Source organism: Brassica napus, chromosome C9 (genome assembly GCF_020379485.1).
Source record: "Brassica napus cultivar Da-Ae chromosome C9, Da-Ae, whole genome shotgun sequence".
Classification (NCBI taxonomy): domain Eukaryota; kingdom Viridiplantae; phylum Streptophyta; class Magnoliopsida; order Brassicales; family Brassicaceae; genus Brassica; species Brassica napus.
In genome coordinates, this window is record NC_063452.1 from 37,308,753 (window position 1) to 37,380,841 (window position 72,089).

The 72,089-nt window shown below is 39.9% G+C and overlaps 3 protein-coding genes, 1 long non-coding RNA gene and 1 other non-coding gene across 6 annotated transcripts; 2 read left to right on the plus strand and 3 right to left on the minus strand.

Annotated features, from left to right (window-relative positions):
* The first annotated feature begins 10,531 nt into the window (after window positions 1-10,531).
* Window positions 10,532-12,507, plus strand: LOC106385508. Of its 2 annotated transcripts, XR_007328692.1 has the most exons (4): window positions 10,532-10,983; window positions 11,888-11,925; window positions 12,086-12,150; window positions 12,409-12,501. It is a non-coding gene; the product is annotated as an uncharacterized LOC106385508 (long non-coding RNA). The 2 variants fall into 2 exon arrangements; XR_001277205.3 differs by lacking the exon at window positions 10,532-10,983 and having other exon boundaries at window positions 11,760-11,925; window positions 12,409-12,507.
* Window positions 12,508-12,562: 55 nt separating this feature from the next.
* Window positions 12,563-17,155, minus strand: LOC111207765 (putative nuclease HARBI1). The gene is made up of 4 exons (XM_048768611.1): window positions 16,647-17,155; window positions 16,350-16,555; window positions 16,019-16,156; window positions 12,563-14,562 (listed from the first exon to the last, which is right to left on the minus strand). Exon 4 carries the CDS (start codon window positions 14,084-14,086, stop codon window positions 12,767-12,769), a length of 1,320 nt encoding a protein of 439 aa, XP_048624568.1. The 5' UTR covers window positions 14,087-14,562; window positions 16,019-16,156; window positions 16,350-16,555; window positions 16,647-17,155; the 3' UTR covers window positions 12,563-12,766.
* On the minus strand, window positions 14,792-15,715 carry LOC125592640 (glutathione S-transferase T3-like). Its single transcript, XM_048767966.1, has one exon. It carries the CDS (start codon window positions 15,713-15,715, stop codon window positions 14,792-14,794), a length of 924 nt encoding a protein of 307 aa, XP_048623923.1.
* Window positions 17,156-41,510: 24,355 nt separating the features above from the next.
* LOC106383212 lies at window positions 41,511-42,253 on the minus strand. The gene is made up of 2 exons (XM_013823339.1): window positions 42,159-42,253; window positions 41,511-42,108 (listed from the first exon to the last, which is right to left on the minus strand). The coding sequence occupies exons 1-2, from the start codon at window positions 42,251-42,253 to the stop codon at window positions 41,511-41,513; spliced, it is 693 nt and encodes a 230-aa protein (XP_013678793.1).
* Window positions 42,254-48,947: 6,694 nt separating this feature from the next.
* Window positions 48,948-49,054, plus strand: LOC125593682. Its single transcript, XR_007329582.1, has one exon. It is a non-coding gene; the product is annotated as a small nucleolar RNA R71 (small nucleolar RNA).
* Window positions 49,055-72,089: the final 23,035 nt, after the last annotated feature.

The window sequence follows — 72,089 nt, forward strand, 5'->3', positions numbered from 1 at the left end:
ACTAAGGGCGTATAAGTTGTTTGCTAAGTTAAGCAAGTGCAGTTTTTGGCAAAGACAGATTGGATTCTTGGGCCATGTTGTGTCCGAAGCAGGAGTTGTGGCGGATCCCGAAAAGGTAGCAGCAATTGCGAACTGGCCGAGGCCGGGAACGCCCACAGAAATGAGAAGCTTCTTGGGATTAGCAGGTTATTATCGTTGGTTTGTAAAGAGCTTTGCAAGCTTGGCTAAGCCACTAACCCGGTTGACGGGGAAGGACGTGAAGTACGACTGGACGGCGGAATGTGAAAAGAGCTTCGCAAGCCTATGGAGCGATTGATGAGTACACCAGTTCTAGTACTGCCGCAGCATGGAGTGGCATATGTTGTGTTCACGGACACATCAAAGATGGGGCTCGGTTGCGTCTTGATGCAAGAGGAACGGGTGATCTCTTATGCATCTCAACAGCTGAGGAAACACGAGGAGAATTATCCTACCCACGATTTGGAGATGGCAGCTGTTGTGTTTGCACTTAAGGTTTGGCGGTCATACCTTTATGGGAAGAAGGTTCAAGTGTTTACAGATCATAAGAGCCTTACGTACATCTTCACCCAGACGGAGTTGAATCTAAGGGAAAGAAGATGGATGGAGCTTGTGGCAGACTTTGATTTGGAGATAGCTTATCACCCAGACAAGGCTAATGTAGTGGCTGATGCACTGAGTCGTCGGAAGGCGAGTGTCTCTGCAGAGAAGGAATTGGGAATGTTGATATCGATGTTGGGAATGTTGCGGGTTAACGTGTTAGTGGACAAGTCAGTTCATCTAGGCGAGGAAGCAGCGAATCAAGCTGACCTTCTGACTCAAATAAGGTTGGCCCAAGGGGATGATGAAGCATTGGTTAAACTGGTCGAGGATGGTGTCGTGGGATACTGGAAGACCAACAATGAGACGATCATCTTCCATGGACGAGTATGTTTCCCAAATGAAATGGAGTTGAGGGAGAAGGTGCTAAAGGAAGCACACCAATCTAAGTTTCCATACACCCAGGTGCGACGAAGATGTACCATGACCTTAAGCGATACTACCATTGGTCGGGGATGAAAAGGGATGTGGCCGAATGGGTGGCAAGGTGCCCGACATGTCAGTTAGTGAAAGCAAAGCATCAGGTTCCGAGTGGCTTGCTGCATAGTTTACCCATGCCCGAGTGGAAATGGGATATGATCACGATAGACTTAGTGTGCGGGTTTCCAAAGACGAAGGGCTGCAAGGATTCAGTATGTGTGATAGTGGACCGCTTAACTAAGTCCGCACATTTCCTTCTTTTCCAAATGTCAAATGGCGTGGATAAGTGTGTGGAACTCTACATGAGGGAAATTGTAAAACTCCATGGTGTTCCTGTTAGTATTGTGTCTGATCGAGATCCACAATTAGCTTCAAATTTCTGGATGGCATTCCAGAGAGCTTTGGGAACTAAGGTGCACATGAGCACATCGTATCATCCGCAGACGGATGGACAATCAGAACGGACGATCCAATCATTGGAGGATTTATTGCGGCTTGTGTGGTGGACTGGGGTACACTTTGGGAGAAGCATTTACCGCTAGCTGAGTTTGCATACAACAACAGCTATCATTCGAGTATTGGAATGTTACCGTACGAAGCCTTGTATGGACGTCCGTATCGCACTCCCTTGTGATGGATTGAAGTAGGAGAGGGCCGAGATCTTTCACCAGGGGTGATAAAAGAAACGACATACAAGATCAAGTTTGTCAAGGAGAAAATGAAAGAGGCCCAAGATCGGCAGAAAAGCTATGCAGACAAGAGAAGGAAGGAACTAGAGTTCCAAGTGGGGGAGATGGTTTACTTAAAAAGGGTGACGTTTAAAGGAAAGGATAGAACGGCTAAGATGGGGAAACTGCAACCGAGGTATATGGGACCGTTTAGGATTGTGGAGCGAATTGGACCAGTGGCATATAGTTTAGAGTTGCCTGACGAGCTCCATCCATTTCACGAAGATGTCTTTCATGTGTCTCAATTGCGGAAGGTGGTAAGGGATCCGGCATTGATTGTTCCACAACCACCTGAGGATTTGTGTTCTGGTCAATCGACTCCTGGGAAGCCAATGCAAGTGACCAGGCTCCCAGACGAGCAAATCAGAAGGAAGAGAGTTCCAATGGTCGAACTAGTATGGGAGCGTGATGGTCTACGTGAGACTACGAAGGAGAGTGCAAGCATGGTGAGGGCTGAGTATCCAGAGTTATTTGAGAATCAAGGGGATGAGCAGATGACTGATGCGGATTCGAGGATGAATTCCTAATAAGTGGGAAAGAGTTGTAACGACCCGCTCCCAGAGTATTTTTATTTATAAAACATGGGTCCACGAAAGGGGTTTCTTTTGTTTCGTTATGAATGGAATAAGAACAACAGTTTTCTCTAAGTATCAAAGGCCATTCTTACTATTAAATTATCGATAATATATAACAAACGGGGATAAACCGACCGTAGAATGCTTGAAGTTTGAGGAAGTGGTCGGCGGACCGGAAAGCCAACTAAGGAAAGTTCGGACGTTCGGGAATGCGGGTTCCAAGTAAGGCAAGTTCGATAAAGTCATCTTTGACGGGATGTTCGAAAGGAAGGTCGGGTCTTCGGGAGTCGTTTAAGGAAAGAATTGTAGAGATTCAGTCAAGACTTTGTGGGAAAGGTTTGTCCAAGCCAAATAAGGAAACAGCAATAAATTTCCGGCTTGGTGAGCAAGTCCAAGAGTAATATAAAAAGGGAGCTTCAGCTCTCGTTCTAGATAGAAATCAAAAACCAAGTCTTAGAGAGAGGCAAGAGCAAGAACGCAGTCCTAGAGAGAGAGTTTGGGAAGGGAGGATCGGGCAAGGAGGATCGCAGGATTCTTCGCCGGAAAAACGCAGCTAAGTTCATAGTCTTCGATCTTTTAAGATCAATCCAGGTGAGGATGTGATTCGTGGCAGTCCAATAAGAACTAATTTTCTGGTTTTGATTCAATATGATTGTGTTTATGTTTGGATAGAATTATTTATGGAAAGTTTTCTCATCGTGTTGATAGGAAAATGTATGATAGAATTCGTTTATGGAATGTTCGTTCATTGTGATCTCAAGAAATGCATGTTAAATTTGATGGATATATAATCGAGATATGTTAAGTTGTTTAAGTGAGAAATGAACGTTTGATCTTGAGAACATAGGACAGGAAATAATAACGCGTTTAAGGAAAGTATAATCGAACTTAATTAATTAAGGGAACTAGTTAAGAAGATGTAATGGACCTTCGGGTCGCAGGTTTGGCTATGAGCCGTAAGGGACCGATGGGCCGCAGGTTTGGCTTCGGCCGCAGGAATATGGGCCTTCGGGTCGAAAGGTTAAGAAGCTAAAGTAATGAAAAGGATTTAACCGGGTAAAATAAAGAAATGATAGAACCGGATGCTAGGGTGTTAGTATTGCTTGCGTGTTTGATTATTGGACTGTAGTGGGCGGTTTTGAGCGTCCTCACTGAGTATTTTTTTTATGCTCATGCCTCCTTTTGTGATGCAGGTAATGAGCAGGTTATTGGACCGGAGTGCGGGACGATGAAGACCATCAGGACGGGTTAATCTTAGACTTGGGATTTTATTTAGGACTTTTTTGAATCTTATTTCCATTATTCTACATTAGTACTCAGATTTTTTAATAAAGCTGCAGATTTTGCTTAAGTTTAATTATTGAATTTTTACTATTAATAAAGCTGCAGATTCTGCGGATCTTCGAAAATTTTAAGGTTTTTAAAATATTTCCGGGTTGGGGTGTTTCAGCAACCCTTAGGTATTTCTCTACAGAGAAAAAACGTAGCGGAGCCCAGCCCGACTAAAGAGAGAGTAGCCGTCGACAGAGGAGAAGCCACCGGAGCCACCGCGAGTCACCGGAGCACCGCCGGTGACCGTGTAATCTCACCGGAGAGGAGATCTCGCCGTGTTTCGATCCCTTCTCGTCGTTTTCTTGAGTCTTATACTCTTTTTCTTCTTGATCCAGCAACTAGTGAGAGTAAGGAAACCCTAAACTCTCTCTTTTAGTCTCTCATATCCCTTTCTTCTTCTGGATCTCTGATCTACGGTTAGGGTGGGAACCAACCGTTATTCTTGTAGATTTAGTTCGTGAGGACCCGTAGAACTCAGATCTACATCAATTCTCATCTCATCTCACAGATCTAGGCTAAGGTGAGGGCTTGTTGCAATTTCTATCTCCTTCTATCATTATCTCATCATGGTAGAAGTGTCTATGTTGATCATTCATCCCTTCTTGTTACTTTCTATCGATCTATTAATATTAATAACTATCCAAATGATATATATAAATATTTGGATGCTTGACGTGTGAAAGACATAGATCTATTGCTAAGATTGTTAAAATATGGTTGAATGATGTTTGAGGATTGAATGTGATGATTGTATTGATTGGGGTTATTGTATATGAGGTTGATACATATATATTTGGGAGATGTAAATGAGTTAGAGAAAGGCTTGATTAAGTTGCCGGTGAAACGTGGTGGAATGACATATATGTATGTCCCAGGTGTTACATTGTTTCTTGTTGGGTCATGTTGCAATCGCTTGAGTTGGCATGATTCATCGCCGGAGAGGGCATGCGGCGTGCCTGTAAGTGAAGTAACGTAGAAGCGTGATGTCGTGGAGACAACGTGAAACGTATGATCATGGTGGCGGATCAAGCGTGAACCGGTGTCGGTAACTTGATTGTGTGAAGGCGTGAGACAGCGTGATGTCGGGGAGACAACGCAACATGAAAGTTCTTGCGCGACAACATGAGGAACGCGGGTACCGATTTAGGTGGTGTGGTCTCATTGTTGGCACCGCCGGGGTTTATCTTCGTTTTGTGTTGATTGCTTTCGATTTATTGAATGTTAAAGTTAGATGCTTATGCTATGCTGTGTGATGATTGTTGGTGATTGATTTCGGGGCTCCTAGAGCTTTCCTCACTGAGTATTTGTCGAAATACTCAGCCCTCCTTTCTTTTTCAGGTGAGTTCGAGGAAGTGCAGAAGTGATCGTCTCGGTGTGGTGCTGGTTTTCGGGTTGTTTGGTTTTCTTTAAGTTATTTCATTTTAAGACTTGGTGATTTGGTTTTAAGCGTTTCCTATTCGTTTTAGTACGATTTTGTAAGACATTTGAATTCGATCCTTGGGAATGAGATTTACATTGGCCTTTTTAGTGTTTCATGTTGATGAAGGCAATGTGAATTCATGCCGTCTCGTTAAGCAAGATATGGGTGTGACATTGTAACATCCCGAGTTGTGATATATGGAAAAAGCTTAAGAGACCGAAGTGATGGTCTAGTCTAGACAAAATTGTTGTACGCTCAAAACCTGGCTTATCATGAGCAGGCTCAACGAAATTAGCTTAAGACACCTTTAATAATAGAATAAACTAAGTATTAGACTTCACATTAAAAGACAAATCACATATTATAGACCTTCCAATTAAAAACAGAATACCTATGACCCCACGACCATCACTTCCAAAATAGGTGACATAATATGTGGGATAAAGTTTAGTAAGGGAAATCTGACAGGAACAAAGGCAACATAAGAGAAAAGAAAAAGAAACCTTAATGAGGCGATTTTTGTGGTAAACATTGAAGCCTTGAACATCAATATGATGTTTTGCAACCTTAACGAATCCAATGGTCACAACAGCAGACATCTGTTCAAAAATATTGTATACACAGCCAAATATTAGTTACATCTAGAAGCTGCTAAGTTCTTTAAAAATTACCGGAAGATGTCTTGAGTATACATTTGAGAGATTAGTCAATCCGTCATGTCATTCACAATGTTGTGATGCTCAACATCTCTTCCTCGGAGAATGATACGGAATGCAGGTGGAAGTCGTAGGTACAGAATAGATACATAACTCTGGAGACAAGCCAAAAAGGTAACAGGATCCAGAAACATTCAAAATAGAAGCTTTTAACCACCACTGGATCCCTATGTTTCAGTCTTTTGAGAACCATCTCAGTTATAGTAGGCAGGAGACTAAACGAAACAAGCAAATAAACATTTTCAACTGTGCGTGCCTGCCACAGTTAGGGAAAGAATATTTTATACCCTGAGCGAGTGCTTGTATGTCACGAAGGGTCTAGAGTTAGGGAACTGAGTAGCCATATTGATTTTTTTCTCATCTCGATTGACCCCTCGAAGTTGGATATCCTGCAAAAAAACCGTGTGTCAGAACCTTTTGCATACGTTGCAGATCATAAACAACTGTAAAAACACATACATGCGGATCAGTGTCAAAATCAAGTTCTAGGAGTCCTTGGTCATCTTCCCTGAGGTTATATATGACTATCCTTGTGCCATGAACCTTCATTAGGTTAAACTAAAACAGCAATAGAGCAATAGATTAGTGGAAACATCCTCAAACTATTAGTAAAGAGGTAGTGGTGTTTAAAAATCCACATCAAAGGATCGACATAAAAACAGCCTACTCCTTAGTGTCTTTCTATCACCTGGGGCTAAGGAAAGATTTATACCTGGCAAAAGACGATCTTCTTCAGCACAGAATGGCGACTACTGAACTATCGTTTCCACGTTCTTATTCCAATCACTAACTGAAGACCGTAATTGTAACGACATGTATGGGAAAGCCCATTTGTTTTTTTTTAATTAAAACCCAAAATCTCTTTTTCATTTTATTTTGTCCCACATTGGAAGTTTAGAAAAACTTTCTCCGTTCCCTTTTCCTATATAAAGAACTCTACCCTTTCTTTTCATTCTCATCAAGTCAAAGTATTTCTTTGCACGTGACGAGTTGCTGTTGAATTATCTGACGACCAGTCACTAGTGAATTTTTCCGGTGGGATTTCCGGGTGAGCTTCCGGCGAGATTTTTGGGCGAGCTTCCGACGGGATTTTTTTACGAGCTTCCGGCGAATTTTTCTAGTAAGTTTGTCGCCTCCTTATTTCTAGTTATAAGAATATTTTAGGAAAGTTTCTAGTTTAGGAAATACGTTATTTTAGGAAAGTTTCTATTTAGAGGAAGTTACTATTTTTAGAAAGGTTCCAGTTTAAGAAAGTTTCCATTTTTAGAAACTTTATTTCCTGGGACTCTGAGCCTAAGCCGTTGATACTCGTGTTGCAGTTGACGTCAGTTGACCATCTTTTGTTGATCATTCCAGCCAGTGACTAAGGTGAGGGCTACTCCGTTAAATCCCGAGCTAGTTTAGTACTACTATTATGGAAAGTCTAGTTTCGAAACAAGATCCGTCTCTGTGAATCGAGCCTGTTTGAGAGTCTTGTTTGTTTATTATTATTTTTGATTGTTAAACTGGAAATAGGATAATAGAGGGTTCAACGGTTGTGTGAAATGATTGATGTTAAAAACTGTTATATATGTATATATAGTTATATAGTAGGGACTATATGAGGAGTGCGGGGGTCCAGAGAGATCTGGGTTAGTGACGCATATGAGTACGGGGGCCAGAGAAATCTGAGCTAGCGACGTATAGAGTGCGGGGGCACAGAGACATCTGAGCTAGCGACGCATATGTGATGGGTACGGGGGCCCAGAGACGCCTGAGCTAACGACGTATATATTGTGTGGTGCGGGGTGCAGAGACGTTTGCATATCGACGCATATTGGTGGAGTGTGGGGGTCCAGAGATGTCTGGACTAGCGACACATATTATATTATCGTATATCTGTATGAGGAGAATGCGGGGTGTGTGGACTAGCTATGTACCATCAGCGCATTGTTTGTTTTGTGTGATGCGCTAAGCATCTTGTTTGTTCATGCTAGAGCTATGCCTACATAGTCGTAGTGCTATGTACTGAGTCAGTGGTTTGCGGTTTAGCATCCCATACCTCACTGGGTTACTCCCCTGTTGCTCTTCCCTCTTTCTTCCCATTGCAGGTGAGCTTACCGAGTAGTTGGATATCTGGACGGTTTGGTGTCTTGGGGATCATCATATCTTTATTTCAGTTTTCATTTGATTTATTTGACGTATTTTCATAAATCAATGTAAAGATGTATTTCCTTCAGATTTATTTTATTAAATGTGTTTGACATTTTATTTGGTTTTGAATAACTCGGTTTGATTCGGTACTTTTTGGTAAGTAGCACGCCGGTCTCGAGAGAGGAAGAGACGGGTGTTACAGTAATATTGAACTCCATTCTGAACCGTTTCTTTCGTAGTCGAGCTTCCATTAAAATCACCATCAGAAGAAGAATAGAAGTAATAAATCATGCGATCTATTTATGAAACTATTTCAATGAATGAGAGACATGTGGATGAGCAGTAAACTCTAAAGCAGACATAGGTTCGAGGAGTTTGATGCCTAATCATATGATATATAATGTTAGCTTTCTCTGCGTAATAAACTGTTTATCAGAAAAGAAAAAAAAAAAAGAGAGAGAAGAAAGATTTCTCCTTAACATTTCTTAAAAAGATAACTCAAATAAGAGGTGGCCTTACATGTTGGCTACATAACTCAAACAATGCATAACATTTTATTACATGCTAGCAACTATTTCAGATTAGCAAGTGTTGAGATGGTTATTTCATACAAGCAGAGCTTTAAGAGAGAAAATGTGCGCAAACAACAGAGTTTATGCCATACAGTTAAATTAAGATAGATTACCATGGGTACAACAATGTCCTCCTTTCCTTTGCTCTTCAGAAATGTATATGAAAGCAGCCCAATGGTCTGTGTAAAGCTAAAACCAACATCAAGTAAACATGACAATGATCAGGAAAATATAACTTTAGCTGTGGCCGATATTTTTCAGTAGATGAGATATCATCCAGCAAAATCATTAGAGCCAAACCTGCAGAGACTTCTCAATCACCACCAGATGTTCCTTCGTAATTGTAACGGCCCGGTTCCTGGCCCGTAAAATTTCCCAAAGAATAAGCTTCTCTACGACCCATTTGGAAAAAACCTAGGGTTTCCCTTCCCCTTTCCTATAAAAAGAGATGCAGCCTCCTTTTTTGCCTCATCACAAATCTGAAGCGAAGCTCTGCAGAGAATTCCCGGAGGCCGAAAACCCTAGCCGTCGAGCTCTCTCCCCTTCTATCATGCGTCGCTCTCTCTCTCTCTCCTCGCCGACACCCCCTCTCTCTCCTCGCCGTCGCACGCTCTCTCTCTCTCTCTCCCTCTCGCCGGCGCCGTGAAGTGGTGGTGGTGACCAGATCTCAACCTTCTTAAATCCGTGTTTACAGATCCAGATCCAGATCTAGACTAAGGTGGAGTGTCTCGAACCCAACCTTCTTTCATGATTCTGTATACTCCTATATGTTGGAGTTAGGTTTGATTAGACCCTGATTGGGAGTTAGGTTGATAGGACATGGTATTGCTAGGATGATAGATGAATGGATCATGATGCATAAGAACCCTCATACTGATAAATGGGACTCGATGAACTGAATTGAATTGTTGTGGTGATGATTGATTGGTAGTTGATTCTAGTATGTTTGGATGTGTTGTCCCATGTGTTGTTGTGATTGAAGTTAGGATGCTAGAGAGAAATAAATGCTAGGACGATAGACGAGTAATGATTATAAAAGTTATTGAAGTAGAACTTGAATGCGATGTGTATTGTGTGTGACACCGATAGCGGGTGGCGTCTAGTGAATTGAGTCCCAAGTACAAGTATGAATGAAAAAGGAAGGTAAATGAGAATGGGAAGGGATAAGTGAAAATGATAAGGAAGTGAAAGGATAAGTAAAAGTATGAGAGAATGATGTTAAGGTTAAGCATGGGTGGGAAAGCATATAGAGGGTCTAAGGAAAGTATGTGGGGTAGTAGTCCACGCTAGGTATCCATAGGAGATGTGGCCAATCCACAAGAATATGGAAGCACCCATAGGAGATGTGGCCAATCCACAAGAATATGGGGTAGAAGCCTAGTTGGGGCTACCCACTGTTGAAAAGGACGAAAAGATGAAAAGGATGTGCATTGTAGGGTTTTTAGCTCATGGTCGGGTAACAGGGAGTTAAAGGTGTCATAGGATCGAGTCGGACTGGTATGATGAGTCGGTTAAGCCTAGGGTTTGACGTGTGTGGCAATGAGTGAGATCATTGTATTGATTGATCACTAGGTTGTTAGAAATGAATGGAAGTGAATGTGGAAAATCAATAGATGACGTTAGGAAATGATAAAATGCATTAACTGATTGTAGTGGCTAGTCAGTCCTAGTTCCCGCATAGAGTAGTATAGAGTGTCATGCGGGCAGGCTGGACTAGAACCACTTCACTGAGTAACTTGTTACTCACCCCTCCATTTCCATTTTTTCCTGTGCGCAGGACTGTAAGTAGAAGTATATGGATGTGGGTGTGACGGTATTTCAAAGAAGGTTATGCGCTCGTCTCTCGGGACCAGTAACGGGACACGTAGGGTTGGCTAAATGAGTAGACACGTGTCCATAACGCCCCTTCGATAACCCCGGTCGGACGCCGGGGGATCGGGCTGTTACAGTAATCACCAGCTTTCCATAATTGCTTGCAAGAGGGTGAAGAAGAAGGCCGCACCATGCTACATGGCATCGCGGGAAGAGCCACAGTCACTTGTCCACACCTTTCCTCTTCATCCGGACTCATAACTGCTAGTCTCTGTGCCGGAGTATCTTTATTATCACTTCGGGCTCTCTTCTGGAATGTTCTAGAAACATCGGGAGAGAAGTCGCCGGTTCGTTCTGCGCTTTCTATATCAGCGATTTCGTCAGGGTTTCTCTTAAAATCAGAGTAGTTGTCGTCGTCGCTGTTACAGAGATCGATTACAGAGGTTTTGTTTCCGTTCCCAGCGGGTTTTGAAGCCGGGATAGTAGCACTTGGTAGATTCTCTTGCTTTACGCGAATATCCATTGGGAAAAGGAGCAGCCGAAGAAAAACCGAAGAAGTTGAAGGAAAAGTTGCAGAAGCGATGACGAAAGAAAAGAGAAACCAGACTGCAAAAAAAAAGAAAAAAAAATTGGGGAAAGAGAAAAGTAGTTAAAAAGGTAATCTTTATTTACCGATATGAAAGGCTCCCGTTTTCACTCGTTTTATCCAACCTCCTTTTCTCGTTTCTCAAATTTAGGGGGTGTTATTGGATTCTGCATTTTTATATAATGGAATTTGAGTATTGAAATTTGAGTTCGTGTCTATTTTGACGGATTCTCCGTAAAGCATGTGGATTTGTTGCATGTCATTTCATAGCCTTTTTAGGAATTGCTATGAAATTTCTTATTTAGAAAATCACCAAAATTTGTTTTTTTTTTTCTGAGCTTTTCAATTAGGATCTGAAACAGTAATTTCTGAACACTGGAAAAACTCTTTCGAACTATCATAAACATGTGATCTGTTCCTCTTTTAATCTGAATATTTTTTTAAAGAGTGAATCATATTTGTAGATGAAATAGAAGCAACTGCTACCACCACTCAGATTTATTTGGGTTTTCCAGTAACAACATTTTTTTCTGGGACATGGATATAATAGAAACAGTTTTGACATAGAATCTCTATGTTCGTCTTCTTCGGTAATAATTATATTTTTTCATCTTCTTTTATATTCTATCAATTGGTGAGAACCGGATCAATAGACTTTTTAATTGATAAAAGAGAGAAGAAAAAAACTATATGTTTCGAGTCCTTCGAAAAAACAGATATGCAAGAAAAAAACTATATGTTTCGAGGTTTTGTTTCCGTTCCCGGCGGGTTTTAACGCTTGATTTCAATACAAAAAGTACATTAAAAAACTGAAATAACTAAAATAGTAAATCTAACAATGCGGAATCAGTGACCAATAGGTTTCAGCTTTGTATACGTCAAAAGGTGATACCTTTGATTCTTAATTTCGATTGGCATTGTGGTTTCTTTTGTTTGGTTCTTTACAGTGCGCGTGTGTGTGCGTTTTTTTTACAGGTTTCCCCGCCTCTGTTGACTCCTACATGAACTTGCAGGTACTTTCCTTTGCGTTTTTATGTTCTGTTCGAGAATGCTAAAGTAGGATGAAGTTTTGAACAAAGATTGATGTTGTAATTTTAAAAGCTAGGATTGATAGGCCTATCATTCTTTTCAGTTTAATCATTTGAGTTTGGTTATACTGTTTTTTTTTTACAGCTTGGAAACACTGAAGAATACATCGAAGGACAGTTGATAGGGAACCTTCGAGAGATTTTGATCAGGTAATCTATAACCTCATTTGTACCACTTCATTCTCAAAGTTACCACTTACTTCGTTATTGTCTCCTGTAAAAATAAATCAGTTTAAAAAAAAAAAAAAAGAAGTAAATCTGTTTTATTACTTCACACCGGACGTTAAGTGTTTTTGTGTTTATTAATAGAAGAAAACAGCAAGTAATATGCTTTAGTACTGACAATGTTTGTATTTTCTTACGTTTTGCATGTTTACATTAATCTTCATTGGTAGTGATGTATAACAGGTACATGCATCTGCGGATTTACAGTCTGATATAACATTGTTGATTATTTCCGTAAACTTGTGGAAGGTCAACAAATTGAGAGGCCAATGGGGGTGTAAGAGCAAGTCCATCAATTAGGACTTCTTAGGGGCTCTAATGATTTAATTAAGATTAAATAAGGTAATCTGGCAAGATTAGAGCTTTGGTTGGTGGAATTATTATTTTCTTCCTCCAATGGGAGAACCCCCTATGGGGTTCTAAAAAAAAAAAAAAAAATTAAGTAGAATTATTTAATATAAAAGCATACATAAAATTTTTAATAAAAATTACAAAAAGATATTAAAAATACAAATGCAAAAGTAAACGAGAAAAAAAACGATTAGTTGAAATCTCCATTTGCTCCAAATTTTTGCCATATATTCTCAACCAAATCAGCTTTCAATTGTTGATTTATTTTTCTATCACGAATTTGATTCCGAATGGCCATCATATTGCCGAGATTTGAAGGCATATCTGTAGAAAATGTGAAATCCACTTCTGAAGATCGGTTTGATTCCGGCTGTTCGAAAACTGATACATCAAAATGAGTGTACCCATCTCGTTCGTCTTCGACGATCATATTATGTAGAATGATACATGCTCGCATTATCTTGCCAATTTTTATTTTATCCCACAAAAGAGCGGGATTTTTGACAATGGCAAATCGAGCTTGCAAGACTCCAAAAGCACGTTCGACATCTTTACGTACAGCTTCTTGATGTGTAGCGAATAAGGTTGCTTTCGGACCTTGCGGAAGTGGAATAGATTGGACAAAAGTAGCCCATTTTGGATATATACCATCTGTGAGATAGTAAGCCAAATGGTATTCGTGTCCGTTTACAATGTAATTAACTTTTGGAGCTCGACCTTGTAATATATCATCAAAAACCGGTGATCGATCAAGAACATTGATATCGTTTAATGTACCTGGAGGTCCGAAAAACGCGTGCCATATCCAGAGGTCTTGTGACGCAACAGCCTCTAAAACGATTGTTGGCTTTCCTGATCCACGTGTATATTGACCTTTCCATGCGGTTGGACAATTCTTCCACTCCCAATGCATACAATCAATACTTCCTATCATCCCCGGAAATCCGCGTATCTCTCCAATATCGAGCAGTCGTTGAAGATCTTCTGGTGTGGGTCTTCTTAGATACCCATCTCCAAATAAATTTATGATTCCTTGAACAAAATGTTCCAAGCATAAAAGCGCCGTGGTCTCACCAAGTCGGAGGTATTCGTCGACCGCATCAGCTGGACAACCATATGCCATCATACGAATTGCTGCAGTTGCCTTTTGTAACGGAGAGTGACCGAACCTTCCAGTAGCATCTCTTCTATGTTGAAAGTATGGGACTTCAGCGGAAAGTCGATCAACAATACGCATGAACAAGGGCTTGTTCATTCGAAACCGGCGTCGAAACATGTGAGAAGGATATGTTGCATCTTCACTAAAATAATCGTTCCATAACTGCAAGTGTCCCTGTTCCCGTTGTCTTTCGATGTAAGCTCGTTTTTTTTTTGACCTTGATGCTTCTTGGCGATTTTCATTACGAATGAGGAGATTTTCAAAATATTGATCGAAATATTGATCAAATTTTTCATCCATCATTTCTTCAATATCATTATTTTCAATATCATTATTAGAAGAAGAAGCCATTTAGCTTGAGCTTGAGAAAATGTATTTGAAGATGAGAGAAATGAGAGTTGAGCTTGAGAAAATGTATTTGAGGATGAGAGAAATGATAGCTTGAACTTGAGAAAAATGATTTTGAGGATGAGAAATGGTAAAATTGTATTTGCGCTTGCGACAACTTCTGTAATGGTTTTGAACTGTTTTGTATTTAAAGACAAATGGTTACACAAGGAGAGAAATGTTCATTATTTGGCTACACGAGTGTTGTAATATATAAGCGCCAATGGCTTGAGATAAAATAAAGGAGAGTCACGAGGTGTTGAGTGAAGTGAAGTCTTGTCTCTGCTTTAAAGCTTTATGTCACGAGTCTTGGCTTCTTCTCTGCTTGAAAGCTTTATGCCAGGAGTGTTGAGTGAAGTCTTGTCTCTGCTTCAAAGCTCGATGTCACGAGTGTTGAGTGAAGTCTTGGCTTCTTGTATCACAAGTTTTCTCTGTTTCACCTGCAAAAAAAACAGAGAACAGACGCATGAGTGATGATAGCCACAAGCAAACACAAATAGGCACAAGCAAACACAAAGCACACAACTCTAAGAAGAGAACATGAGACATTAACATTAACATACTAAAGCATTACATAACATTAGCCACAAACCCATAAGACATTACATAACAAGACGAGATAAAGCCATAGACCATTCAGATACACAAACTGAGATAAAGCCATAGATACTAAATACACAACATGTCACGTATAAGCTGTTCTTTCAAAGCTAATTCAAGTTCGCTTAAGGGCTCTGTCTTGCCCATGAGTTTGTCAAGCAATTTTTGCTTGTTGAGCTTGTCCTTTAAGGCAAAGTCCTTTTCCCTTAGCTCCCACACGTTCTGAAAATCCTTCCTCTCCTTCTCTTTCTCTTCCAAACTCGCTTGCTTGCTCACTGAACTTTTTCCTTTGGCCTTTGATGCTTTAACACCAACAGGACGAGCTTCATCCTCTACATGGTTTCCTGGCCCATACGTTGCTGACTGTGAACCTTGGTCACCTAACTTCCTTCTCTTACCCTGCACTTTATCAGTCGAGGCTCCACACCATTTCTGATCATGGCGAAGCTCCAACCATGCATGCTCCATGGTGAACTTCACCTTGTAATCATTGTAGAAAATCTGATGAGCTATCTTCAACACGTCATCCTCATTCTGTCCACTCGATCTCTGCTTCGTTGCAGCGACATAGCAGCCCACAAACCTCGACACTGCCTCATTAATCTTCGCCCACCTTTGTTTACAGCACGTTCGATCTCTCTTTTGCAGACCAGCTAGCTTAGGACTCGCAGCGAAATAAGCAGCAATACGTTGCCAAAACGCATTTGCTTTCTGCTCATTTCCTACTACTGGGTCTTTAGAAGTGTTTAACCAAGCACTTATTAGGACACCATCTTCTGTAGGTGTCCATTTGCGTCTCTCTTTACGGTTAGAGACAGTCTCTGCATCTTCATTGCCATCTTCAGTCCCTTCTGGACCGAAGACAGAGGCATCCGACGTAGAGACTGTGTCTATACTAGGTTCACGTAGTGGTTGAGAGAAGTGGTTTTGGGTGTATGGTTGTTGGCTATTTAAGAGATTTTGAAAGCTATAATGCTGCGTATATGGATCCATAATTTAGAGGCTTTGAAAGAAAAGGTTTTGAAAGAACAAGAGTGTTTTGTTCACAATTTAAAGGGAAGTTTTTAAACTTTAAAAATTTTTTGTTGTAATTAATGTCTTTACCTACAACTAAAACAACCACCAAAACTAAATACATATCGCTTCAACTCAACTAACACACGCTAAACCAACCAAGAAAATAAATACATACAAATCAATATCTAACTAAAGCAATACTACAATCAATTTAATTCCTAACCAAATCAATATCTACCACACATTCAACTAACTAAAGCCATAGTAAAGTGTACTTACCTCTTGCCAACTGTGAAATGGAAGATTGTGTTCGGTAATGAATGCTCCATTGATGTTGCACCCGTTTCTGAGAGAGACTCTGGTCCGTAATCAATGCAAAAGAAAATGCCCCTGCCTTCACCACGCACACCACACATCCTTGCACAACCAACACCCAAAAGTAAAATTAAAAGCTGATTTGACCAAAGCTACTATCACTAAATTCGAACACAACTACTTGGCGTTTCAATTGCTAAGAATAATTAACCATCTCGACCAAAACTAATATCACTAACCAATCAGTTCATCGGATTTGTAATTTAGAGACAAAGATCAAAGCATATTAACAAACCTTAAGCAGACATCGTGATGTAATCTTTTCCTCTCCACAAAGGAATAACAAAGTGATGCCTGCAATTGATACATCACCAGACATTAGAAGATTAAATTAACAGTAGAAAAATAACTGGTGATCAGCTTATTAGCACTCGCCTGGTTGTTGATCCAACTAATAAATTGAGAAGCTTTCATAGTGATCCCAATATGCCATCATCCCAGCTGATACAACCAAAATACAACCATCAGTAAATCAGAAATACATCACATATGAAATTTTTAATCACAAAGAGAGGAGAAAATTAAACCGTACCCGATGGAAATGAGTTCCTCGGGAGATTTGGTTTTCGATCTATCCAAATCCATGATCGAATCCAACGGTTTCGGATTCAACGGTGAGAAGGAGAAGTTGACCCAATCCAACGGTTTCAAGCCTGAACGGTGAGAAGAAGAAGATGACTGTGCGGTGAAGATTTGTCTACACGGCCAACGAGAGGACGAATGGATCTTTCATCTTTGCAAAGTGAGAAGAAGAAGATGATCGATCGATCAAAGAAGAAGACCAATCGAAGAAGAAGAAGACTGATCCGAGATCAAAAAAGAATCGCCATAGAAGACGGAGAGATCGAAGAAAGAGGAAGAAAAGAAAAGAAAATAAAATAAAATAAAAGAAAAGAAGAGAGATAGAAAAGTTAACTCGATCCAATAGAAAGTCTCCACGTATGGATCCTTAAACAATCCTAAAAATCCCAAAATTAAGACCGTTCCTATGCTTTTTATTTCTTTTTCATTTATTTTTTTGCTTTTATTCTTTTAGAAACATCAATTAGGACTCCCGATGGAGTTGGTCTAAGTATCAGCGAGGAATCTTCTTATCCAGAGAAGAAGCTTTATTTATTTATGATTAAGAAGGAAAAAAGACAACAGAAGAGTTAGGTCTTTGAGCTGATGTACTGTTTCTCAATTTACAGATTGATGGCTCGGGTTATATGATTTAGATAGCCTTGGGTTATATGATTTATTAAAAAAAATATTTGTTCTTTGAATTTATTTGGTTTGTAATGTCTTCTCATGAGCTGGTTTGAAAACCAACATTATGTTTGTCTTTTTGGTATTTTTTACTCGATTCATTTTTTGTTATAAAATTGATTGGGATACTTAAAAGATAACCCATTTATACAATCATTTTCAATCAAAGGCCATGTTTACCAATTATATTTTACTTACTTATGTGGGCTTTTTGCAACATTGACTCAAAACTCAAAGTCAAACCTAAAACTAACCCATGTTTTTTTGGTTTTTTCTTTTGTCCTATTCACCCCACAAGTTCATGATATTCACGAAAATGCCATCAAATTTTTTTTATTTTTTTTTCTGAAAATGACATTTTTACTCTCTCACCCTCATCATCTTCAAGTAATTACAAGATTGTCATTGTCATCAATACCCCAACCACCACGAACAACCAATTTGAAGCTCTTAATGCACCTAAAATCGATTTACACTCTCTCTTTCTCACTTGTTATGAACTAAAAACAACATCTCTTTCACTTTTCCTCCATATTCATCCAAAAAACTCAAGCTTTTGATTCAAATTTTTTTTATGGTTTATAGAGCCATTCAAGCATATTATTCTTGGTGGGTTACTTTCGTTTGAGATTATGGATGGTTGGAGAAGACTGTGTGTGCTAAGGAAGTCATCTCACTAATTTAAGGTATGAAATTGAAATTTTTTCCAGATTTGTTTGTGTAGAAGACTTACCCGTAAGTAGTCTGGCTGTAGAAGACTTACGGGTGAGTCTTCTAGTCAAACGGACGACTTACTTTTAAGTCGTCATCTTTGTTTGTTAAAAAAAAATCTAGAGAATACCCTAGACGACTTACAGATAAGTCGTCTAAGATAAATGGGTTAGTTTTGTATTTGACCCAATTGTGTCAGATATTTGACTTTTCCTGGACGACTTACCAGTAAGTCGTCTCCGAGAAAACAAAAATTTCAATATTTTATTAAATCTGGACGACTTATCTGTAAGTCGTCTCAGGTTACTTTTGCAATTGGAAAATAAAACTTAAATATTTAACTTTTCCCAGACGACTTACGCGGAAGTTGTCAAGTAAGACGACTTACTTGAAAGTCGTCCAGGATAAGCAAAGTCGTCCAGATTTATTTCCTAGATTATGGTCAAGCCTTGCTTATCTCGGACGACTTTCTTGTACGTCGTCTGCCTGGACGACTTTCTAGTAAGTCGTCTGGGTAAAGTTAAATATAGAAGTTTCATTTTCGAATTGCAAACAAACCTGAGAAGACTTACAAATAAGTCGTCTAGCTTTAATAAAATATTAAAATTTTTGTTTTCCCTGAGACGACTTACTGGTAAGTCGTCCAGGAAAAGTCAAAAATATCAGATACAATTTGGTCAAATTCAAAACTAACCCATTTATCCAAGACGACTTACTGGTAAGTCGTCTAGTTTTTTTTTTTTTTAACAAACAAAGCTGGACGACTTACTTGTAAGTCGTCCGATTTAAAATTCAATTGTAAAAATGACCTGTTTGGACGACTTACTGGTAAGTCTTCCAGACGACTTACTTGTAAGTCTTCCAGACGACTTACTGGTATGTCGTCTGCGTCAATGTTTAGTAAACTTTCATTTTCTCTATGTTTACTAATGTGTTTTATTTTGAATTTTTGTAGATGATGCGTCAGTTACATGCAGTGTATGGAGAATGGTTGTTGAATGATTTCCGTTGGGATTTTGTGGTTGATAATGTCAAAGGAGCGCGAATCATTTTTTTGGGGGAAGGTTCAACACATGCTGAACTTCTTGCAATGGATCAAGAAGATTATAACCTGGACATGAGCACAGAATCTGTGGAGATAACCTACTCATTACCAGCAAAAATGATGCAGGCTCCAGACACCCCTCCTATTCATATTACAAGTGATAGACAAGTTTGAAACTTGCTCGAGATAACCAAAACGCATGGAGTACGGCTTTGTGTATCAAGCCGTAGCAAGGTGGAAACGGTTTCAAAGTTCAGGGAAGATGATGAAGCTGATGAAGCTGATGAATGTTTTGAAGATGATGATGATGATTTGGTTGAAGATGAAAATCATGATGGGGAGGAGGACGATGGGGAGGAGGATGCTGGTATCTCTATTGTTGCTGAAGCGGACGAGAATGGTGAGGATTACAGTGTTTATCGAAAGGTTGAAGATGAGGATGAGGAAGATGATGATGTGTTTTAAAGATATCGAAAAGATTAAAGGAGGAAGATCGAATGGTAACAGTATCTATGTCAACCAGAGTTTTGTTAGCAAGGATGCACTGCTTTCAGAGCTGCGGTTGACATCAGTGAGGTTTAAGTTCTACTTCAGAATATACAAGTCAACGAAAACTCTCCTTGTGACAACATGTCCGGTTAGTGGTTGTCAATGGAAGGTCAGAGCGAGTGTGAAACATGGGACAAACACGTTTTGGGTAACAAAGTATGTGGAAAAACATACATGCTCAGCGGGAAACCGACTCGCTCAGCGGAGACACTGTACTCCGAAGTATGTTGGTAGGCTTTTCATTGATCGTGTTGGAATCATTGATGGGTTGAATCCGCAGCATATCACTGATGCAATGAAGAACATGTTTGGCATGACGCTTGATTACACCACTTCATACAGAGCACTTTTATATGCACAAACATTGGTGAGAGGATCAGCAGAAGATGGGTATTCGCGTCTGCCATCATATCTCGAGCAAATCTCCTTAGCAAATCCCGATTCTATCACGGCTATAGAACTTGATTCTATCAATAGATTTAAGTATCTATTTCTCTCTTTTGGAGCTTCTATCAAAGGTTTTAAGTATCAGAGAAGGGTCATTGTGGTGGATGGGACTCACCTAAGTGGGAAATATGGAGGTGTTATGTTAGTTGCAGCCGCACAAGATGGGAATTTTCAGATATTTCCATTGGCTTTTGGGATCGTAGATGCTGAAGATGAACCTTCTTGGGAATGGTTTTTCACAAAATTGGCTAGTTGTGTATCTGATGAGCAGCCTCTGGTGATAGTCTCTGACCGGCACGCGGCCATTAAAAGTGCGTGTGATAAGGTGTTTCCTTGGGCAACCCGAGGAATATGTTATTATCACCTTCAAGATAACATTGTCAAAAAGTTTAAAGGGAAACATCTCTTGTACTTGGTGAAAGGTGCTGCTTATGCTCATACGGTTTCAGATTTTGACCGGTACATGGCTGAGATACGGAGTGCAAACCCGGACCTTGCAACGTATTTGGAGAATGCCGACGTCAGCCTATGGTCAAGGGTTTATTGTCAGGGGGACAGGTACAACATAAAGACAAGCAACATCGCTGAATCTATTAATTCCGCTCTGAAGCGAGCTAGAGGATTTCCGGTTCAGTTCCTGTTGGAGTTCATAAGGGAGAAGCTAGGAAAGTGGTTTTGGAAAAGGAGAGAAGATGCTTTGAGTCTCCCAACTCAACATAGTCGAGGTGTTGAATACTTGCTTGCTGTTCGATCGGAGATAGCGGATACGATGACGGTACAACCAATTGATGGATGGCGATTCTTTGTGAAAGGTGGGAAAATGGACTGTGTGGTTGATTTGGAACATGGAAAGTGTGATTGTGGTGTCTATGCAGTGGAGAAAATACCTTGCTCTCATGCTATAGCTGCTGGAACATCTGTTGGTTTGCATATCTCCACACTTGTATGTCCAGTGTACTCAAAGGATTTTCTGTTTGCAGGATACACAGAGAATATATATCCTTGTGTTGGACAACAAGTTGAGGAACGCACATGCTTTCCTCCGGAAGTAAAACGTGGTCCGGGAAGACAGAAGAAATCAAGATGGCAATCTTGGTTGGAGCTATCCAGGATGAGAGGACGCAAACCCCGGAAGCAACACAGGGTTTATAGATGCTCAAAATGCAAGGAAACTGGCCATACGAAACCACAATGTAAGTCTTCCAGTGATTAGTCTTCCAGAAGACTTTCCATTAAGTCGTCCATAAGGTCGTCCAGTTAGTCGTCCAGGTTTTTTCTTCCAGAAGACCTTCAAGTTAGTCGTCCAGTGATTAGTCTTCCATAAGACCTTCAATTAAGTCATCTAGAAGGTCGTTCAGTTAGTCGTCCAGTGTTTTTTTTCCAGAAGACCTTCAAGTTAGTCGTCCAGTGATTAGTCTTCCAGAAGACCTTCAATTAAGTCGTCCAGAAGGTTGTCCAGTTAGTCGTCCAGGGTTTTTTCTTCCAGAAGACCTTCAAGTTAGTCGTCCAGTGTTTAGTCTTCCAGAAGACCTTCAATTAAGTCGTCCAGAAGGTCGTTCAGTTAGTCGTCCAGGGTTTTTTCTTCCAGAAGACCTTCAAGTTAGTCGTCCAGTGATTAGTCTTCCAGAAGACCTTCAATTAAGTCGTCCAGAAGGTCGTCCAGGGTTTTTTCTTCCAGAAGACCTTCAAGTTAGTCGTCCAGTGTTCTGTCTATTTACTAAAAATTTGTGTTATGAACTTATCTGTGACAACTTCTTTGTCAAATTGCACTACCAAACAAATTTGAGATGGTCTTGCCCTTTATATTATCCGAAATATAGTTACAAAAGGTCACTGCTCAAAAGACTTTCCAGACTACTTATAGTTAAGTCGTCCAATATTCCAGACGACTTAACTGTAAGTCTTCTGCGCAGAATATAGTTACAAAATAGGGATCAAGTTCAAATACACACATCAGCCTAATCTATCATACAAAATAATATAAAGTGGCATGTTTATCACCCGTCATACGTACCCAGGATGTCATCCATGTCCTTGTTTTCGAACTCATGCGCGTCAGGAAGCTCTTGAAATATATCCACCGCCATCTTATCCCTGATACTCTTCCCGTTGGGCTTAGCAAAGTCTTTTTTACTAAACTCTATCCCAAGAGCATGACATTCAATGTACTTTAGAGTGTACACGCCACAATCACCGTTGGGCCGGAGGTATATTGGTCGGTCTCTCATATGTGAATGGCTCCAGGCTGTATTGGGCACGTAGTTCGTCTGAGGAAGCGCACTCAACAAGCAGATAAGGGACCATGTAGAGAAAAGGCTCCATTACCACATCTAGTTCTTCTGGGGAGATACTGGAACAAATGCTGTCAAAGACGACTATGTGCCTCTTAGGGATCGATATCCACATAGCAATCCAATGACTGTCGGCGAAGTTTACTGGCGCATAGATATCATCAATATCCGTCCCCCAAACCTTGTTCGATTGGCAAAATGATGGTATAGTGCCTGCATAATAATTTCACGCCCCACCAGGGAGTCTTCTTCCTAAACCGTTGTGATCGGGCTTCGAGTCCATAAAATCCTTGAAGTTGAATCTCCATTGCTGAGCAAAGAGATGATCAAGGAAACACATTCTCTCGCTCCTGAAATGTTGTGGGTTAGCGTCGTACCTCTTCCTCAGCACATTAATAAAAGCATCAACATGCTGCATATAAAATAGAGTACAAGTCAGAAGATATCAGGTGACTTAGTGGTAAGTCTTCTACGTAGACGACTTACCAGACGACTTACAAGTAAGTCGTTGACGAATTAAGTCGTCTGATAAGTCGTCTACGTAGAAGACTTACCAGACGACTTACAAGTAAGTCGTCTACGTCATAGCAGAAGACTTACACAGTCCTCCAGCCACTCTAGGGAGGTTCGGAGGATTTGATACCACCAAGTTCTACTTTTACGTGGTTTTTTATCGAGAGCTGTTCTATAATGACTGCAAACACAAAATGTTGAAAAGCAATCAGGTGTTATGGGAAAAGCAAGCTATTATGTGAAAAGCAAGCTATTATGGGGAAAGCAAACACTTACGGACAAGATTTAAACCAATAAGCGAGCTCCTTCAACTTCGTCTTGTCAATTGGTGCAAAAGGATTATAGCCTGGATAAATTTTGTTTGAAATGATCACTCTGGCCGTGCTGTTTGCCGTATAAGGAGATTTCTGTGAGGCAGCAAGTTTTCTTGTTCGATCACTCTTTGCACGGCAAAGTGCCAAAGCAGCATCCCTCTTTTCTAGATATCTAGCATCCTCGTTCTGTAAATCTGAAACAGTGGATTGATTTTTGTCCAATAGAACAAGGCTCGGTTCTGGAGCTTTATCTTCCGAGGAACTAGCATCTGCGGGCACATCTGCGGGCACATCTTCGGGCACATCTGGACCTTTATCCTCCGCCAAGCTCTTCCTTCCCGCGTTCGTCCCATTGACACTTTCACTCTTCAATATACAAGATGGGTTTATACAATAATAACCAAAGATCCATTTCAAACAATAATAACCAATGAGTGTCTTCAAACATGAAACAAAATACAAATATAAAATCCATACACTATAAACAAAGCACACATGTTCTGACATACAAGAAACAAAGCAAATGCAACTTTTCAATTCTTATTCTTAAGACTTTGTCTAGTCAATCTCTTGTTGTGAGAGGATTCGTTACTATCCCCGGGTTCGAGCGTCAGTTTAGGTGGAGAGGTAGTGTTTTGAGATGATGTCCCTTTCCGTTTTGTGGTGATACCAACCTTCTTCTCCACAGCTTCCATCCTTTCCGACAGATACTTGATCTCCTTAAGGCACGTCCCAAACCCTTCCCTCATGGCATCATCTATGTCCTTGAACATGGTTTTAATATCCTCTTTGGTCAACCCACCAACAGTCGTAGTCACCTCTTCACTAGCCTCTGCAGCTGCCTCTCACTAGCCTCTGCAGCTGCCTCTTCACTAGCTTCAGCAGGTGCCTCTTTACGAGCTTTCTTCCGAGGTCTTGGACTGTCTTCCTTCACTACCTTTTTCTTCGCTGGACTCACAACCGCCGGCTTTGTATTGACCCAAGTACCGGTGACTTCCCAGCAATCCATGGTCCACTTCCACGGTTTCTTCACAAACATGAGTTTAATTATGTTCTCCGCGAGCGTGTCCTCAACATCAAACTCCCATTTTGGAAACATTTCACCAGTGTCCTTTTGAACAAAGTTGATCACCCTAGTCTGCAGTAAATAGAAGATATGAACTTAGATATTTGACGGATTAAGAAAGATGGAAAGAAAAGACTTCACAGACGACTTATAATTAAGTCATCTGGAAAGTCTTCCAGCTGGACGACTTAGTAGACGACTTATAATTAAGTCGTCTGGAAAGTCTTCCAGCTCGAAGACTTAGTAGAAGACTTATAATTAAGTAGTATGGATAGTCTTCCCAGACGACTTAATTATAAGGCGTCTACTAAGTCATCCAGCTAGAAGGCTTTCCAGGCGACTTAATTATAAGTCTTCTACTAAGTCGTCTAAGTGGAAGACTTATCAGACGACTTAATTATAAGTTTTCTGCGAAGTCGTCCAGATTGAAGTAAATACCTGACTGAGGATAGCTTCTTTAAACTGTTTGCGTCCTTTGCGACCCTTGTAAGCCAGTATCGGTGGAGACAGATTGTTTGGGAGAGGATTACCAAAAGTAGCACCCAATTCCGGAAGAGCTGTGTACACCCAGACATGGAGAGCTTGCGCAAACCCATTAATAGTGTAACAACCCAAAATATCTCTGCCCTTCTTAGAGTCCATCAGCACCTTAAACGCGACTCTCCCCCATGGATAATTCTCAAACCGTTCTAGCTCCATCACTAGCCTTACCAGACTAACCCGTGTAGGGTTGAATACTTTCTCCCTTCAATGTATCCAGTGAAGATGGCAAGGTACGCGAGCCGCTTGCGATCATCCCGAGACCACCCTTCGCATCTCTCAAGTGCTGTTATTATCTCCTGAGTAGATGGCCCAGCTTCGACATGAACTCCCAGCATCTCCCAAAAAGAAGTCAACTCCTTTGTAACAACAGAGTGAGGTCTCTCAAGGTCCTCGATGTACTCGCAGTTTAGACCAGTGAGGTTTTCAAACTCTAACAGTGAAAACCTCACAGGTTCTGGACCAACGAGACTCCACAGCTCATACTTCTTCTTTATGTCCAGCTGGAAACCGAGCATGTAGTGAACCAGCCTTGAAGCCCAATCAAATCCCAGCTCTTGGAACTTGATGAAAACTCCCAACTTCGACTCCTTCAGCTCTTCATATTCGTCATCATGAAGAGCTTTCTTTAAAGCAGCATGCAACGTCCAACAAGTATGATACGAAATGCTATGCACTGCGGGGGGCTCTTCCCCTAATGTATATATCCTACGGGGGAGTTCTGGCATCTCCATTTTTTTGCCTGCAAAACAATCAAAGACAACCATCTCAAACAATCAAAGACTTATAATTAAGTCGTCTGGCAAGTTTTCCATCTGAAAGACTTATAATTAAGTCGTCTGGAAAGTCTTCCAGCTGGAAGACTTTCCAGACGACTTAATTATAAGTCTTCCAAGACTTCCAGTTTTATGTTCACCTTTTCCTCAATCAATCACTCGACAGTAAGGGATATAACTTACCGGCGGCGGAGTTCAACGAGACCCCTCTGAGAGAATGCGCGCTAGGGTTTCCTCTCGGATCTTAAATAGAGGAAGCAGCTGTGAGAACGGTGGTGAGAACGAAGGTGATAACGGCAGAGAGATAACCGGCGGTGAGAACGATGAGAACGATGAGAACGATGGATTAGAGAGAATCGACGGAAATCGCCTTCGAAATCGCCTTTGAGAGAAACGGCTTTAGGGTTTTCTGATTTTCGATAAACAGTGAAAAAAAACACCTTATATATGGCCGGTAAATAATCCGGTTAGGTTTAAAAGTACATTGTAAAATTAAAGGTTTGGTCCGGTTTGGACGACTTACTAGTAAGTCGTCTGTTGAATATTGTACATCAGACGATTTACTAGTAAGTCGTCCCAGACCCTAAATTTAACCCCTAAACTAAATTGACTATAACTATCTAACCACGTTATAAACCCGTAGTTATACTTAAATAGTGTTTACTATACACAGAAATAAAAACACTTAGGTAAATTTTAAAGTTTTCAAAAAAACATTTATGCATTCCTAAATCTAACCCTAAGAACACATACAATACTACAACATATGTTGGCAAAACCTAAACCAAAGAATATCATGACTCACTACTTTCACTCATCTATGTTGAAAACAATTAACTTTTGTTATATCTTAATTTATATCTCTTAAAACATATGTTAATTAAATGATTTTAATTTTTCACTTATCAAAATATTTTTTACAAAAATTTTAAATTATTTCTAAGTATAACTAGTCCAAGCGACTTACGGGGGTTAGAAACGTAAAAAAATTTCGGATTTTTTGTTTGTTCACAAGGGGTTGGTTGTAATTTCAATAGATTTTTAGGTTACTTTTGCATTTGATTCAAGTTTGGGTTAACCTTTGTGTTTGAAATCAAGTTGTGAATCATATTTGACAATTTTCTCTACTTATGTTGCAGTTTGATCAAACAATCTTTTTAACCTTTGCCCAAAAAAGCTAAAATAATTGATTTCTTCGGTCAGCCTACTAAAACAACTTCGGTACTCTATCAGCCAAAAGAATATATTATCGTTTGATATAGAAAATGTAATGAACCATTTTCTTCATTTTATACTACCTTTAAAGACGGATACTAGAGAAACTGGAACTCAATGATAATTGTTTATATGGAAAAGTAAATAATAAGATTTTAATAATTAAAGCATAAACAAAAGTTTAATTAAATTAAATTTTAACAATTGTTTATCCTCCGTTAATTCCAATACCGAAAATATTAAAAATAGTGAGTTTTAGTCATTTCAAATTTGTTGGGTAACACAATGAGTAAATAAAAAAGAATTCTAAATTGGCATATTAATTATATTTTAATATTCAGTTCTGATATAATATATATCTATTTAAATCTAAATTATAGTTATATTTGCTTTCTCATGCTCTTATATCTAATTGTTAAATAAACAGCATAGAAACTCTCATTTGATAAAAAAAAAAAAAAATATGCTGCTTTTTGTCTAAAGAGGAAGAATAAGAGATTAATACTTAACTTTCCGCTCCATAAAATCCAGAAATATCCTTTATGCTCTATGGTTTAACAAGTTTTCTCTATTATGTTTGATTTTGATTGATTTAATTTATAATGCCCAAGGTTTATATTTAGAGAAGTATTATAACAGTATAAAAATTTGCAACTTTGAATCAAATCAGCGATAATAATGAATATGCTCACATATCGTTTTTAGTTATATAACTAAAATTTGATGTAGACAATACTGATTGTTTAACATAATCACACTCACAAGTAAATGAAAAAAAAATTACACACAAATTATATCACTGATAAAAACTAATACATCATATCCTGCTGCAGCGCGAACCGACCATATGTAAGCAAAACTCTCAACATCAAATTTCTTCATTTATAAATTTTGAGATCTTCCATCAAAATCACTTTAATAGTGCAAGTGTTCAAGGCATAAAGTTGTAAGCAAAAAAAAAAAAAAACTGTGAACATACACACTTTCTAGAATTTTGATTTAAGAAAATATGCTAAAAAAGTTCATATGAACCCCACTCAACAAGTTCTTATATTTAATTGTATCTCTATTAGCCTGTTCATTTATGCTTCCAATTAGTACTTAAATTATTTGCTACACAAGAAATATATGCACATTGCATTACTATATAAATTGTTTTTATATTTCAATATAACTTTATATTTATTGGATATTGTGTGGCCAATTAAATTAGGTAAATTATTGTGAAATTGATTAAATTTATATATTAAATGACAGCTTTCAAAAGTAATAACTTTTAAATAATACAAATTTTAATTAAAATTGATTACATTTTGAAAGAGATAGAGTAATCTATAAACTAACTCTATATAGATATTAGGACAAAATTGTAAAGTGGTCTCACCTTGAATTTCTCTCATTTTGTGCATTCCTAATTGGAAGGAGATAATCAACATCTAATATTATGTTACTCTTAGTATATTAGAAATAGTTGAACTGTAAACCAATTAAGGATGATGTAAGTAAGACATAAAGATGTATTTCCAGTTATCACAAATATAGAATCAATTGATAACAACTTAATTATGTCCACCATAAGACAACAAAGAAGAGTTTACATACCTTCTAATATTATAATATACACTATATTAGTGGCTAAATCAGTTTTCTCTAACACAAATACTCACTTCATTCTTGGAGTTTAAGCTTTTCTATCTGATGATATTAGCTGTTTGATCCCAAAAAAAAGAAACGGTCGAACTGTACATTGTAATTGGAGAAAAAAAACAAACAAAAATCAACCGAAGACTTTTAAAGTATATGAAACAAAAATTGGAAATAGCAATTCTCTGCAATTAAAGAATAAGACAATAAAATTGTAAAAATATAAAATAAAACAAAAAATTATACACAGAAAGAAAGATTTAGTTAAATAAAATCATAATATAATTTCCATAATTGATAGTGCTCAGTTACACTAAAAAGTCTAAATTTACAGCATACACAGTTTTATTTACATCTTTAAACGTATTATCTAATTAAAATGATTCTAAAAAAATGTCAGCATGAAGAGTTAGAAAATATACGATAAAATATAATACATAACGTCAAAAATACATTATCACTGATCACTAAAAAATCATGTTAGTAGTAGTAAAAAAAAATGACAACACATTTATTAAACCCATAGAACGGTACGCAACAAGGTGTTATTAAATATACAAACTACAAATTAAATATGTACAATGCAAACACACATAAAAACGAGACATCATATTTGGATATATTTAAATAAATAAATTTAAATATATTATATTCTTGATAACTTTAAAATTACTTAAAAAGAAACTAAATTATTAAAAAATTAATATACAAATAAAACTAAAGCAATATTTTGTAACGTTAAAATAATAAATGAATAAAAAGTATATTATGTTAATAAAATATATTTTAGATTTTAAAGATTTCTAATTCATGTAATATTACAAAATTCAAAATTTGTTTATTATAATTAATATTTTACCATTAGATATATTAAAACAATATTCTAGATCGATATTCAATTGTTAGTTTTAACCTATTACACGTAACAAAATATTATTAAGTTTACACTTATTTTTTTGAAAAGGGGGTTTTATATTTTAAGTAGGCTATTGGAGTATTTTTTATTTTCGCGAATTTATTCAAGATGAGATTCCGATCTTTTAAACTAAGATAATTTATGTTCTATACATAATTATATATTTTCTACATAACTCTAAAATTTCGGACTTGATTCTTCATATTTATTAGTTAATTGTGTTACGTATAATAGAAATAATTACTTCAAACTAAAAAAAAATCAAATTTGAAAATTAGTTATATATAATTAAATATACAAAAATTCACATACAAATAAAAATGATAAATGTAACAAATATAAATATATTATTCGCATGTAGCGCGGAGAAAGGATCTAGTATTGAATAACAGGTGATTGTAATGGATTATCAGCAATTGAGAAATTCTGTGTGATAATTTTTTTTAAAAGTTTTTGTCGTAAAAACAATCATCAATAAAGAAAATTACCAAAATAAGTTTTATTAAAAGGGTTAACTAATCTAAATTTAGGGTTTACACTTAAGAGGTGGGGTTTTTAAAATATGATTTCAAATTTAAAATAAATTAAAAATTATAATTAAAATTTTCAAAACAAAATGGAACTATTTTGGTCATTTTTTTCTTGAAAGCTATTTTTGTGACAAAAACTTAAAAAAAACTATTTCAGAGAATTGTCCTTCTCAATTCTATCTACGAAATACTTAATTCAATAACAGAGAATTTTATTCTAAAATCAAATTACACTAATTCCATTAAACTACGGTATCCAATAAAAGTATGTATTTGTTTAACCCTATGGGCATTGTCCCCGCACAAGCGCGGAGTTATGGACAAATTTCTTGTTTCATCTCAATATTTACTAGGGTTATTGTAGTTGTCAATTTTGCATTTTGGGTTGATCATTGTTTTTCAAGTTTTTTATTGTTATAGGGTTAGAGTTGTGATGATGAACTGTGTATGCATTGTTCTCCACTTATGAATGATTAAATTGTGTTAATAATATGATTGATATAGTTCGTGGTATTGCTTGTTGTGTCACCGAGACTTATTGTTTATTTGTCTTTTTAATTTGTTTCTAGTACTATTGAAAGTACATAAATTATATTAATGTTATTGAGAGTACCTTTTGTTTCTCGATATTTTTTCTCCAGGTTAGTTGTGTAAGTTGTGTGTATTACGTAATAATTTTTATCATCCTTATTATGTTTGTTATATGTTTTTTATTTTATTTTTAAACGTGTTGCTTTTACCCGACCTTTAAAACAAATACATGAAGACTTTTAGAAATAACTATAAAATAAGTGACAATTCTGAGTATTTGGGCCTTAATGGGTATTAAACGAATTTATATATTTTTCATAAGAAGACAATAGCATTGGCATGTTGACATTGGGCATGTAAGCTATTTTAATAAGACAAGAGGAGTGAGCAGGTGGAGATGTTGTTTCCGCCTTTGTGTCTGTCGAGATTGTCTCTTGTATCTTCTGGTGTGGCTGTGGTTGTTCCCCTTTTATTTGATGAGTAATATGTAAACAAAAATCATTGTTAGTTGTATTTATTAGAGTTCGTAATTTACTTTGATTTTTTGTTTAGGTAATTTCACTGATCTTGGTTGTCGTCTTCGTCTTCTTCGTAAGAATCTGCGAAAGTAAGTTTGTGAATTGTTAAATAACTAACCGTATAGTTTTTATTTGTTTAGCTGACTCGATGTATGTGTCGTTGAGTTTTAGTTGAGGTGATTGGTTTGGTATATTTGTTTTGAAGTTTATTTGTAAGATTAGACAAAAATGAGAGGTGATCATTAATGATTCATCTTTTTTGGGATTCTAGTTTTTGGTGCTTTGATTGTTTGAGTTGTTGTGGTTTCTTTTACGTTGTAAAATTAATGTTTGTGTAAAATTAGTTTGATAAGTAAATGTAATAAATAGATGACCACAGATCTTGGGTATGAAATATTTTTGATTATTGATGTTAGCACAATATAGACAATAATATAAAGGGAATTGTGCGTTGAGTTGTTGTGGTTTCTTTTACGTTGTAAAATTAATGTTTGTGTAAAATTAGTTTGATAAGTAAATGAAATAAATAGATGACCACAGATCTTGGGTATGAAATATTTTTGATTATTGATGTTAGCACAATATAGACAATAATATAAAGGGAATTGTGCGTTGATTGTTTCTTACGGATCAATGAGGAGACGAATAACGACTCGAGTTGTTTCTTTGGTGAGGTCAGAGCCCTGGACATAACGAGTTTGCCCAACCACATCTGCGAGTTTAAATATCAGTTATGATATCGAAACATAATATAAACTCAGATGCAATATGATAATATACCTGGGAGTTCTAGGTTTGTGTTCGCAAACACTTGGAGATTGTCGAACAGTCTAATCATGACTGGAGACGGATCTCAGGAGCACCCATGATGACTTCATCAATAATGGTTGTTGAGATAAAACGAATGAGGAATGGATGATAAGTTATCTTGTACATGTTTGAGCACCTAACAACCTCAAAACAATCGACTTTCACAATGGAACCGACTTTCAAAGATGACATGTAATGATTAGCACGTCCGGCGGGAATAAACCCATGAATCACATAATCTGCAAATAATATTATTCAACAAAGAATAAAGAAATTAATTAAAACCAATTATGTAAAATAAGTGTGATAGATCGAAGATTAACTTACCTTTTCATCAAGGAACAGAATTACCGTGATTCCCATAAACTCATTGTCTTTCTTGAAGTTCAAGGAATCCCAGAAGCGGAGAAGGCCAGAGGCTGTGCTCTGACTACTATGACCAAGACGGAGAGACTCGAAAGTTGGGTGACGGACGCCATGGACGCCGGTTTGAGGAACTGGAGAGGCAGAGAAAGACATTTTCTAGAAGATGGTTAAATCTAAGAGGAATCAATGAGTTTTGTGGAGATGCAGATTGGGTTCATCAAAGATGAGAATCATATATATAGGGTTTACAAAGGGCCTACAAATCAGGACAAGCATTTAAGATGGGAAGATGAAGAGTTCACCGGTGAAAAAATAGATTACGAACAGACATATAGCGCAAATCTGTAACTCAGACTTGTCTGAGACAATGATGAAAAGAACCCTAATTCATGTTAAACGACGACAATTTACAATATGAGATAACTATAATTGTTGCAAACTTGAGGTTTTTTTTATATAACGTGATTAATCTCATTTAAAAATGAAACCCATAATCCCATAATACACTTGTAGGTCTGGCCCTCAGAGGAAGCCGAAGAAGTAAGGGCTTCTGACCTTCATAAATATATATTAGTTTCGGCCATCAATGTACAAAGTATCCTTTAGTTTAGTGGTATAAATGTTGGTGTTTATATCTCAATAACCCAGGTTCGAGCCATGGACTTGACACTTTTTCACACTTTTTAAAAGTGGAGCCTACAAAACGTTGACGTGGCGCGATGAGTAGTGAGCAAAGTGCCTCATTATAATGTAGATCCTAGAAAAAAACAGATGAAAAGTCTGTATTTGTTTAACGCTTTATTTCAATAAAAAAGTAAATTAAAATCTCAAATAAGTGTTTCTACTAAAATCTAGTAAATATTGAATAACATGTGATTTTGATAGATTCTCAATTCTATCTGCCAAATGCTTAATTCAATAACAGAGAATTTCATTCTAGAATTAAATTACATTCAATTCCATTAAACTACAGTATCCAATAAACCCCCCCCCCCCTAATGTATTTGTCGAATCTTGTATTCTAAGGGTCTGACTGGTTTTTCCACTACCACCCGCAAACGCAGCTTTTGCGATTGGTAGCGGTTTGACAGCGTTTCAAAACAATCATACAAACTGCTACAAATCGATTCAAACACCGCTCTGAACCTCTTAAAATCAAAAGCTGGTTCCAGCTAGCGTTTGCGGTTGCACGCGTTTGCGGGAGGATAACTTTTCTATTTTTTTACAAAAACCATAAAAATACAAAAATAAAAATATTCAATAAAATTTTTAAATTGGAATTATTAAAATAAAAATATTTTCTATAATTTTAAAATTTTAAAACTAATTTTCTAAATATAATTTTCATATTTATTATAATATTATGATTTTTGATATTTTCATAATTATATAAAATGTAAATATTGTTAATTTATTATTTAACTGCTGCTGTATTTGGTAATTATCCAGTCATAAGTATCCCGCAAACGCACCAATTTCTAACCGCAGAACCAGTCGTACAAATCTCTTAAAACCGCTAGAAACCGCAACCACCCGTATCCGCAAACTCCAGCAACCGCAACCGCTGCGTTTGAAACAGTCAGGCCCTAAATATATGTATTCACTCCTAAATATATACAAGTATTGTTACAATTTTTTGAGAGATTTACTCTTAACTTATCCATAATCTATAGACGAATATTATTTGGTATATTTTATCTTCACTTTATTTTCGCATATGGATCAACAACAAAAGCTATTAGATAGGGGGGTGAATATAATCTTTTAGAAAAAAAATCCCCATAGTTATGAGAAGAAAAAATGTAATAAAGTCATAATTAATCCATTCAGCCTTTTTGGGGAAAAATGAAACTCTATTTTGATATATTAGGTTTTTTAAGACTAAATAGGATTAGATGAAAGGTAAATTGCATTGTTGTTGTTGCAGTATACCATTATTCCTTGTCGTATAATGCAATACATTTCCAAAACAAGTTTATGATACAACAAGAATCGGCTATTACATTCGTGTCAGCCTTGTATTATGCCTTTATATTAAATCGTGAGACCGTATGTTGTCGTTTAGCTGACCACAAAACTAGATTGTCACTAAGTACACCCAAAATCAGATGTTGAACGCTTTTTTGATGGAAAACTAGCCGATTCTATGTCTAAATAGATTGTAATGTTCATGTTCTGTTTTTTAAGAGTTTGGGGCCTTGTGTTCATATACCTTGGATGTACTAAAGAATGTAACGTAGATATTGTAGATTTTATTCTCTTGAGTCATGCATAAAAAAAACATATATGCTGCACCGCGTCGGAGATGTCCAGTCTAGTAAAAGCTAGATCTTGGAGACCTCCAACAAGGCTCTTGTAATCCTTTAAATTTGCGACTGGTTTATCCTCTTTCTCCAAGATTTTTAATCAACCGGAATTAAGCATGGTTTGAAGCCATATATCCATGTTTACGCGTTGTGTTCCTTGTTTGGTTGAGAAATATCTATTTGTCATTAAATTATTCTAATATGCCAAGGAAAGATTTAATATTGCAAGCATATGTCAGATGAACTTTCCTTTCATCATGCCGATGATTAATTTGAGATTTTAGACAAGGAGAAAATTTGTGACTATAATATACATACATGAGTAGGTATGCTATGCCAAATTGATTTATGTACATAAACAAGCTATCATCACTTTTGATATGCGAGAAACCATGGTTAGTAATAATATTGACAAAGCAAGTATTTTTGAACTAGATACATATGGTTCACGCTATTTTTGAACTAGATACATATGGTTCACGCCATATATTGATCGCTTTAGCTTGCAAACATGATTAAGCTTGTATTTGTGAACAAAACCCGGTCGCTGGAACATATAAATTGCCTCAGTGAACTTTTCTTGAAAGAAGGCATTATGGACATCAAGTTGGTTGATCGTCCAATCCCGAGTGAGAACAACATGAAGGATTATTTTTCCTATGGTTACGACTAGGCTGAAGGTTTCCGAGAAGTCGATACCCTCCTCTTGCGAATTGCTATTTGCTTTAAAGACACGCTTTATACTTCGTGAATGTAAAAGTAGCGATGAGAAACTGTGTGTGAGAAGGGAGATAAATTGTCTTGGCTGACGAATGTTGTGTTTGGATCGAGTAAACATTGCACTGTGGATCCTCAATCATTGCAATATCCTGTTGATTTGGTTGTTGTATACAACTTGAGGAAGGTGATTGAGCATTGATTATCATTAGTAAAATGACAAACATAGATCAATTTTTATGATAAAAGATGTAATATCAACTAATTTAGAGACCATGGGCAAGAGTTTGAGGTGAAAAAGAACCAAATTTATGGGAATGTGACGGCCGGTAGCCATGCGTTTTTCATGACTTACTGGAGCCTAAATTTTTTTTAAAAAACAGACTTAAAATTACATGCAGAGTTGGTGAGATGTGCAGTGGCTCCATATTCACGTACTACTAATTTTTTGTTGGGTCGATGAGCGTCATTGTGTTGAATGCTGAAGAGAAGTCCATTATTGGTTCATATTTTGAATAATATTTTGTTGAACTGGTCCATGTGTTAAGGAAGAACGAATGAGAGGCCATGGACCAAGGATACTGATGCATGGCATCTTGACAATTATAGCACGTCACCGGTGCCATCACGATGGAGTTAGGTCACGTGTTTAGGATATTATTATTATGGGCTTTATTAATTGTTGTTTAGTTATTATAGGTTTAGTCATTAACATGGCTTTGTTCTTAGATTAGTGTTTCATTAGTTTTGTTATTTAAGTCTTTTTCTTGCGGTTGTAGTGGGATAGCTTTTGATAATTAATAACCACTCTTTTTTCTTATTCTTAATTTGATTAAATTCATCAACACAAAAAGCCGGTCTCAAGTGTGGTTCTTCGAATCTTTTGATTGAGCGAAGCAGGTCCTAAAGAGGATTATCAAATCTCTTGGTTGAGCTGATTATCTAGTCCTCACGCTATGCCATGTTGGTATCACAGCCACCACTTTGGTTTCTTAATCAAAGTAAGGTCTTTGGATGTCGAACGCATCGAGTATGACTGAATCTAAGATTACTCGGAAAGTCTTCGCCGATCTCCAAGCGCAAATCTACACTTTGATCACTATTGTTCAGGCGATGACCGTGCAACTGTTCCCATCAACAAACGACGTCTACGTTGAAGTTGATGATGCAGAGTCAAAGGAGGAAGATAACCTTGATGTTTATGATGATCCGGTGTATGACGAGTACGAATATGAAAGTGAGGAAGATCTTTGTAAAGAGATATATGCTCCTCCAATTATTTATAGCTATGATGATGATGATGGTGATGTTCCTATGAAGGATACTGTTGACGTTTTTACAGTTGACGAACTAAACATTTACTGTAGCAACAAATTATGAAAACCCAAGAACCCGTGGAACTTCACGTAGTGGTGATGGCAGAATATGCTATTGATTTTCAGCATAATACTCACTTCAGAAAAAAAGAAGAACACGTGTGTAGATCCTAAAATCTACACTAAGAATTTGATAGTGATCGGGAGTTTAATCAAGGGAAGATAAATGATGTACGCAACGATATCTTTAGAACACAACAATATAATCAGTTTCCGGTAGGCAAAAATAGACTTTTATTGATGAATAAGATCGAATAGAATGAGCGAAACAAGATCGAACGTTATAACGAGATCGTTAAGAGAAAAAATCTAAAGATGGATGAAAACAAGGTCGAAATTTGGGTGTATCTCTCTCTAGGGTTTTCAACGAGTGCCTTCTTTATGTGTCGACCACTTTTTATAGCGTGCTGCTCTCGTGATGTTCGCAACAGTTCCGTGATCTCTGCAATGGTTCCGCGATCTCCGGATCTTCGAAATCTCCGTCTCGAGTTCGAGTGTTCGCTATGGGCTTTAACTCTTTGTGGCCCATTTACTTGATCGTGGCCTATTAATAATGTATTGACCAAAATTGGGTCCAACATTTGTCCCGCAGCCTCTTTTGGTTTGAACGAAACGAGAAGACGTGGTTTGCTTTAATCCTGATTTCGCCACTTGGTAACCGGTACGATTTTGGTTTGAATCTAATGATAAACTTTTGAGACCGTTGCTTGGCGCATTTTTATTCTTGTGCGTAACGGCTATATCAGCCGCTGCTAGGGCGAGTCCTAGGTCATCATTATCTTTCTCGAGAATGGCGATAGAGTCGTTGGGGCGACTATAAATACGCAAGGGGTTTTTTTTTTTTTCAATTCCGATTCTTCTTTTTCATCTCTTTTGCTATTGCTTTGAGATTTCTTGATCACTGAACCAAAGATGTCTTCGTCGTTCAGCTTTCCTCGCCCGACGACCACGACCGACGATCTCGAGGATCTCTACACGGTGTACGGAGTCGACCGCGCCGTCGTGCTTGACTTGGCTTCTGCATCTGAGACTCCCGGAACCGTTTGAGGGGGATACTGCAGAGCCTATCTCTCTTTCTTCCAATTTTGTGGTCTTTCTTTCCCGATCCCCGAGCCTGTCCTCGAGATCTTGGAGGAGCTTGGTTTATCGTTCACCCAAATCCTCCCGAATTTTCTTAGGCATCTTATAGCGCTCTTAGTTAGAGCTAGAGAGAGGAGGGTCTTTCCTTCGGTCTTCGTGAGTTCCGTCACCTTGTTCTAGTGAAGCATAACAAGCAGAGTCCTCGAACTTTCCTCGTATCTCCGCGTCCGGGTCGCCAGATTGTCGAGGACGTCCATTATCGCGATGAGAAATGGCGTGAGCAAATCTTTGTTTTTAAGGTGGACCGAGCATCCATGGGTGACTTCGATTCCTCTCGGCTTCCCCGGAATTGGGCTGAGAACATAGGTTAGTTCTTTCTTGATTTTAGTGTCGATCTTTTATTTTGGGGGATTTGCGATTTAAATCTTCGTTTTCCTTTAATTATTTCAGTTCATTCCGGCAGTTCCTTGAAGTCGGACGCGATTTGGGGCTTGATTGGAGTTCTCCGGAGAGGTCGTTCGGACTGGACATCGTTTGATCAGTCCCGGATTCGAGCCGATTTTGCCATGCCAGGGGGAACAAACAGACCCCCACCGGTCATTGGCAGCTTTGATGATGAGGCGGAGTGCTCTCGGGAAGTCATTGCGACTTCTTCGATCCAATCTCAGTCTTTGGATCGATCGGCTAGGCAGCTTATGAGGAGGTCATCGTTTCGTACTTCCGGGTCAGTATCGAGGAGCAGAGCTTCTGATAGACCTCCCTTAATTTCGATTCGGGATTCCGATGATGAGGATGTCCTTGGGGAGCGACGATCTTCTGTCTCGTTGAGCCCTGGCTCGGAAGATGAAGTCGTTGCCACGAGCCGTAAGCGATGTCGATCGTCGAAGGCGGCCTTGCCCGGTCCGTCTTGTTCTAGGCGAGAATCGACCGTCAGGGGTCTTGCTTCTGGGGGTGATGATCCTTTGTTTGCGGCTCAAAACGACCTGATCTCTCTCACCGGCCGCATGAGATCGGCGGGTTGCCGTCTCCCGTCCCTTGCTTCCGCGACCGAGAAGGAGGCCTACGCCAAAGTGGCAGTTGCGAGCTCTAAGGTCCGTTTCTTGATTTCTTTCCTTCTAGAAGATGTTTTGAGGTTCCTATTTGTCATCTTATTTTTCTTTAGGTTATGGAAGCCTTCAACGAGTATGTTGTAGCGATGGAGGATCGCGTTGAGGTTTTTTGTAACGACAAGGAGATCGAGAATATCAGTTCTGAGATCAAGAGACTTTCGGCGGAGCTTGAAACCACCAAACGCGAGGGAAAGAGGGATGCTAAAATGATCGAATCCTTGATCGATGACTAGAGGAGGACTTGCCAGGAGAACGCGACTCTCGCAGCCCAGGTCATCGCTCAGAGAGCCAAGATTGCAGCGCTCGAGGTCGAGAGGGATCGAGACATCCGTCGTGTTTCTCGCGTTTCTCGTCGTGACGTCGTTGGACGATGATGAGAGATCCCATAGTCTTTGAAGGAGAAATGGGTGAACAAGAAGAAGGATGTGTCGGCTGAGATCCAGTTGCAAGAGGTGGTTTCCAACATAGATCTTCTAAACGAGCTCAAGGATGGGGGCTTAAATGTGGACGCTGAGCTCACTCGTTTGAAGGAGATGGAGAATGATTGTGAAGGTCTTGTTGCTTTGGCTGCTGTATCGGATTGGTCAATCTCCGGGCTCGACCTTCCTTAGGTTTCTAAAGATTCGGTGGATCAAGCCAGAGGGTCGTCTGTTCCCAATGGAGTCGATTCTAGTTAATCTTTATGTTTTGATATTATTTTGTTTTAGACTTTTGTTTTCCGCGATCCTTGGTCGCGAAGTTTCGATTTGAATGGATAAACACGGTTTTCGTAATATCTTTTGCTTCCTTAGTTTTCGAGATTCTTTCATGTAGATTGTTGAGATATGGGGATGCCTTAGTCTTTATAAAGCCTTACTTCGTTTAGGGTTTATCATAGTACTTCCGATAAATTATTGTTTCCTTTTGCCGAAAAGACATGGCGTCGAGAAGGGCGAACCCTCGTGAATCCAAAAGGATACGAAATTGAGCTGGCGGCGTTAGTGCAGAACAAATTCGATCCGGAGACGTGAGCTAAGCGCTCACAGAAGTTCTACGCGAGGAGACCCGACTTCTGCGAGCTTCACCTCAAGAGGGAAAAGACCTCGAGGGTGAAAAGTTTGCTGCTCGTACAAAGTGGGGTAGCCCAACCGGTTCGGAGGGGCGCGATCTTCCTCCGAAGAAGGCGAAAACGACTGGTGCAGATCATCGTCTCGGTGCTTCGGGTGATACGGTTGTCATTGGCAGTTTTCCCATTCCAAGGATTGTCCTTTCACGGAGGATCCGGAAAGTGTCGCTCACTTGGTGAGGCATTTCAAACCTGCTGGAAATCCACTTCCTTCCTTGAGAAATATGACGGAGCGCGAGGCCTATGTGAAGATGGTTGTCGCTCATGCTAAGGTCGTCTTTTTGGTACTTGTGATTTTGAATCTTTAGCTTGTGCTTACTAGTTATATTTTAGGCTATGGAGGCCAATAATGAGTTCGCAGCGACTTTGGAGAGGCGTCTGCAGGATGTCCCGCGCTCCGACGAGCTTTACAAGATAAAGAAGGTTGTTTGGGAGCTGAAACTTGGTTTAAAGATGGCTCAGGATCGAGATCGAGCTAACGCTGCTCAGCTGGCCGCCGCCAAGAAGCCGGGGAATCAGGCCGCTTTGCTCGAGGCTCGTTTACGAGTCGTGAGTAACGAGAGGAAGTCGGCCCCCGAGCAAGTCTCTTTTTTAGAGGCGAATGCCGAATCTTCCGCTAATAAGTTCACTGACGACCTTTGTCGCGCAACTTACGATACTAAAAAGGCTTTGGCAGATAACTACTTGGACGTGCTGGTATCTTTGAAGGAGAAGTGGGAGAAGAAGGAGGCCGCAACTGATTGCGAAGCTCGTCTTAGGGAGGTCATGGCGAACATAGATCTCTTGAAGGAGATCATGGACAATAACCTTTTGGCTTCAGAAGAGTTGTTGCGTCTTCGAACGAAGGAGGTCAAGCTCGGGTCCGAGCTTGATGTGATGGCAGTTTCGGATTTCCCCGTTGAGAAGCTTGATCTGCCTCAGATTACGGAGGATCTGCCAGAAGATTTCTTTTCTAAATTTCCTTCTGAGATGAACGACACGGGTGATAAGACGAAGCGCATGGGTGGCCAGTTCGGGGATGGTGAATACGATGTCGAGGAGTAGTTTTAGGGATTTGACTTTTGTTTTCGCTTTCCCATTTGTTTCTGTTGCTTTATCTTTTTAATAAAGATAGGATTTGTGAGTTTTTGAGTTGTTTGTCGTAATTTTTATGTTTACGCAAGGCCGTTCTTTTGAGACCGTGTGTCGATTTGTCATAGGTACTTTTATCGACGTACGTTTGATGTAACAAAAGATTTTGTTAACTTGTTCTGCCGCGCTTGTTGGCGGGGCTGGCTGTAACCGAAAACCTGATCAGGGCTGGTTTTTAGTCTGCCGTTAAGAATATTGCGATTTTTCGGATATAGGAGATCTAACGAGCTCGAACTGCGAAGTGTAAGAACCGAATTTTAATAAAAACTTGGTTTTCAGTTTGTTACAAAATAGAGATAAGGAAGGAAGCTTGTCTTTCGATTCGAGGTCGATGCAGTCGCGTTTAGCGTGCTTCGGGTGTTGTGACACATATCCTTCAAGCTGTGTAGTTGGTGGGTGACTGGACTCGTGTCATGACTTGCTTACGTACCCTCAGCGAGGGATCAAGTCATAACATAGTATGATTATTTTCCCAAAGATAGGGTCTTTTGTTCGGTGGTTCGTGTACGTGTGTACGTCTGCTATTGGCCTTGGTTGCCTGTTTAATAGTGCTGCTCTATATCCTTGAAGCTTGCAAGGTAGCATGTTCTGGAGCTCTTCTGACTTCCTCTAATGGTTTCGATTCCTTTTGGAGTCGGGAATTTCAGGTACTGGTGGTAGGTTGAGGGAACTGCCTTCATGATGTATAGCCAAGGCCTTCCAAGGATTGCGTTGAACGGGGCTTGACGGTCTATCACGGTGAATTCGACGATTTTCCTGACTTCTCCGGCAGTTACAGCGTGCTCGATTGACCCAAGGGAGTAGGTGGTTTCCCCTGCGAACCCGATCAGAGGGGTTCGTTCTCGCTTGAGGAGTGCTTTGGTGAATCCCATTTTTTTGAATGCGTCGTAGAAGAGGACATCAGCCGAGCTACCGGTGTCGATCATCACCCGAGATAGTTTGCAGCCGCCGACGTCGAGTCGTATTACGAGAGCGTCATAGTGTGGTTTGTCAAGATCTACGGTCTCGTTTTCGTCGAAGGTGATTTCGTGGTCGGGACCTAATAGGGACTCTCTGAATCCTTCGCTGTTTTCGGCTTTTCGTTGATATGCTTTGATGGAGTTAATCGAGTTGCAAAGTGTTGCCCTTTGGTTGCTGGTTCTTTAGGAGCATTGTTCTTTTTGGCAATGTTATTTTTGTTTGCACTGTACTGTTCCTTCAAGGCTGCGACCTCCTCTTTGTGGGTTGCGAAGCATAAAGCTCGGTGTAGGGCATCATCCAACGAGATCGGTGCCCGCACTGCCATTTCTTCCCTGAACTTGGATGAGAACTAGACGCCATTCTTTAATGCCGCCAGGGTCACGACTTCGTTTGGGTGCGAGATCTTGGCTTTGATTTCCTTGAACTTGTTTATGTATGCTATCAATGGTTCGAAAGGCGCTTGCTTGAGATTCCAGAGGTCCGCCTCGGTAACCCTTGTTTCTATGAAATCTAAGTATTGTTTGAGGAACGTAGATACTAACTGGGTGAAGTTACCGATTAGGTTTTCTTCGAGGCTTGCGAACCATTCAAGGGCGGCCCTAGTTACATTTTTGGCAAAGAAGCGGCAGTAGCCGGCCTCTTTTTCGTCGTTGTTGAGGTGCGATCTTGATATCGCTAGTTGAAAGGCTCGTATGTGGGCTTTCGGATCTGTGTTCCCAGCATACTCGGGAAATTTGAGTTTTCCGACATGGTGTAGCCTTACGCTGGCGATTCGGTTCGTGAATGGGGTTCTCCTTTTTTCTTCAATGACCATATCTATGTCTGGAGCGGAGCTTGTCGCCATATGCACGATGGCATGTATTCTTTTGAGCTTGGCATCGTTTCTTTCGATCTAATTCTCGAACGTTCCGGTTTCACCCGGGATCCCCAGATCTTCTCTTTGAGGATCCGCGTCGATAGGTCTGCAGGGGTCGTAACCGCGAGTTTGCCCTATCGGGTCACCCAACCCCGTTTGCTGGGAGGTTCTCGGAGCTGACGGAGTTTGATTCTCAGAGGTTCAATTTCCCAGCGGTGGTATTCGGTTTCTAGGCTCCCCGGTTCTTTCCATATATATGTTTTGCGATTGGATTGGAGTACTTCTTTGGGCTTGCAGTCCGGTGTCTATTTCGTCCAATCCGTTGTAACTCAGACTTCGCGCCGACATACTCTGCTGCGGAGGTGGTTGCGAGTTCTCTCCCGTGTAGCGTCCGGATCGAGCGCTCGGGATTTCTGGAGTACCGAAGGCTCCGGCGTTTTGAGGGTTTAGTGTTTCTCTTAATGGATCACGCGGCGGTTGGTTTCTCTCTCGGGCGTTAGCTCGGTACTCCGCGAGCTCCTGTTCGGCTTGATCCAATCGGTTGGCAATGTCACGATAGGCGGCCTTTTGGTTGCAAGCTTCGTCGATTAATGACAAGACCATTCCTCGAAGCTCGGTCATTTCTTCCTGATTCTGTGCAAGCGGGGTCGGAAATATTGGCCTAGACGATTGAGGTCGGATTTGGTCGTCAGTGGGCTTTTTTCTCTGGGGCGATTCCAGACTCGAGCTTCGGTTCGATCAGGGATCGAGGTCCTTTCCGGAACTGAAGTGCGAACTGGTGGTGAGGATCGATCTTGGGCTGATGATCGCTCATGGGTCGAGGTTCCGATTGGAGGGATTTGTTGTGTATGGGTCATTCCAGTCGTCCCATCGGTGCCCGTTGGTCCCACAAGTAAGGTTTTGGTTCTCGAGTTGGATCCGGGAGGATCGACGTTGTCGATTCCTGATGGCGTGGTTCCGATAGTTTGATTGGGATCCATAGTCGCGCTTACGAAACTTAGATCAGTTTCTTAGTAGATATATTTTTCGTTTATCTTCACCACAGTAGGCGCCAAAATGTAGATCCTAAAATCTACACTAAGAATTTGATAGTGATCGGGAGTTTAATCAAGGGAAGATAAGTGATGTAGGCAACGATATCTTTAGAACACAACGATATAATCAGTTCCCGGTAGGGAAAAATGGACTTTTATTGATGAATAAGATCGAATACAATGAGTGAAACAAGAACGAACGTTACAACGAGATCGTTAAGAGAAAAAGATCTAAAGATGGATGAAAACAAGGTCGAAGTATGGGTGTAGCTCTCTCTAGGGTTTTCAACGTGTGCCTTCCTTATGTGTCGATCTCTTTTTATAGCGTGCTGCTCTTGTGATGTTCGCAACCGTTCCGCGATCTCCGCAATCCTTCCGCTATCTCCGGATCTTCGAAATCTCCATCTCGAGTTCGAGTGTTCGCTATGGGCTTTAACTCTTCATGGCCCATTTACTTGATCGTGGCCTATTAATGTATTGACCAAAATTGGGTCCAACAACGTGCATGGAAGCAGTCTGAAGAATCATGTTGCTAATTGGACATTGAGCAAAGAAGCGTGATATTATGTGTATACGCACACCAATTAACCTAATGTGCACACTACCACAATCGAATGGTATGTCGATGTAGCACTTTAGGATCAAATCTACTGAGACCAACGATTACACTTTATTTCTATAGGATCAATATCAAGCTAAGACAATGTTGGGGTAAGATTTGTGTATCGTGACAAGAAAGTAACAAAATTATTTAAAGATTTCAGATGATTAAAATGCTAGCCTAGGGTGGTTTGATTGGGTGTTAAGCAAGTGTGAGCCAAACAATTATTAAAGTTCAATTAAGACCAAGTCTAGAACTCGGATCACTCAAGTAGAACGGTCCACTATCGTGGTACTGCTCCCTATGTTGATCGATCTTGATACCTAAACTTTCGTTTGGATCAAGACGCGACAGCAAGCAATAGAGATCAAGTACGATATGTTCACAAAACACCCTAATATCTACTTTCGCTGACTAGGGATGCAATGCTCATTTATAACAGATCTAGAAACCTATTACAAGGTTTATGAACAAGTTAAACCTAGTAACTAACATTAAGCAGCCAGTTTAATGCAAGTATTAAGAACAATTATGAATGAAGACAATCAATGGATTCACTTATCTATTTTTAACTCACGAAATTAACACCCTAGAACCCTAGACAAGCTAGTTGACTACTCAGCCATGACAAGAGAAAACACAGAGACAGAGACTGAATCAAACATGAAATATGACTGCAATAAAATAGAAATAGGGTTCAAGAATCATTCTCCAAACGAGAGAGATGAAGCCTTCTCCCTAACAAGTAGCAAATCGTAATCTCTAAAAGCTCAAGTCTGGTTCCTTGTCTCAAAAACAGTGTAGAATGTAAAAAGAAATAGAAAAAGAAGATATATCAAAGCCACCGGTGACTGGGAGAGAAAAATAGGGAGATTAGGGCAAATCCTGAAATAAGTTGTAGTTTCCTTAAAAATCTCTGCCGCTGAAACATGCACTCAGGGTGTTCCGCGCGATCGGGATCATCCATCAAAACTGTTCTGCGTGAAAATCACCAAATTGCACTCTTTTTTTGCCTCTTTTATTCCAGCTTGTCCATCTCCCATCCAATGCAACTCCAAACCTGTAATGACTCGAAAAGGACTAAAAAGACTCGATAAAGACTCAAAAATAATTTAGAAAACATTGTTAGAATGTGCCAAAAACACAACATATCAATTTCCCCAGACTTAGATCCTTGTTTGTCCTCAAACAATGTCAAGTATCAAGAACAGGGTGAAAGGTTTGAAAGTGTGGGAACTCTCCTATTCCCTGTAACCATACTTTAACCAGAAATCTCTAAACCATACAAACAGTAAAACTAGGACAACACACCCTTACCAAAACTCCACTGACTGTTGTTCAAAATTGGCTACATACTCTATATCTTAAACCTGCAAAAGTTACACTTTCGAGAAAAAGCTCTTTACATTCAATTAAGAGTAGCGTGAGCTTCTTATCACAAGCGTTATTCAGGGTAGACGGTCTAGGTATTGAACGGGCTATTTGATGGTGGAGTTAAGAGTATTTAGGGGATACTATTTTTTGTAGAGGATACATGATATCGCGTAAAATAGCGAGAGAGGATAGATCCATTGATGTCCACAGCCTCTACTCGTTTTTACTACCTCCGGAACGACTGTTCTGCTCTATCTGGATCAACCGTTTGGCTGCTCAGATCATCTGCATGCTCTTCATGTTTTCAACTTGGTATCCCACTCTTTTGCTCGACCTTCCTAGTGGCTCATGTTTCTTTGATTTCTTCCCCTTTTCCATCACCGTATTCTCATATTTTTTATTCTTTTTTTTTATTCATTTTTTTCAGAAGACTGATATGGTGAGGTGACGAAGAAGGAGGTAATACATGATGGTTCTGATTTCGCAACCATTCTGCTTCTCCACCCATGCTCTTGCACAGTTCTTTGGTTATGGAGCGGTTGCTCCCTTAAGCTACTTGTTCTCCTTTCTGGCTGAATTTCTGCAGCAGTAACGAGTAAGAGACTGCGTTGATCCTTTCCTCTCCGACCTTTTTGCACATATCTGCACATATGACACTGAAAAACAAATGCATGAAGGTGGAATAAAGGCTAGGGTGCAGGGTGGGAACTAGCTAAAGATGAGCTGGCCACTCAGGATCAGCAAGATGGATAAAAAGGATAAGAAGTCCTGAGTGTATTCTCGTTTCCCTGATCTAATGCCCATAAAAAGAAGAATTGCAGTCAAGATTAGGTTCAAGTTAAGTGGAGCTAAGTCTTTCCAATGTAACCTTGACAAGCTGAAATCTTCTGGAGAACCAAATGAGATAATGTCAGAGTGTTCTATGTCCACATGTTGTCTTTCGTCACTGCTAAGGTCACTGAATAAGATAACTAAAGCACGAGGTAGTTAGTGATCAACACAGAATAAGGTAATAATTCCCACAAAGTTTTGACTGACTTGTTCATAAAAACTGACTCAAACTGACTCAAAAGAAAAACAAAACAAAGAAACGACTTAGTAACAACGAAAACCCTCCCCCGGACTTACTTCACACTGTCCCTGGTGTGAAAATAAATCAGAGAGAAGGTGAAAACAAAAATAAACATTTTTTTGTTGAGATACTTACCTGAGTGGAGCGGGCACTCCATGAAAATTCTGGGTGTTCTATCGTCAGATGGTCGCCTTGAAAAACTGCTCTTTTCAGAGGGCAGGTTATTCCATTGCTGCAACCCAGAATTTTTGAAGTATCTCGGGTTTTTCTGCCTTATGACCTGAGACTCAATAAACTAAAAAAAATAAGTAAACAAAAACAAAACCAACTTATATGTACACTTACCAGTGGGTTGCCTCCCACCAAGCGCTTAGTTTAAGTCACTAGCTTGACTTGGTGACAAGGATCAGTCAGGTTGTTCATAATGGCTTGTTCCAAAACAAGCTCCACAATCAGACATGTTCAGCTTCAGAACTCTGCTCAGCAATCCCTTCACAGCAGCTTCTCCTTTCTCTTTCAGCTCACGTGTGAGAATAAATTTAACTTTAGAGAAAGGTTTGGAGGTACCTTTGCACTTTACCTCATACTCAATGGAGTTCTCATCACACATGTGAGGTATCAAAGTAATTGTAGGATCACCCTTGACCCTTTTCTTCTGGACGTTTTCCTTCACCTTTGCATTTCCACTGAGTTTCTTGATATCAGTGTGAGGATCTCCATCCAGAAATTCTTTGATCTCACTCTTATCACTAAACTCCTTCTTTGGAACAATTTTCAGATGTTCTCCACTGACCATTGAGATGCAGGAAGCGTATCGGATTTGTGATCTGGTTGGGACAGCCTTGTAGAAAACCTTCTTGTTGATGTTGGAGAAGGAGACTCTCTTATTAGGGATGTCGACGATTGCTCCCACTGTAGCCATGAATGACCTTCCAAAGATCAAAGGCATCTCATGATCCTTCCTCATCTCAACAACTTGAAATTCGGTATGGAGCACACAGTCCCCAACCTAGACAGGAAGATTGAGAAAAGTTCCATAAGGGACTGCCATGGAAGAGTTTGCAAAAGCTAGCTTCACCTGAGAAGGATCAAATCAACAATGCCCAGCTCGTCTACAATCGCTTTTGAGACAAGGTTTACACTAGACCCAGAATCACAAAGAGCTTCTTTGAATTCCACTCCAGCAATGGAACAAGGAAAAACAAACTTTCTAGGGTCATCGACCTTAGGCAATACCTTCAGTGATGGTGTCAATGCTTTAGTAAAGAGAGCCTTAATTTCCTCACGAGTTTCTCTGCAATGTTTGAAGAACATATGCAATGGCCGATTCTCCCAAGCATGTTCAAATGAGATCTTTTGAGGAAGTCTTCTTACCATCTTCCTAAACCCAGCCAGCTGCTCTGCACTAATAGGATCCATCAGATGTTTAGGTGGAATTGGATAGGGAACCTTAGGAACATAGACTCGCACTGGTGGAGTCTCAGCAGGTTCGCTAGGAGCAGTCACTCCAGAGCTAGCAGACTGTTCAGTGTTCTCTTCTGCGCCTAGAACAGTCTTAGCGAGTGGCTCGCAACAGTATCGTACTTGGCACTCAGATCAGTGAACATGTTGCCCATCCTGGTGTCGATTTCCATGGTTACCTGATTCAACGCCTTGGCTTGAACCTGTTGACCCTGCAACAGCTGTTGCATCATCATACCCAGACCCTTCAGCTCATCTGGTTGACTATTCACGGTAGCTGGAACAGCTTGCCGATTGCTCTGCGGTTGTTGCTGGTTCTGGTTCTGAATCTGCCTGGCCGTAGCTTTCTCTATGCTGAAGACGTGCCCTTGGTTGTTTTTCAGTAGCTGATCAACCTTGGCAGTCAGCTCATCTATCTTATGGGTGTCGGAACTGTTCCCTTTCTTGGAGAAATCACTCTCCTCTTTCTTATTAGCTGAGCTAGCAGCCATGGTCTCAATCAGCTTAAACGCTCCATCAGTGGTCTGAGTCATGAAGTCTCCATTGCTCAAAGAGTTTAGAGCACCTTGGTATTTTCAGTCCACTCCATCATAGAAAATGCCCAGGAGGTAATCATCATAAAATCCATGGTGAGGGCTTTCTCTGCGGTTGTCATTGAAGCGCTCCCATGCGTCGCAGAAAGGCGCATCAGTGAGCTGTCTGAAGGAGGTGATCTTGTTTCTCAATGCAGCTGTTCTCGCCTTAGAGCAGAAATGGCTGAGGAACACTGATCGGACTTGCTCCCATGAAGTGAGAGAACCGGTAGGGAGGGAGTCCAACCACCGTGAAGCTTTTCCATCAAGAGAGAATGGGAATAGCATGCACTTGATGTAGTCAGGTGGGACACCATTCGCGCGAGTGAAATTGCAGACTTTTTCGAAGCTCTCAATATGCTCCATTGGAATTTCAGTAGAGAGACTAGAGAACACCTTTCTCTGCACTAGGCCAATCAAATCAGGCTTGATCTCGAAGTCTTTCCTGAGGCAGGGTGGAGGAACTATGGCAGAGAGCGTAGTAGGGGTGTTACGCGGAAGGTTTCTCTGCCAGATCGGAGCAGCTTGCTCCGGTTGTTCCTGCTGCTGCTGAGCAGCGAGTAGAGCAGCTTGTTGAGCAGCTTCCTCCTGAGCTTGGATGGTCTGCTGCATCTGAAACATCTGCTGTTGCATGAGTGCCATTGCAGTAGTGAGATCATCCTGATTGGCATGATCACCCATAGTGGTGCCGGTTTGCCTTGGCTGTTGACGATTTGTTCTTTCTAACCTTGCTAGCTCTTGGTTGGTAAGTGTAACCAATTCTTCTTGTGCATTTCTCAGAGTATGTCTACTGGTCATGCACATGGAACATTAATTACAGCAAAAAGGATATAGCAAGTTAGAGGTCTTAGACTAAATAAATAACCAAAAAATAAAGGTAAAAAGATGGTCCCCGGCAATGGCGCCAAATTGATATTACGTGTATACGCACACCAATTAACCTAATGTGCACACTACCACAATAGAATGGTATGTCGATGTAGCACTTTAGGATCGAATCCACAGAGACCAACAATTACACTTTATTTCTATAGGATCAATATCATGCTAAGACAGTGTGAGGGTTTTAAGATTTGTGTATCGTGACAAGCAAATAACAAGATTAATTAAAGATTTCAGATGATTAAAATGCTAGCCTAGGGTGGTTTGATCGGGTGTTAAGAAAGTGTGAGACAAACAATTATTCAAGTTCAATTAAGAGCAAGTCTAGAACTCGGATCACTCAAGTAGAACAGTCCACTGTCGTGGTACTGCTCCCTATGTTTGGATCAAGACGCGACAACAAGCAATAGAGATCAAGTCCGATATGTTCACAAAACACCCTAATATCTACTTTCGCTGACTAGGGATGCAATGCTCATTTATAACAGATCTAGAAACCTATTACACGGTTTATGAACAGGTTAAACCTAGGATCTAATATTAAGCCGCCAGTTTAATGCAAGCATTAAGAACAGTTATGAATGAAGACAATCAATGGATTCACTTATCTATGTTTAACTCACGAAATTAACACCCTAGAACCCTAGACAAGCTAGTTGACTACTGATCCATGACAAGAGAAAACACAGAGACAGAGACTGAATCAAACAAGAAATATGACTGCAATAAAATAGAAATAGGGTTCAGGAATCCTTCTCCAAACGAGAGAGATGAAGCCTTCTCCCTAACAAGTAGCAAATCGCAAATCACTAAAAGCTCAAGTCTGGTTCCTTGTCTCAAAAACATCGTAGAATGTAAAAATAAATAGAAAAAGAAGATATATCAAAGCCACCAGCGGCTGGGAGAGAAAAATATGGAGATTAGGGAAAATCCAGAAATAAGTTGTAGTTTCCTTAAAAATCTCTGACACTGGAACATGCACTCGGGGTGTTCCGGATCGGGAACAGCCATCAAGACTGTTCTGCGTGAAAATCACCAAATTGCACTCTTTTCTGCCTCTTTTGTTCCAGCTGGTCCATCTCACATCCAATGTAACTCCAAACCTGTAATGACTCGAAAAGGACTGGAAAGACTCGATAAAGACTCAAAAACACTTTAGAAAACAGTGTTCGAATGTGCGAAAAACACAACATATCAAAGCGGTAGACTTCATCTTTTCTGATGGTTCTTTTGGAGAAATTCATAATTCTTTCAAGACGTTTTTACTTGGAGAAGATAATGCTTGTGTGAATGCACAAATCAAAAAATGTTGGAGATTTGATGAGTATATCTTTGTACCAGTATATCTATAAAGAAACAAGATTCGAGGATGAATCGTTTCGCCGTTGGAGGGACTGATGCAGCACATCTTGACAATTAGAGCACGTCACCGGTGACATCACGATTGAGTTAGGTCACGTGTTTGGGCTACTATTATTATGGGATTTATTAATTGTTGTTTTGTTATTATGAGTTTTGTTATTAACGTGGCTTTGTTCTTAGATTAGGGTTTTCATTAGTTTTGTTATTTAAGTATTTTTTTCTTCCGGTTGTATCGGGATAGCTTTTGATAATTAATAAACAAGTGAGTTTCTTTTTTTCCTTGTTCTTGATTTGATTAAATTCATTAGCACAAGAAGTCGGTCTCAAGTGTGGTTCTTTGAATCCCTTGATTGAGTGAAGCAGGTCCCAAGGAGAATTATCAAATCCCTTGGTTGAGCTGATTATCCAGTCCTTACGCTGTGCCAGATACTGTTGGGATTGTGAAATCACATGTCCAACTCTATATTATCCGATAAGTACGATATTGTCCACTTTGGGCCTTAGAGGCAAGCCCGCATGGATTTAGTTTTGGTTTCATTCCCAAAAGACCTCTTACTATTAGAGTTGGACAGCTCTTTATATATTAGACTCTCTTTGTCTAATTCTCCAATGTGGGACTTAGTTTGTTATATCACATTCTCCCCTTCAAACTAAGGATCACATTCATCTCGTGTCCCACAACTGACTTTCATGATCTTTTGACTTGATTTCTGCCACACACACACCTCCCAATCCTAACTCGATGGGTCCCGTTCCTACTCGAAGGGTATTTTGGTCTTCTTGCAGATTTCTCATCAACCGCTCTGATACCAATTGTTGGGATTGTGAAATCCCATGTCCAACTCTATATTATCCGATTAGTACGATATTGACCACTTTGGGCCTTAGAGGCAAGTCCGCATGGATTTACTTTTGGTTTCATTCCCAAAAGACCTCGTACTATTAGAGTTGGACAGCTCTTTATATATTAGACTATCTTTGTCTAATTCTCCAATGTGGGACTTAGTTTGTTATATCACAGATACTCACTAGCCCAAATTATAGTTGTATAGCTTGTTCCTAATAGTTGAATTCAGACACTGGTCCCTTTGGATAGACAATAGATAAAAATGGAGAATTTCATTGTTGGAAGGTTTGTTTGGATTGACTGAAGTATTCATAGACTCTTCCATGTTTGTTTTGTTTCCTTTTGTGGTTCTACGTGAAACTTCGTTGATTTGTTGAACCAATTGAGAGGCTCATTAGTCGGGGGTGTGAGAACTAGGAACAAGAACCTTATCAGCTGATGAATTTTCCTTGTGGAAGAGAAAGAACTTCCTTCCCTTGCTGAGGTGATCCTCTTCTAGTATATGCATTGATCTTGCTTCATCAAATGTATGGAATTGTTAAGATCTTTAACAACAATAATAATGTTACCATATCTGCTGCTAAGGCAGATCAGAATGCATGTCACAAACGTATGCTAAGAAATAATGGCATCAATATTGGAAAGTAGGTGTTATCAACGGATGGAGAGATCATTGATTTTCTTTTGTTCTGGGATCATGTTATTCGCTGGTTAGGGACAAGCTACCCTTCATGTTATTTCTAGCAAACAAAAACACTAAGTGATCAGTTTAATACAAACTTTAAGTGTAACAATGAATGGAGACAGTTAAAACATCAATCATTATTTGTATCCGACACGTATATTTTGATACCCTAACGCCCTAGACCTAACAAATCGACTACTTAGCCATAGTCACAAAGAACACATAGATAATATATGGAGAAAACATGATGATAGATTACAGGAATAATATAATATGGTTCATGATTCTTCTCAAAAGTTTGTAGAGATCCTCTCCCTTCACAAGATTAGAATCTTTTTCTCCTCAAAATCTCTGTAAGAAATAGTTTGTTCTGATTAGAATAATAAAAAAAACTATCTATTGCAGATATGAGGCAGCCTGGGAAGGAAAACGGGGATCCCTAGGCAAAATCCAAAATTATTTGGAAACTTCCTCAAATATCTTTCTTTGGAGTGGCTGTTCCATACCCTTACCAAGACCCCACTGATATCTTAGCAAATTAGCCCCATACCTTTTATCTCAAACATGCGAAAACCACACTTTCCAGAGAAAAACTCCCTACATTCAGTTAATAAAGGCATGAGCTTCTCATCACATGCATCATTCCGGGTAGACGACACTAAGTAGAGGATGTAGGCTATTATGGTGGAGCTAGAAGTGTTTGGGGTTACCATTTCGATGTAGAGAATGTAGGATATTTAGCCATAGTCATAGTCACAAAGAACACATAGATAATATATGGAGAAAACATGATGATAGATTACAGGAATAATATAATATGGTTCATGATTCTTCTCAAAAGTTTGTAGAGATCCTCTCCCTTCACAAGATTAGAATCTTTTTCTCCTCAAAATCTCTGTAAGAAATAGTTTGTTCTGATTAGAATAATAAAAAAAACTATCTATTGCAGATATGAGGCAGCCTGGGAAGGAAAACGGGGATCCCTAGGCAAAATCCAAAATTATTTGGAAACTTCCTCAAATATCTTTCTTTGGAGTGGCTGTTCCATACCCTTACCAAGACCCCACTGATATCTTAGCAAATTAGCCCCATACCTTTTATCTCAAACATGCGAAAACCACACTTTCCAGAGAAAAACTCCCTACATTCAGTTAATAAAGGCATGAGCTTCTCATCACATGCATCATTCCGGGTAGACGACACTAAGTAGAGGATGTAGGCTATTATGGTGGAGCTAGAAGTGTTTGGGGTTACCATTTCGATGTAGAGAATGTAGGATATTGCACAAAATTCCAAGAGAAGACAGGTCCATTTATGTCCCCAGGACCACAGCCCCTACTTGTTTTGTTTTTTCCTTTTTTCAACTGTAAAACTTGGTTTCCACTCTTTTTGTTCACCTAAACAGAGACACGATTGTTGTGTTGCTTCTTCTCCTTATCCATCATCTTCATTTTCTGGGTCATTTTTGGACGACGATGTGATGACGAAATAGGTAATACTCATAATTTCGTGCCTCTGGTGGTTTTGATTTCACCACTTTTCTGATTCTCTGTTTTTCTTTCATGTTGACAGGTTTTGGTGCAGTCTCTATGTTTTTGACTCCTTGATCTTCCCTATTGATCAATGTACTGTAGCAAGAATGAGTGAGAGGGTGCATCAATCCTTTCCTCTCCGACATTTTTGCATATATCTTCACGTATGACACTTAAAATAAAATGCACGAAGGTGGAACAAATGTTAAAGGTTCAAGGTGAGAACTAGATAAAGATGAGCCAGCAACTCAAGATCAACAAGATGGGTAAAAAGAATAAGAATTCATGAGTGTAATCTCGTTTCCCTGATCTAATACCTATAACAAGAAAAATTACAGTCAAGATTAGGTTCAAGTTAACTGGAGTTAAATCTTTCTGAGGTAACCTTAAACAAAAAAATTTTGGAGAAAAACAAGATCTAAAGTCAGTGTGTACCAGCTGGTGTGTGTGTTCCTTGTCCACTAGTGATGGTCTTTGAATAAGACAGCTAAAAGAACAACGGTGGTTAGGATCGTCACAAAATAAAGTCTTTGTACCCGACAATCTATGACTCAATAAAAATAAAAGAAATTACTTATAATAGTTATTTTTAGTTTATTTTCACCAAAATAGTCCTCAAAGAGAAAAATGAGCAAAAGAAGTTTTAAAAGGTAAAAATACATGTACCCTAGAGTTAACTAATCTAGACTTTGAGTTTAGAGTTAAGGGGTGAGGTTTTGAGAATATGGTTTCAATTTTTTAAAAATTAAAAATAAATATTAAAAATTTTAAAATAAAAAGGATATTTTTATCATTGTCCTCTTTGAATGCTATTTTTGCGACAAAAACCTTTTTTATATAATTTTGGTGTGATCCCAAAGGCTTTCTAGGTCCAAGGATTAATCACCAAGAGGCCCATAGAAATCCAGGTTTTCTTGCCACTTAAGGCGTCTATGGGTGGCCAAGAGGAATCGAACCCAGGGCAGAAATTCCAGCTGGAACCTCTTTACCACTAGGTCAAGACCACTTGGTTAATGACAAAAACTTAAAAATGACTATTTAAGAAAATTGTCCTAAAACTAATTCAAAAAATAAAAATAAATAAACGAGTTAATAAACAATGAAGACCATCCACCATATTTACTTCCCACCATATTTGGTGTGAAAATAAATTAAGGAGAAGGTATGAAATAATCTAAAAAAAAATTGGGTCGAACACGCTTAACTCTAAAGTTCAAAACGGATGTGTACCCAGAAAGATAAGCGCACTTTAGTGATATAGGTAACAAAATTAATTATATTAAACTTTTAATCATATACCAGAAATTAGAATGTTAAGAAAAGTTTGTTCAAGGGTCTATGCACAAAGAAAAAATGTACAATTAAACATAAACAAAGCAAATCTGTAATGAAAATTTTTAAATTTAAGACGGCCCTACTCAGCCGCTTATGTGGTTTATGCCACGGGCTTGGAGACGAATCGTAGATGAAACTATCTCCCTCTTTTTTCTAAAAATCTATCTCCCATTTTGGCATATTTAAGTCCCCAAAACCGCACCTGGCTGACTAGTTATTTATTTACCCATTCACAATGTTTTTGTACTTTGAACAAAAGAAAAATGTTTATCTGTCTTAGACTAAACATATTTATTAAATGATGTATTCTACTTCCGCATTGTTTGTCACAATCGGTAAGTCTGCTTCTGTTTTGCATGTTGTTGAGTTGGTTTACCCTTGCAGTGGATTCTTGTAAATAAGCTGGAATAACGCAGGTTTCGATGTTTGAGAACATTACAGAAATAACTAGAACAAGAGCGGTTATGGTACGGGAAAACAATCACTTAAATCACCAATTTTCAAATTTGGACCATTTAAAGCACTAACTTAGCTACTTTAAACTTCAACTTAATTTGACTAAACCAAATTAAAGACGACGTTAACTGAGGTAACGGATTGATTTAACAGAGTTAACCACCGTTTGTAATTTCCGTTAAATACATGAAACTCGTTTTAAAAGTAAAAAATTGTTCCTCCACGGGTTCGAACACGGGACTAGAGGTACAATTACAACAAAGCCTAACCACTTGGCTACATAAAATTTGTTTGTTAACTCGTATAGATACTAATCTCTCTTAAACTAAATAACAGCTTTTTAAAATTTTTAAAAGTGGATCGGGAATCCTCTCTTCGTCCGAGTCCCTTCTTCACGAGCATGTTCTCCATGAGCCTCTGCTTCATTTCCTTCACCCACGAGCATGTCTAGATACTAATCTCTCTGTGAATTTGTTTACGCTTGATTTTCTGTTCAGTTGTTTTTTTTTTTAATTTGAATTCAATACTATTGTTCTTTGATTGAACAAAGAAATACTACATTGTATTTTACTTGGATAAGTTACATCGATTCTAGAGACTGGACGGGTTACTGTTTAAGTAAAATTATTTGCGGTTTTATGCCAATAGTCAAACGGCGCAGTAAGTTAACAAAATGATTTGGATGTTCAATAATAATATCTATTAGTATATACTGAAATTAACAAAATTGTAAGTGGTCTAGTAGTTTGGGTTTACAACGAATGTAGCTTTAGTCATGGGTTCGGTTAATTTTAGATATATTTTAAAAAAAAAATCAACACGACTTCTTTTGGATCTAACGGAAATTAGAAACGGTGGTTACCTCTGTTAGATCAATCCAATATCCAAGTTAACGTCGTCTTTAATTTAGTTTAGCCAAATAAAGTTGAGGTTTAAAGTGACTATTCAAGTTAAGTTGGTTTTTTAAATAGTCCAAGAGAAAGTTCATGTTTTTTTTCAACCAAATTTGAAAGTTGGTGATTTAAATGACAATTTTTCCGTTATGGTAATGTTATAATTACAGTGATTTAAGAGATGAACCAACTCTTTAATCATAGACACCGTCTTTGTAATAACTTTTTATTAGGATACCAACTTCTGTGGATCCCTTTAGACAACTCGTGCTGCGCTTCCTTACCTTCTGTGAAGGCAAGTTAAAAGTCGACCAAGACATCAGATATGTAAGTCGAACCTAACTCCTTAATCATTGTCAAATAGTTATGTGTTGTACCTGTTATAGAATACTTGCTTGTAACACTAAGTTCAAATAGGAGCATTTCCCATAGCATCGGTCTCAAGTTGTGCTATCCACATAAAACTAAGGGGATAGTGACCGGTGTGTGTCGGAAATAGAGTTACATGACCGAAACATTGTGGTTTCGGGCTTTGGAAAGTGTTTTGTCCGGAACTGATTGTGGGGTTGTCGGTTAATTTCTTGAGCGGACATGGTACGTCCGAGGAAAATGCACTCAACAAGAAAATCCTTGACATTCCTGGTGTACGTAGTGTTCTGTTCTCCGAACCTATTAGAACGCCAGCAATTAAGTCAGACTAGAGACCTAGAGTATAATACATGTTTCTCATAGTAGAGGCTTGTTTTGTGGATGGACTTTGACTATGTATAGGTTACTAGTATATCTCAGTTTGTGTATGCCTGTAAAAATTATGTAAGCACCCACGCTACTGGGATGTATCGTTGAACCGATTGCACCACCAGGGAAGAGGAAGCTCCGGAGACCACAAGATGCCTCCTATAGCCTTGACAATCGCCCATTTGCAAGAACCGGAGACAGGTGATTTAGCTGTCCGAAATCAATTAACGAACAGGAGCAAAAACCCAAGAGAACCATGTCGACACAGCTCCATTGGATATCTGAATACAAACGGCCGAGAAGAGGGAAAGATATCGAGACGAGCATCTCAGCACCGCGATGAACACACCATAGACAAAGTCTCCGCCTTTGCACCACTTCGGCACTTCCCGAACCAAACACCACAGCATCAACACACTCCACAGCAGAAGTTAAGTACGACTTTGAGTTAACTGAAACCTCCAAAGCACCCTAGGTACAGAGAAACATAGCACATCTTTCCGAGACACCAAGGAGAAGACGACGCCATGAACCCTACACCACACACCCTTCGTCCGAACCAGAGACCAAAGACTGCAGTTCAGATCCAGAACGGTGAGCCAATTGACTTCCTCTACGCACCACTGTTCCTCCGAGGAGCTTAAGGAACTCCATGAAAAGCCCTAAGAGCTGACTCCACCATACACAGACTCTCCAACCCCGTGTTGCGACTCCACCACCAAACTATACTACACCCAGTGGCGGAGCAAGGATATGGACGTGGGTCATAAAAAAATTTCTTAATAGTAAAGATGTATAAATGTTATCGAAAAATAATTACAATGCACTAAAACTTAAAGATGTACTCTACGCTCATTCATATATTGGAATCTCTTTATTACTGTCTCATTTGTCATTGTCTCAAACACTTGTTTCTCAATAAAACAAACTAGACAATTGTTGGACCCAATTTCGGTCAGTACATTAATGGGCCACGATCAAAGGTATGGGCCAAAATGAACAGAAGCCCGTAGCAAGCAATCGAGCTCTAAAGCGAAGACTTCGAGGTCCCGGAGATCGCGGAGCAGTCTCGGAGATCTGGAGCAGTTACGAAGATCACGAGGCCGACTTACTATAAAGGAAGGAGAACGGACATGAAGAAGCACACGTTGAAAACCCTAGAGAGAGCTATAAACTTACATCGACCTTGTTCTCATCCCAATATTAGATTCTTTCTTTATGGATCTCATTTGTATCACTCGATCTAATTCAGATCATTGTATTTGATCTAATTCATCAATAAATTCCATTTCAACCTACTGGAAACTGTTTAACATTGTTGCATTCTAAAGATATCGTTGCCTACATCATTTGTCTTCCCTAGATCAAACCCCGATCACTATCAAATACTTAGTGTAGATTTAGGTTCTACATTTTGGCGCCGACTGTGGAGAAGATAAACGAAAAACATCTTTGCTAAGAAACCGATCTAAGTTTCCTAAGCGCGACTATGGACCCTACCCCAATTCGATCCGACTGCATCGAATCAATCGATCTCGACCTCTTTCGATCGATGAGGCCGATCGCATCGAGAAAAGTCGATGTTCTCAACGAGCAATCCTGCGCTTCGCGAGAAGCGGCTGACGACTCCACCATCATCGCCTGCGAAGATACGATACAAAAAGGAGCAATCGTGACTTTCTACGAGCACGAAACTATAAATCTCGATATGCCCCATGACGATGCCTTAGTGATCGCATTGGAAGTCGAAGGCGCCATCTTCTCGAAATTCCTCGTCGACACCGAAAGCGCTGTCGACATCATCTCGCAAAAACCGCTACGGTCCCTCGAGCAACCGATCCCAATGATCAGACAAGAAACGACTCCCCTCGCTAGCTTCGAAGGACAGTCAGTCCCTTCGCTCGGGATCATATTATTAACCACCGGAACTCACGATCTGGAACTGAAAACAGAATTCACCGTAGTCGATCATCCTATGACTTTCGACGCCATCGTAGGGCGCCCCTGGTTGCACCAGATGAGGGCGGTCCCCTCAGTTTATCACCAATGTGTGAAGTTTTTATTTCCAACCGGCGAGAAAACCATACTCGGAAGCCAAAAACGAGCCCGAGCCTGTTACATGTCTGAATTCCGAAAAATGCCGCAGAAGGAGGAGAATATCCCACTCGCACGCGACCTCAAAGACCCCGCCAAATACCTATCGAGCGTCATCGCCCTAGATGAGAGCTCCCCCGAAAAAGGCGTCAACATCGGGAACGATCTACCTCCTGAAGTCAGGAACGACCTCGTATCTTTCCTCAAGCAAAATATTAAGACATTCGCATGGTCCGCGGCAGACATGCCCAGAATTGACATCAATATCACCTCTCACGACCTAAACGTCGACCCTATGTTTAAACCTATCAAACAGAAACGAAGAAAGCTAGGACCCGAACGAGCCAAGGCAGTACACGACGAAGTGGACAAGCTCTTGAAAATCGGTTCCATTCGCGAATTCCAATACCCTGACTGGCTCGCAAACCCAGTCGTAGTAAAAAAGAAAAATGGAAAATGGAGAGTGTGTATCAATTTTACCGACCTCAACAAAGCATGCCCAAAAGATAGTTTCCCATTACCGCATATCGACCGGCTGGTAGAAGCCACGGCCGGTCATGAATTACTTTCGTTCATGGATGCATTTTCTGGTTACAATCAGATCCTCATGAACCCCGAAGACCAGGAAAAAACTAGCTTCATCACTGAGCGGGGTACCTATTGCTACAAAGTAATGCCATTCGGACTAAAGAACGCCGGAGCTACTTATCAAAGACTAGTAAATAAAATGTTCTCCATGCAACTTGGAAGAACGATGGAGGTTTACATAGACGACATGCTAGTAAAGTCATCAAAAGCCAACGACCACGTTCTACAACTCCAAGAGTGTTTCAACATTCTTAATTAATTCGGGATGAAACTGAACCCTACAAAATGCACTTTCGGAGTGGCCTCCGGAGAGTTCCTCGGATACCTCATAACCGAAAGGGGAATCGAGGCCAACCCGAAACAGATCACCGCGCTCATCGATACCTTACCTCCGAGATCGATCCGAGAAATACAGCGCCTCACCGGTAAAATAGCTGCGCTGAACCGCTTCATTTCTAGATCTACCGACAGATGCCTCCCTTTCTACAAGCTATTGAAAGGAAACAAGAAATTCGAATGGAACACCGAATGTGACTCCACCCTAAAAGAACTTAAGACATATATCAGCGAACCGCCCGTTCTGTCAAAACCAATCATAGGAGAGACCATCTTTTTGTATGTGGCAACCTCTGAACACGCAGGAAGCGGAGTGCAAATTCACGAAGAAAGCGGAGAACAAAGACCTATATACTATGTAAGTAGATCGTTGGTAAACGCTGAAACCAGGTACCCCGTGATGGAGAAGCTAGCGCTAGCAGTAGTAACCGCGGCCCGAAAATTAAGACCTTATTTTTCAGTCGAATTCAATCACGGTCATGACATTGCAACCCCTGCGGACAGTACTCCACAGTCCAAGCCAATCAGGAATATTGGCGAAGTGGGCAATCAAGCTCAGTGAATACGATATCGAATACAAACCACGAACGAGCTCGAAAGTGCAGGTGTTAGCTGATTTCGTAATCGAACTCGTCCCGAAAGAGGACAGCACGAAATCGAATTCCCAAACATGGAAATTACATGTCGATGGGGCCTCATCGAGGCAGGGATCCAGGGTCGGGATACAGCTCGAATCCCCGACAGGGGAAATGATCGAGCAATCATTTTGCTTGGGATTCAGCGCATCAAACAAAGAAGCCGAATACGAATCTCTGATCGCCGGCCTACGACTCGCACGAAGCGTCGGAGCTCAGGAAATCAGCGCCTTCAGCGACTCGTAGTTAGTCACGAGCCAATTCCACGGAGAATACGAAGCAAAAAATGAAAGAATGGAAGCATATCTCACAGTCCTAAAAGAGATCGCTCAACAATTCGACAAATTTGAACTCACAAAAATCCCAAGAGGAGATAACAAGTCGACCGACGCTCTAGCTGCGCTGGCTTTGACTTCCAACCCAGCGGTAAAAAGAATAATACCGGTGGAAGGAATAGAAAAGCCTAGCATAAATCTCCCATGCAAAGGAAGCAATCTTCAAGGAGATAGCCTCCCGTGCATCGATGTAATCACTACACGAAGCAGAGCACGGAAAGAAAGCCAGGAACTTGACGACGAAACCAGCATTGAGCTCGATGACCCATCAACCCCAAGCAAGTCACGTGTCAGGACTAGAAGAACAGCAACCACAACAACTGACCCTGAAGAAGCCGTCCACGAAACTAACAATGAGGCGCACGACGCCTTCAAAAAAGAGCTCGAAGCTAGAGCAGATTGGAGAACCCCAATAATTAAATACATAAAAGACGGCGAACTCCCCGCTGAAAGATGGGAAGCTCGAAAAATAAAAGCCCAGAGCTCGCGCTATTGTATTATGGATGAAAAACTGTAGAAAAGAAGCCTAGACGAGCCTTATTTGTTGCCGGTGTCTCCCAAAGACGCATTCACAATCCTAAACAAACTCATGGAGGATTATGCGGAAGCCACTCTGGCGGGTGATCCCTATTAATCAGGATAAAGAAACTAGGCTACTTCTGGCCAACGATCGCCGATGATAGCGAGCAATTCGCATTAAAATGCGACAAATGCCAAAGGCACGCACCAATGATACACCAACCGACTCAAAAATTATCTACAATATCTTCACCATACCCTTTTATGAAATGGTCCATGGATATAGTAGGCCCGCTAGTACCTTCTGGACCAGCCCAATTATAATTCCTCCTGGTACTAACCGACTATTTTACCAAATGGATCGAAGCCGAAGCATTCTCCAACATCACCTCTACGACGGTAACCAGCTTCATTTGGAAAAACATCATCTGTCGACATGGTTTACCATACGAGATAGTAACCAACAATGGACCACAATTCATCTCAAAAATATTCAACGAGTATTGCGTAAAGTGGAAAATCAAAATTAAGGCCGCAAGCCCCCGATACCCAAAATGCAACGGTCATGCCGAAGCCGCAAATAAAAATATCATGAACAACCTCAAGAAGAGACTCGACCTCAAGAAAGAGAGGTGGGGCGAGGAGCTGCACGATGTCCTATGGGCTTACAGAACGACACCCCACACAGCAACCCAAGAAACACCATTCTCGCTGTCTTACGAAGTCGAAGCCGTAATCCCAGCCGAAGTCGAAGCCGTAATCCCAGCCGAAGTCGAGGTCCCGAGTCAGCAATGAGGGATATGTCAAGAAGACGCCGAACTCAACGAAGAGTTGTTAATCCACAAGTTAGACATGATCGAGGAACGACGAGAAAACGCAGCCGTACGAGTGCAAAATTACCAACAAGCCGTGACACGTTATTACGACTCCAACGTAAGAAACCATGCTTTCTCCGTAGGCGACCTAGTTCTCCGAAAAGTGTTCGACGGAAGGAAAGAACCGGGAGCAGGAAAACTAGGAGCAAAATGGGAAGGACCATACAAAGTCACCAAATAAATCCGAACCGGAGTCTACGAGCTAGAAAAACGCAAAACTGGCCTCCCAGAAATGAGACCGTGGAACGCCTACAACTTAAAGAAATATTACAAGTAACGCAAAACCCAAACCTCGACTATGACTATCAAGCTTTGAGCTGGGAGGCTACCGACCCTACCCTATAGCTCAGTCAAAGAAAAACGGAACTACGAAATGGCTTGATCCCTCGAAGAGGGTACGTAGGCAGCTCGACACCGAGAGCAGCCCAAACAACTGAACAAACAGTTGTTACTTTTCTTCTATTACTTAGAATATTCAATCTCTAAATGTAGCCCGACTTGCTATCAGGCCATATCAAGGCCCACAAAATAGATTCCTGATCAGTCTCTGTTCTACACACACCTTTTAAATGTTAAAACAAACAAGCTCAATGAAGCTAAAGTTAAAAAAACATTCGATTAGGAAAGGTATTAACCCGATAATCCATTTTCTGAAGACATATTTATGTTCCTTCAACAAACCAAAAGACAAAAGAAAAACACAGAAAAAACTACAAATTCCAAAGCAGATAGGTTAACACTCGCATCATTCTTGATCAACCGAATCACCAGAAACCTCAGGAAGATCGAGGCGACTGAGGGAAGGACCTGACACCGAAGCAAAACCATAATCAAGATCAAGCGAGATCTCCCGGTCTTTAAGACGCCCCAACTCCTCTTCGAGCTTGAAACCGCCTTCGCTGTACTAGGTCAAAGCCTCAATACGAGCTCGTACCTCCTGCAAGCGAATTTCTGCAGCTGTCTCTTCCTTCTTCTTCCGGAGCTTGTCCTTCACCACGGCAAGAACCGCGTCATACTTTTGTGCAAGAGACCAACGAGCAAGACTTCGTTCCTTGAGAGCTGTCGCCTTGCAACCCTCAATCTCCCGCCTATGCTTTTCCTTCATCAAGTCGAGGTCGGTCTGGAGAGCAACCTTCTCCGCCTCAGTAGCAACCAACTTCCCCTTCAATCCCTCGATCTCGACCTCGCGCTGCTTCTCTGTTACTCGAACGGTCTCCGACTCACCTCGGAGCTGTTGAATCGTGAGAAGGTGACTTCCGACCTCCTCTTTACTCGGAAAGTCAGCCAAGCGCTTCTCCATCAAAGCGGTCACTACAAGAAAACAACATGGATACTGAGGGAAAAAATCGTCGGAATTTCGTCGGAATAACGTTATTCCGACGACATACCGACGAAACAAGTCGTCGGAAATAATTCCTTGGAATTTCTTCTTTCCTCGGAATTCCGTCGGAAATATCCGACGGAATTCCGAGGAAACACATTTCCGAGGAAATTCCGAGGAGCACCAGTTTGTCGGAAATCTCCTCGGAATATACCGAAGGAGTACTTCGTCGGGATATACATCGATCGATGTGTTTTTGGACATATACCCATCGATCGATCCGTTTATAAAAACACGTTCGGAATATACCGAGGGACACCTTTCCTCGGAATATTCCGAGGAACATGTCCCTCCGAGGAACATGTCCCTCGGTATATTCCGAGGAACATCTCCCTCGGTATATTCCGAGGAATATCTCCCTCGGTATATTCCGAGGAACCTGTCCCTCGGTATAGCCCGAACGTTTTTTAAAAAACGCATCGATCGATGCGTTTTTGAACAAAAACGCATCGATCGATCAAGTGAAAAATATAATTAATTTCCTCGGAATGTAAAAAATATTAATTTTTTTAAAAAGATAAAATTTCTGAAATTTAAATTCGAAAATATGAAATTAAAAGTAAAATTGAAATCATATTAATTAATATTCAAAGTTTCACAAATAAAAATAAAACATTCCGAGTTTGTGGAAAAAAAAAAACTACGGGTCTGGCACGTCCGGGAACACCTCGTTCGGGTACATCCTCTGCATCATCTCCATCATTTGCTGGTTCAGCCTCCTCTGTGCCTCATAGCCCGCCTGTTGAGCCGCCATCTGGGTCTCTAACAAAGATATACGATCATCTTTGTCCTTCAACTGGGCCCTAAGTACTTCTGGATCAACGAAGGGCGGTGGTGCAGAAGAAGGGGGAACCGACCGGGTGCGACGACCCAAACCGACCAAACGTCCCTTCTTCTTTGGAACCGACTGAATAGAAAAAAGCCAAATTTAGAAATTTAAACCAAGAAATAAATGAATTGAACTTTTAAAAACAAAGAACTTACGGATTCAACGATTTCGTTGATTCGAAACCGGGACAAGTTGGTCGAAGCCGTCGAAGCGTCATCCTCGGTTTGAAGCTGAGACACTTCGTCTACCACCTGAGTTTGGACCAGGTCGACCACGTCCCTCACAAGACCGTCATCAATCTGGCCGGTCTTCTTGTTGGTATACGCCCTCCTCATTAGGGCGAGATCATCAACCGGCTCGCCATCATTTTCTTCCGCCTTGAAAAAAAACATAAATTAAAGAAACATTAGAAATTAGAAGAAATGCACAATAAATTTAAATTCTGAAACTCAAATAATTGAAGAAAAAGCGGTTGAACTTACCATGCGATCTCCGAGAGTGGCAATAGATTGAGCACCCAAGTTATGCTTGTAGATGCCCTTCCCTTTACGGTCGCTCTTGCGGTTGGTGGAGTTGGTGGAAGAAGTTTCTTTCGTCTCTTCCTTATCCCAATGCGCACACAACTCCTTCCAGACCGTGTCGTTCATCGACTTTGGGACCTTTTAATAAAAAAAAAGAAAAATTTAATAAATTAAAAAATAGTTTAATAAATTAAAAAATGGTTTAATAAATTAAATCGAACCTTATTGATTTCCCACTTCTTCTTCCACTCGTGGATCTGCTTCCCATAGTTGTCCATTACTTTATGGACGAAGTGGTGATAGATAAAGAGCGTCTCATCGGAATTCCAGTTGAACTCTTGCTGAAAAAAAACACAATTAGTAGAAAATTTATATTAAAGATTAAAAATATAAGTAAAAAATTAAAATACTTACCGCAAACTGACGAAACCACAGAACCTGCTTGTCGGTTGGGAAGTGAGTGAAAGTCGGATGTCCACTGTCGAGGGCCGAGTACATCATACGGTTGATCCATGCGCTGATCCCGTTCCCGGATCGGTTGAACCTTAGTAAAAGAACAAACGGTTAATAATGAATCCAAATTTAAAGAAAAAAAAATGTTTAATTACCATGTTTGACCCCGTCCATGTGGATACGGAGTGAGATACGGAAGATGGTCACGACCGGGCTGTTGAACCAACTCCGCAACACGCATCACTCCCGGAGGACCCAGATGAACAGGAGCGGATGCAGCAGCGGGAGCGAGAGGAGCAGGAGCGGGTGCAGCAGAGGGAGATGTATGGTTGGAGCTGTGGGGCGAAGGGGAATCCTGAAAATGGCTGGAATCCCGAGACTGGCTCCCCGTACCACCACGACCACGACGCTGTCGAGGCCGGTTCTGATCATCATGAGACCTGTAAATTTAAAAAATATATTTAATAAATACAGAAATATATAAATTATTTTTTTTTTTTAAAAAAAATTCCCAAATAATTTAGTCACAAAAAAGATTTATATATATTTAAAATTATTAATAAATATATAAAAATAGTTCTAATAAACAAAAAATAGTTGTAATAAATAAAAATAGTTTAATAATTACAAAAGAATAGTTTTAATAATATATATATATTAAAAATATTTTTAAATCCCAAATAATAGTTTTTAATCACAAAAAAAGTTTTATAGATATTTAAAATGTTTTGTAAAATCCAAAAAATTGAATTTATATAGAAATTTTTTTTTTGTAAAGTCCAAAAAATCAAATTTATATAGAAAAATCGTTTTGTAAAATACAAAAATCGATTTTATATACAAAAATCGATTTTATAAATAGAAAAAAAAAATTATACAAAAATTCTAAATCAAATCAACAAAACAAATCATTCAACCAAATCACAATTCTAAACCTATTATACAACCAAATCACAATCCTAACCAATCACCCTAAAAAAAATCTATCAAAACCACACAAAAACCTAACAAATATAACCTAAGAGAGTGGGATAGGGTCCTTACATGATTTGTGTAAGAGAAGAGGGAGATCGCCGGAGATATCGTCGGATTTCAGGGGGAAATCGCCAGAGAGAAGAGAGGATTTGCGCAGAGGAAGAAGAAAGAAATGGGGAAGAAGAAGTGGCTCGGGGTTATAAAACCTAGGGTCCGACGGATATTATCCGTCGGAATTCCGTCGGAATTCTAATTTCAGTTTTCTCGAAATATTTGCCCGGTAAAATGAAAATATTTCGAGGAAATTCCGAGGAAATACCGAGGAACTAGTGTTTGGGGTTTCAAAACATCAATTTTTTTTTGCCGTATTTCATTTCTTATACAATTGTAATGCATACCATTGAGGATTCTTTGTATAGATGAGCATAAACCATGAAATAAAAAATTTCAAAACTAATTGAAAGTATTCCCTTTACCGTTCATTAAAAGGTATAAGTGTTTGTCTTATGTTGCGAGATTTCGTTCATACAATCGGAAAAGTGTTAATTATACGGTAAGGAACAAATTTTTGTCTTCATAATGAACGTAAGACACTTAATAAGGGTTATATAGGTGTTATTCAAACGGCAAAACGTTGTTTTCAGTTTAAAAACCCTATTTCCTCGGAATTTCCTCGGATTATTCCGAGGGAACTCCGAGGAAACCCTCTTCTTCCTCGGAATATCCTCGGAATATTCCGAGGAAATTCCGAGGAACTAGTGTTTGGGGTTTCAAAACGTAATTTTTTTTAAATAAACGCATCGATCGATGCGTTTTTGGACAAAAACAAATCGATCGATTACAAAGATAGACCGGGCCGTAAGATTGTGATCGATCGATGAGAGTATCCCATCGATCGATCGAGAATCTCAACTGTTCCTCGGAATGTCCTCGGAAAATATTGTATGTTTTTTTAAAAACGCATCGATCGATGCGTTTTTGAACAAAAACAAATCGATCGATTACAAAGATGGACCGGGCCGTAAGATTGTGATCGATCGATGAGAGTATCCCATCGATCGATCGAGAATCTCAATTGTTCCTCGGAATGTCCTCGGAAAATCTTGTATGTTTTTTTAAAAACGCATCGATCGATGCGTTTCTGAACAAAAACAAATCGATCGATTACAAAGATGGACCGGGCCGTAAGATTGTGATCGATCGATGAGAGTATCCCATCGATCGATCGAGAATCTCAATTTTCCTCGGAATGTCCTCGGAAAATCTTGTATGTTTTTTAAAAACGCATCGATCGATGCGTTTCTGAACAAAAACAAATCGATCGATTACAAAGATGGACCGGGCCGTAAGATTGTGATCGATCGATGAGAGTATCCCATCGATCGATCGAGAATCTCAATTTTCCTCGGAATGTCCTCGGAAAATCTTGTATGTTTTTTTAAAAACGCATCGATCGATGCGTTTCTGAACAAAAACAAATCGATCGATTACAAAGATGGACCGGGCCGTAAGATTGTGATCGATCGATGCGTTATAGAACAAAAATGCATCGATCGATGTGTGTTCAGAAAACAGAATTATAAGGCAAAACCCGACCTTTTCTGGATCTAAACCTTAGAACTCTCATCCCCTCCGATTTCCCCTATAATCCGCCCCCCCCTTTCTCTCTCTATAATCATCCGATTTGAACAATTTTGGGCTCCATTCCACTTGATTTTTCGAGCTCTACCTGATTCCTACACTCGTCTTCACCCTAAGACAGGTATACTCCACGAATCTCCACATTCTGAAATCGTGTTCTTGAGCAATTTTTTGGGTTTTGTGAATTCTTATTTCCGTGTTGATTCCTTGATCAAATATGCATGAAACAGATGTTTAAACATGGAATAGAACACAATTGTCTGTGATCAACAAGTTTGGAACAGGATTTGAGATGATTTAGGGATTGAGAATTTTTTCAATTTGGTTTTTTTTTTATCACAACTCGATTTCGCTTTTCATTTTCATGTTGCTTTGAGTTCTTAATTGATTATAACCATGTTGAGAGCAATGATTCTATTTTGTAGAGAATGAAGCGCACGAAAATGTCAGCAAAGAAGAACACACAAGAAGAGGGTTCGTCTCAGCGAGAGAAGCAAAGGCCAAAGAAGTGGGATAAGTCTGATACCACCCACTACAACAACATGAAGAAGGTAGCCGTTCCGGCTACACAACTAGCATGTCCTGAGACGATGACAATATTGGGAATCCAAGCAGACATTGAAGGACTGTTCCAGAACATGGGTCTAGGCCAACTATGCAACCTCAACGAACCCACTTATCCGGAGTTGGTACGCCAGTTCATAGCATCCGCATACGTCACCCGTCCCGATGATAGCCATCAGGAAGGTTTTCTGGCATTCGTAGTGCAGAAAGTATACTATGAGGTATCTTTCACAGACCTCTGCAGACTATTTGGATTGAGTGCAGGGGAGAGGACATCTGGTCTTTATTGGACTTCAGAGCTGTTGAACTTCTGGGAAACGATTGGCACAGGGGTTTATAGATCTTCTCAGGCAAAGGAGTCACTTATCCGGAGCCCAGTACTGAGATATGCCACACGCCTCATTGGCTCATTGCTATACGGGACAACCACAGCCGCATCAGTCACGCAATGGGAGTTGTGCCTCCTGTACCAAGGTGTGAGGCATTTGCTACCGGCATTTGGAAACTCTACATTCCCACCTGCTACTGCCTTCAACATGGGAGCGGTGCTGGCCGCAAACTTAGCAGGATACAAGGGGAAAGTAACCAAAAAAAAGAGCAATGCATGTGGATTTGGTGCAGTGATTACTCGGATCCTTAGACATGTGGGTGTAGACTGCAAGAACCAGGAGGTAGCACTGGACAGATCGAACAACATTGCTTGGAACTACCTGGATGTCATTTCTCTAGTAAGTAAGGAGTTCATAGCTGGTCCCCACTCGAGGATCCATCGGGATGGTCCTTACGTCTACGTATTCCAGGACCGAGCGAAGAAAACACTCTACTGCCACCTACCTCAGATCGGTCTCACTTCTCTACTTTCAGAGGCTGCAGTTGAGTTCCTACCCCCTGCTACCGCACTAGTAGACAAGCCATCCTTCTTCACGCCAAAATATCAGACCAAAGGCAAGGGCGTGGTTGATGAAGAAGGAGAAGATGAGGCTGCACAAGCCATTCCAGATGATTCACAACCCCATCAGCTACTCCCATCAGACTCCAGCCAGTACAAGCTGCAAGAGCTTCCACCGAACGCCACTTCGCGCCAGCAACAACATTGGAGAGATCAGAGCATAAAGACAAACAACGACATGCTACACAAGATCTGGGCTGCCATTTCACGTATCAGGCCGTGTCGTTGCCAAAAGGATGATGTAGTTCATCGGGACAACTCTCCATCCACCTCTGGTTCGGGTTCGAGTGGTACACACAGGGTAAGAAAGAGGTCCAAGAGACCCAACGATGCAGGAACATCTGGAGCAGGAGACGAGGAGTAGGAGCTATCACCGGCTATTTTATTTTCTTTTCTATTCTAACGTTTTATGGTCTTATTTTCTGTTAATTTTGAACTGAGTTTTTTTTGGGTTTCTTAATTATGAGTTCGTATTTCTTTTACATGGTTTCTTCGTTTTATTTGGTTGTGTTCTGAGTAGTTTTTAATTCGTATTCAGCTTTGCCTTGCTAGATAAACCAAATAACTATTATCCGAGGAAAGAGGTTATATCAAGTGTTCCTCGGAATTTCCTCGGTATTTCTTTAAAAATAAAAATAAATAAGTTCAATGGTAGTCTGTTTCCGAGTCATCATCACCAGATGAATCTGAATCTGGATCTTCGTGAAACTCTCCAATCACTGGTTCATCCTCTACGTGAACGACGGCTTCCTCTCCAAAGTCGGTTAAATCGACTACAAGGCCAACTCCAGCTAAATCTTCTGCTGCACTTAAGTTGCCGGATGTGCTTGGTTGTAGTGGGTCTTCCAGCTCAGAACTTCCCTGAACTCGGCCTCTCGGGTTGAGTCTTGTAACAGTAACCCATGGATCATCTCTGTTCCTTACCCGGGGGTACTTGATATAACAAACCTGTAACATTTAGAAAAATTATAAATTAATACACATGATGATGAATCATTCTGAATAATTAACATTTAATTACCTGATCGGCCTGAGAAGCAAGAATGAAAGGATCATAATATTGCAGCTTTCGCCTCGAATTTACTGATGTAACACCAAATGCATCTGTTCTCACACCTCGATCTGGGGTGTTGTCGTGCCAATCACAATAGAAAACAGTACAGCGCAATCCAACCATGCCCAAATACTTAATTTCCAAAATCTCATGTATGTGTCCGTAGTATACATCATCTCCTGATGCAGAACAAACGCCAGCATCATAAGTCGTACTCGAACGTCTCCTCTTCTGAGTTGTGAATGCATATCCTCGAGTACAAAATCTCGGATATGACTTCACAACAAAGTTTGGTCCAACGACCATCTCACGTATCCAATCGTCAAATGTTTCACCTCTGGCCAAACCAGCAGACACCTATTAATAGCACATATATATATATTATATCAATAAATGTGAATTAGTATAAATATGTGATAAAATATATTTTAATTTGTTTAAAGCACTCACATAAGTAAACATCCATCCACTAAATTCTCTCTGCTTCATTTCTTCTAGTTCGTCCTCTGTGGCGTATCTATACTCGAACCGCTTTTCTGCCATGAAAATCCTGTATATGATGACAATAATGTAATTAATTAAGATTTAAATTTCAACTTGTTAAAATAAAAATTTGTAAGCTCATTTATTTACCTCTCATATTGAAGAACGTCTTCGCAGTTGGTGAGCAAATATGTTTGCAAATGACTGCGCTCCTGCTCAGTAAGTCGAC

Bases quoted from the DNA above. Each gene is read 5' to 3' on its own strand.
- LOC111207765 (XM_048768611.1), bottom strand. From the start codon at position 14,086: ATGGCTTCTTCTTCTAATAATGATATTGAAAATAATGATATTGAAGAA.
- LOC125592640 (XM_048767966.1), bottom strand. From the start codon at position 15,715: ATGGATCCATATACGCAGCATTATAGCTTTCAAAATCTCTTAAATAGC.
- LOC106383212 (XM_013823339.1), bottom strand. From the start codon at position 42,253: ATGGCAGTGCGGGCACCGATCTCGTTGGATGATGCCCTACACCGAGCT. The intron at 42,109-42,158 runs GTACAGTGCAAA...ATGCTCCTAAAG, and splicing joins GTCGCAGCCTTGAAGGAACA to AACCAGCAACCAAAGGGCAA.